This window comes from Cryptotermes secundus, unplaced genomic scaffold (assembly GCF_002891405.2).
Source record: "Cryptotermes secundus unplaced genomic scaffold, Csec_1.0 scaffold1149, whole genome shotgun sequence".
In the NCBI taxonomy this organism is placed as follows: domain Eukaryota; kingdom Metazoa; phylum Arthropoda; class Insecta; order Blattodea; family Kalotermitidae; genus Cryptotermes; species Cryptotermes secundus.
Genome location: NW_019736414.1, coordinates 92,120 through 164,208, shown reverse-complemented (window position 1 = coordinate 164,208; position 72,089 = coordinate 92,120). Strand labels below are relative to the sequence as shown.

Sequence of the window (72,089 nt, the reverse complement as noted above, 5' to 3'; positions counted from 1 at the left end):
TTTTAATTTGAAAACTATAGCCAATAAATTAAAATACGACTACAGCCTATACACAGTACGAGTGAATATACGGATCCTCACGCGCCGAAGCCTGGCGAGCAACTGAAGTAGTGTGCACGAAGATTTAGGAGCACAAGTAAAAGCCAGACGAGTCTCCCGACGATCACAGGCCTGGCGAGTACGAGCACGAGCAGGAGAAATGTGGACCCGCCTTAAGAGATATTCCGAAGGCTTATGAATCCAGTACATGCAAGAGATATTCCGAAGACGTATGAATCCAGTATATTCAAGAGATATTCCGAAAGCCTGTGCATCCAGTACATGCAAGAGATATTCCGAAAGCCTATGCATCCAGTACATGCAAGATATATTCCGAAAGCCTATGCATCCAGTATATGCAAGAGGTATTCCGAAGGCCTATGCATCCAGTACATGCAAGAGATATTCCGAAGGCCTATGCATCCAGTATATGCAAGAGATATTCCGAAGGCCTATGCATCCAGTATATGCAAGAGATATTCCGAAGGCCTATGCATCCAGTATATGCAAGAGATATTCCGAAGGCCTATGCATCCAGTATATGCAAGAGATATTCCGAAGGCCTATGCATCCAGTATATGCAAGAGATATTCCGAAGGCCTATGCATCCAGTATATGCAAGAGATATTCCGAAGGCCTATGCATCCAGTATATGCAAGAGATATTCCGAAGGCCTATGCATCCAGTATATGCAAGAGATATTCCGAAGGCCTATGCATCCAGTATATGCAAGAGATATTCCGAAGGCCTATGCATCCAGTATATGCAAGAGATATTCCGAAGGCCTATGCATCCAGTATATGCAAGAGATATTCCGAAGGCCTATGCATCCAGTATATGCAAGAGGTATTCTGAAGGCCTATGCATCCAGTATGTGCAAGAGATATTCCAAAGGCCTATGCATCCAGTATATGCAAGAGGTATTCCGAAGGCCTATGCATCCAGTATATGCAAGAGATATTCCGAAGGCCTATGCATCCAGTATATGCAAGAGGTATTCCGAAGGCCTATGCATCCAGTATGTGCAAGAGATATTCCGAAGGCCTATGCATCCAGTATATGCAAGAGATATTCCGAAGGCCTATGCATCTATCTATGGCCGACAAATTGAGTATTTATTAATAGTCATCCCTCTCCCCGCAGGTTTTCCAGATATAAATGATCCGCCTGGGGAATACCACCCTCCTCTATTAACTCACATCAGACGTCACTTACCCCTTGCGACGATGGGATGTCCCACTCTGTGTATATTTCTCCACTGTACGAATAAGTGACATTTGTTCCGGCAAATAGAACTGACAACAACTTACAATGCCAATTTCTCTTCAAATCCTTCCGTCAGTGTGGTGAGACTAGCATGAACTGTAAACTGATCGCTCACAATTAAGTAGTATGATTGTGCATAGCTTCTAGTATTGTGGCCTGTAGACCCGTTGCTAAGCAGTGACTCTTTAAACAGCGGTCTCTTCTGGACAACGGCTCGGTAAACATGTTCCCGTTGATTGACAGCAGATTTTTAATAATGTAACCGCTAGGCGCAACAGTATAACAGGTCTGCTTTCTATTTTGTTCATACCCAGATATTATAAGCAAGAGACAAAGTGAGTTGATAATTCAGTTCTACACGGGAGGCTGTGAAGAGAGGACCTCAGCGCGTGAAGTTGAAGAATCTCCACTGTTAGACGCAGTTGCCAAAGAACGGCTGATGGAGATACAGCAGACTGGAAAAGGCTCAGCGGGTGCTGTGGTGATGTTGATGGGGACATTATCTTGTTTCTGCATGCGGAACTCCTTGCCAAAAATTTGTCAACACCGTTCAGTTACACTCTGGTTAAGTGGAGCTAGTGTTATTCCTAGCTCAAAAAATTGTGCGATCACCATAATTGACATCATTTATGGAAATAAGTTTAAAATATAAATGTGACGTCGCCTCTGGTGACCGCCAGTCAGTTTATCTTAGCGCCAAACCCCTTTAGGATCACGAGAGGAGGTTTTTGTTTTTGCAACCGAACCCTTGCGGTCATAGTCCTTATGTAACATCTATGACGAGAGGACGGAGTCAAAACCAATCCTTTCGTCAGAGAAGTTGTTACGTAAGGACTGTGACCTCAAGAGTTCAGTTGCAAAAAATGTCTCAAGGGGCTTGGCGCCAAGATCCCTGACGTCGTTCGCCGTGAAGGATCTCCATTATTAGCAGCCACCACCTCGCAACGACTAATGACGACACAATAAAGAATAGAAGACTTTATGTGTGCTGCATATATAGTTATTTGTGGAGTGTGTGAGTTAGTGGAGGAAGTTGAATTATTTGTATTTATGAGCTTTAAGCTTCCAATAACTCCAATTATCAGTCCAAACTCCGTGTCTAGTCAGTAACACGTGATGATACACACACAAACTCTTACATATAAATAAATTGTTAGATGAGTGAATAGATAAATATATAGACAGGGATATATAGGCAGGAATTAGATAAATAGACCGGTTGAAGTAGGCAGATACAGTCAGGTAGCCTGAAATTCAGATAGGGAGGCAGCGAGGCAGAAGAATAGGTGGTTGGATGGATTGACGGCTAGATAATACACATATATAATTATACGTACATACATACCTGCACATATTCGTTGCTCTGCAGTGATGCAGATATGATGAAATTCAGGCGCTTGTCTCAGCAACGGAACTGAATGATCATGAACTTGAATAATGTATTAGATTACCTCGCTGCTGCCTGTCTTCCTGTCTGCCTAGCTTCTGGGCGCATTTTTCCGATGAGTGACGCATGCATAAGCAAATGCTGACCTCTTGCAGACAGAAGGACTTGGGTTGTGGTTGTAATGGAAATCGGTCTGTCTGCTGCCATGTCTTTCATCAGCACTTGAGAGGGTGATGGAGTTCGCGTCGAGAACAATCCGCCGAAATTGAGTGCCGCTGTAAAATAATGACCGGATTTCACGAACTTGTACGTTTGTAAATTTAAATAAATTGCCAGGCAGCATCCACAGACAGGACGGAAATAAACGGAACTCCACGTGCCAACCTGCAACTCGCCCGACAACACAGAGGCACAAGTATACGTCACATGACGCCATGTGCAAATTGAGACTAAAAATGATTATAGGTGTCTAATCGAAAAGTAGCTCGTATGTCCATATCTCTTTTGTTTGTTTCCATCTACGGTTTTCTACCATATTTTCTGTTTCGTCTGCTTCCTCTTTTCCAATTTTCTGCTTCCTATATTTCTTTATTAATATATTTCTTCCTTTCTCTTTCTTCTTTCCATGTTGGTCTTTGCTTTTATTTGTTCCCTCTCTTCGTGTGTTTTACTTACATTTTATTTCCCTTCATATTTCTTTGTATTTCTCTTCGTATTCTTCCCCTTCTATCTCTGTTTCTATTTCTTTCATTCCTTCCTGCCTTCTTTGTTTCTACTCTTTTGTTCTTTTTTGCATTTCCACGCTTATTTCTTTCTCTATTAAACTTGTTTCCTGTTTCTTTCACTCTCGTTGTAAGCTTATATTCTTTTTGCCCTGCGATTCTGTAGAATAAAATGTTGTTCGCTACCTCCACAGAAGCCCACAATTGAATGCCATCCTGAACACATTTCGTCCAATAGAATCTGTTCAAGGCGTAAACAGAGTTGTCTCAGTTTTCTTCCAACGGCTGGGATCACTAAAAGACTTTATTAAGATTTCTGTAAGGGAATGAACTCTATAAAGAGCAGTGGTTATTTTACCACCTGCTTTAACGTACTACAACTCTGCATTCTGCTCACAGAGTGTATTTTTTTTTTGTGTTTTCTATGGTTCTCACAGTAAGCAGAAACTGTTTCCCTAAATAGCATTAACCGGCTGGGCTCTGTAGCGGATACTTAATATGTGTTTCCTGTGAGGTACGCACTGAATTCTTATATATTTCCCGTGTTGATACATTCCATGGCATTATAAAATTCGCAGTTACAGCAGGAAATGTGAGAGAGGTGCTGGCTCATTCTACTTGTCACAATGATATTTTTAATACAGCATCAGCAATACAGAGGCTTATACAGTCAAAAAAAAAATCACAGATATACAAGTGAGAGAAAAATGTACCCAATGCAAATCAGACTAATTACAGAGTGCAAATAGCCGTGAATCAAATTGTGAATGCAAATTTATTTCTGCATGGCATGACAGCCGGAAATGACGTCAAAGATTGAATAATATATTTTTGTTGGGGAGGAAAAAAAAAGCTTATAATTCGATCAACCCTACACCTCCGTGCCCCTCCGTTTTGTGTGATACACCCGCCCTCTAAATCCATTTCACGCATCAACCCCCTTTTTTTCACAGCCGAGTAAACTCTATGCTAAGCTCTTAACCTCCTCCAACCCCTCTTCACTTCTCACACCCCGATATGATTACGTTTGCTGGCCTTACCCGTGACATCAGCGATCAGGAATACCTCACCCCAAATAACATCACCACTGCTGCGTTATGCAACTTTGGGAATTCTACAAGAACTTCGGAATCTCAACCTGTGAACCGCGCTTCTCTTTCATTTCACGTCTTAATCTTCTGCTTGAAGAGGAGTCCTTGGCATTGATCAGGACACTTACCGCTGCTTTTAAGGTGCCAGATGTCGGTGTCCTTTCATTATCAACTGCTTGTGTCTATCTGTTGACCTGAATAAATTAAAACAATATTAGTGACGGAAAATAGATACTTTGTTGTGAAACTATAAGAACCTCACGCTATTGGCTACACCCAGTTTAGGTAGCTTACATTTTAACATTCTGTGATGATCACTATCAATCGGGCCGCCTTATGTACTTGTGAGGCGGGAACAACTCTTGTGCAGTTGAATGCAGGGTCTCAGTTTCTATAGCGATCACTAGCTGAAATTTAAATTTTATGACTCTTGTCGGAGTATTTATTTTGAGGAAAGTTGAAAGCAAATATATGGAGGCTATGCGAACTGTTTCTTAATAAACGAATTTTGGAACGACAAGCAATCCAAATATAAGAAAGTTATTGCGAATAATACATTTATGCATGTGGCCTTGTATTTTTCAGTCCTTCGGAACCGCCTTCAGACGCTCGACATTAGAAGGTGCTTGTTGTATAGTTATTAAGGATCTTAAAATTATACGATGAAATAAATTAAAATTGTAGGTGTTTAAATATTATCGATAAAAATACTTCTTGTTATTTGTTGTATCTTTTTTCAGTCTTGGAATTGTCAGTGGATTGTTGCGTAGTCGGAGAGGACCGTGTAGTGACATAAGGATATTATTTAAACTGCATCTACTACAGGAACTGCCGATCACAGTGGCTGCGCGGACTAAGGCACGAAATGTCTTCGCTCACTCGAACGCTGGGGTCGTGGGCTCTAATCCAACTCAAGGCAAGGATTTCTCTTTGGGTTTATTCTGTGTTTGTATCAGATAGCGGCCTTGCGAAGGGCTTATCCTCCGTCCAAGGAGTCCTACCGACTGTCTAAGATTAAGAAACTGAAGTGAAACGAGCGTTTCACTGATGTCTTATGCTCCAAGTGGGAGCAAGAGAGATAGAAGAGAAGAAAACTATAGGAATAAGGATACGTCATAATCAGTCATTGAGGCAGGCCGTTACGTAGTCAGTACAAACGTTATAGATTCTATTTTTGAGATATTTCTGGAAGACCTGCGCCTGCGGGAAATTCATACATAATTAAACATAAATTTTCTTCTGTAAGGTTGGCTATACAAAGTATGACGTACCGTGGTTCTTAGAGTGGATGCACTTTACATTCTATCGTGTCTTTACGTATATTCAGCTATTTTAATGAATTTCGACCATCTACGTCAAATCTCATTAATAAATTTATTATTCTCATTATTTTAACAAAAATATTTGATGTAGACAAGTAAAATCGATGAAAGAATTTATATTTTTTAAACTTGTTACGAAGTATAGATTCTAGAACCAGGTGCACTGTATGATCCTTTGGAACTGTAATATGGTTTGAATAAGCTTAAGCCTGGTTATTATTTATTTGTGGTTTAATTTGGTCTTGAATAAAGTTTGAAACAGTCGGATCATACAGTGTTGCCGGCGCTCTTCACAGTTTGCACTGTCCGTGTTATCGAACATTACATCTATTATTGTTGCACCGGATACATGGTAATTGCTTGTTACATGTTTCATATATTTCAAATCGAGATTAATCTAATCTAATATGGATAAATATGATTACTGTCGACATTGCGCAGGAGTATTTTCTGCTTGCAAGAGATATATTGCTGAAAGTGTTGGTATGACCCCCAATTACATGGTTACTGAGCCAGCAGCGCACTGCTTGTGAGATCTGAGGCTCTCACGGTGATTAATATTAAGATTTCGGTCTTCCGAAATACGACGCCGTATGTTCTGATAGGAAGTGAGAGACTTTTTTGGAGGAACCTGCTTAAATTGAAGGCAAGGGAATAAAGTTGAAACAGAGGGATCCTCCGAAACGTCTGCACTTTCTACAAGTGTACGCAGCGTCACAATATTAATGACGATAATTTTCGTAGTATACTGCTTGGATCTACTTCATGCTGTTGTAACCGAAACAGGAAAAATTATCTGTTGCAATTAATTTTCATGCTGTAAGTCATTAGGCCTATCTATCTATCTATCTATCTATCTATCTATCTATCTATCTATCTATCTATCTATCTATCTATCTATCTATCTACCTATGGCTTTACAGCCCTTTGTTGAACCTTTGCTGCTTTTTCAGTTTCTTAATCCATATACAGTCCTCAGGACTCCTTGTAGGGGGATCAGTCCAGTGCAAGGACGCTGTCTAAACACAGAACACAATACAAACAGAGAATAAACGTACACAGACACCCATGCCTTGAGTGGGATTCGAAAATACGATCAGAGCCTTCGAGCGAGCGAAGACAATTCGTGCCTTAGACCGTGTGGCCACTGTGATCAGAAAATCATTAGGCCGAGGCCTAATTAAATCCAGGAAGCATAATTCTTCTTTTCCGCTNTCGTGAGGCCAGATGATTTTTTATTTGATTTATATTATTGTTATGTAATGTGTTTCTATTGTTTATTCTTGTTCTTTGGCTTCTTTAGATGTTCCTTATATGTTTAATCTGTTTACTAAGCAGTTGATACTTGATGTTTTATGTTCGTGTGGATATCAGGAGTCGTTGCTTGTTATGATATCTGTTTTGAGTCGGATTTCTCTGCATTGCGAACAATACGTCACCCGTAAAATGCAAAATAGATGCAACATTGTAAGAAGATAACAGCAGTTTTCATCTACAATCTTACACAGCTGATGATGGCAGTCAGTTAGGCCAAAACATATGCTTTTAAATAAGTAATGAGAAGAGACAGAGAGCTTTCGAAGCGGGAGAAGTTTCACGGGGATGGTGAAGTGAGAATTCTAAAATTTGTTATACACAGTGCAACAGGATGCTTCACACAATATTGTTCTGCAACTTACGTTATGATAGTAGAGTGTTGAATGTATGTTGTATGAAACAGGTTATGTGGAAAATATGCAGCCAACATATGACAGTATTAGCACGTAATTTGTTGAGGGTGTTCAGGAAAGGGTTTAGAAATTCAAGTGTAGGTGAAAATGGTGGCTGAGACAACAATGTAATGTACTTCGTGCTTAACGACTGCCGTTCGAACGCGGGTTTCTCCTTCGCAACCGAGCCGTGAAGGTGGCCGTTCACTTCCATCCACTGCAAATATAGAGAACGTCTGAAGTTACACCATTACATGACCTTTAGGGACAGAAGAAAATTTATCAGTTCATTTAGGAATTTATTTCTGTTAATTACTGCAATTTATTTTTTGGGTCTAAGAACAGGAAGACTCACGAGGATGGATAACACATATTACGTAATTGGGAGCTTGCTCTTTACTGGTGCTACAGCCCTGTGTGGGGTTTTGGCCTCCCCCACCGGCGAGGGAGGACTCATTAACCCGACGCCCAAGCCCCAACCTGGAGGATCAGAGACTACACTTCGTCTGGCTCCTACCATTTTACCTGTTTGGCATTGATGGCTCTACCAGGAGCTTTCGCTCCCGCCAGCATAGCTCTCCGGGTCAGTGGGGTGTGCAAAGAACCTCCTCTCCATGAGAAGGTGTTAGTGCTATAGGAGGAGCGAATAGGACTAGTTTGGTGAAATAATAAAAGTTAATGATAGGCGCAGAATATACGGGATGCATTGCTGAGATAAAAAATCAAGAAGTTCTGATCAGATAGCCTTCAGGGAAGAGACCAGTTGAGATATTTAGGCTTAGGCTGGAGGATAATGGGCCTGTTAAAGTGAATATTCTAGAAGTAAGTTACATGAGAGGGGCTGGGTTCAGTTCACACTGGGCAGCATCCAGTAGCAAGCTTTGGCTCGGTAGAGAGGCGGGGATGTTTCTGAGTAACCATGAACTGCAAGTAGAGCCTACAGTTCGGCCCATGAAACACATGAATCGTCTGTTAACCCACAGAATGCGCAATTACAAGAGTCATGACTTGAAGGGAGATGGAGAACAGACATAAAAAGAATATAATTATGTTGTTTCAGGACATTATACATCATCCTGTTTTTTTTAAGCACACAAAGTTTCGGGGACTGGATTATGTCCAGATGCACAATAATTACATTAATATGCCATCGTCACCAACTTTTAGGGAAAGAAATTGAAGGCAGTAAGAGCTGAGTGTATGAAGGAGGAAGAAGGTGAGAAGAATAACACTCAGAATTACTGGGATTTTATGCTTTTTCCATCATCCGGTATTCTAGAAACTAAATAACACAATGTTTCAGACACTGGATATGTTTCCTTCCTCATGTGATGGAGTGGGTGAAACCTGCTCTGTTTGGTCTCCTAGAAAGAGCTAATCTCAGTCACTGGACTGTATTCAGTTATTCAGTATAGAAGGGGTGGGTTTCCCATGCACCGCAACTAGTAGTCTATTGTACGTCACCCTTTAGTTTCTACTGTCCCCATACCCTACCGATACTGGTGCCCGCTATCTACCCTTTCTGCCAGCGAGGTCGGCCCTCTACTGGCAGTGGTACCCGAGAGCTCTCCGGGTGACACCTGCTCTGTTTGGTCCCCTAGAAAGAGCTAACCTCAGTCACTGGACTGTAACGAATGCAGTTAAATTTTCTTAGGGACCTGAGGACGGAAACAGATCCATTTTCCGAAACGTTGCATTACCCAGGTTTCTAGAATGCCGGACGAGAGACAAAGCCCAGTAATAAGGAGTGTTATGCACCGCCGTCAGAAGGCTTTAGATTATACATGAGAAGAAGAATGCTTAGAAGGCCGCACACCAACTGCGTCAGGACAAGCATCAAGACATGTGACAAAAGACGCAGTCTTGCTTCATTCGTGATTCGTCAGCATGACTCAGACCGGTGTGCGGCGGTTTTCATAATCTCATTCGTTTCATCTATGCTCCTTTCTTTGCGTCATGTCGCAGACATCGTGTCTTGACTGTTACATGTCTTGACGCATGCCGATGTGCAGAGGATGGGTTGGATTAGCGAATTGGATTAAGCAGCTTTCAGTACCTGACTATGAATTGTCGCATTGTGTGCTGATGGAAGAATGATGAATCGGAGAGGACTTGGAAGGGTGCAGCATTGCCCTAACGGAGGCACTCTTCCGGAGTTTCCTTGAAAAGTCTGAGGAAAGCAACAAAACCTCAATAGTGTTAGCCGTTGTCCCGGACGAGAATCGAACCGAGCATTCCTGAATAAGAGTCTAGAGCTTTAGCCGCTGTATAAGAGAAATAACAAAAATGGAAGAGGATTGAAATAAGCGGAAAGATACGATGAAAAGAAAAGGAAGGAGGAACAACGACGGAAAATGCGGAAGCAATGGAAATGGAGGAGGAGGAGGAAAAGAGTCTTAAGATGGTGGAGAGGAATAGGTTAAAAAATAGAAATGAGAGATGAAAAGGGTAAACGATTAAAGAAAAGAAGATGGAAATTGTGAAGTTGAGAGAAGAAAGAGAAATATGGGATAAAGAGAAAGAAGGCTGAGGATAGTGAAAGAAGCAGAGGAATAAATGAAAGAAGAGAAATTTTTTTGTCGTGTTCATGTTTGTGTTCAAGTCTAGGAGGATGAGGTGGGCAGGGCATATAGCACGAATGGGGAGACGAGGAATGCATATAGAATATTGGTGGGAAAGCCAGAGGGAAGGAGGCCACTGGGAAGTCCAAGGCGTATGTGGGTGGACAATATTAAAATGGATCTTAGAGAAATAGAATGGGATAGTATGGATTGGATTGATCTGGCTTAGTGTAGGGACCAGTGGAGGGCTCTTGTGAACACGGAAATGAATCTTCGGATTCCATAAAATGCTGGAAAATTCTTGAGTACGAGTAGCTGCAGATTTGGCTTCTTCTCAAGAAGGGCTCAGCTCCATAAGTAAGTAAGTAAGTAAGTAAGTAAGTTCATATTTGTGATGTTCAGGAACCCATCACGCCCTACAAACCACCTTCTTATCGGCGATTTAGTCTCACTGCCACGAGTACAGGACCGCGTGTACGTCTGGAGATACGCCGCTTTATATCGCAGTAGAAGGGACCTGCAGCCAGCAATAAATTGTGTCACTAACACGGTAGGAGAGTCAAGAGGAAGAAAGAAAGAAAGGTAAAAGAAAATTATGGAAGTAAAGTCATAAAGAAGAAAAGAGTAAAGGAGGAAATGGAGGATGCCAAATTAACATCAAGTGACCCGTTATATGTAGCAAGTAACATGAAGTAAGCCAGTCCATTTAGTCTGCTGCTTCATGAATTAGAGCAGAAGACGACAGCTAGCATTACTGTCACCGAAAGATTTAGTGTCGAGGCGTCCGCTATTCCAAGTCTAAATTAAAGAGGGCGGGCAAATAGTAGAAAGAAGAAGCAGTTAAAGCGGTTGGTCTAAATGTAGCACAGAGACAATGTTCAGAAATCTGGCCAAGATAAGCCACAGTTCAAGCCTCCAGAAAATTATTACTTTGTGCAGTCCTTAAATTGAAATAGGGCTATAAACCATTTCTTAAGAGAGTAATTCTATTGTAGGAGGCACCCAAGAGCGGACTAGAATCGGAAAGTCGCATTTTCTTGACGTCCACATGGACCCGGTGGTGTCCCTTCCAACGTCAGCGGGCTACACACACTGCCCCACTGCAGTAGAATGTTTCACCAGCTGGACAGAGGTGCTTCCTCTAGTTCTTCACGGATAGTTGATTACCGAGTCGTTGCGTAGCAGTAGACGTTTCCTACACTACGATTGACGACTAGCGTGTCGGAGGTACGTTGTTTCTTAGAGACGCACGAACCAGTGGGAGCAGGAGCTGCCATGGTCCACGCTGATTGGCCAGCGCTTGATTCAATGTGGGGACTCCCGCACTGATCTAGGATCTGAAATAATGAAGCGTACAGCAGGGCACTCTGTTTGCCGCCAGCTTTTTGGTAGTTATTTGCTACGCTCAACCTTTGTTTCTGAAGATGGAGGCATTACTTTGAAACTTCGGCGAACTTCTATCGGGCTACACGGCGTCACGTGAAATTAGTGTACTTAATAGTCACCGCTATGAGAAATTCAGACCCAGCAAAACGCTTGAAATATTTCAGATTGTGGTTATGGTATCATGTGTACATAATGGGCTGTAACTGAAGTTTCGGAGCTACCTGTTGCCTCCATCAACCTTCAATCCCTCAAATCTCAGTCCTTAATAGACTCTTAGGAAACGGCAGGCATTTTGTTTCAGTCTTAAAGAATATATTGGGTAGTGGGGGCTGATTCCCAGGGTATATAAAGCGGTAAGGGTGTGAAACTGATGACTCAGCTCTATCTAGTGCCGAGATTAGAAATGCATGGAGCTATGCCACTACTCCATGTACCTCTCCATAATAGTGCGTTTGGTTTATTAAGCTCAGGGATAATTTTACCTTTTTAAGAAATGCAATTTATCGTAAAAGTTACACCTATAGTCACTTTGCATATGGAACTGCAAACAATATTTTTGCGGAGTGGTTTGTTTGACGTTGCTGTATCATTTAAAATATAGCGTAGAATAATTGGGTGATTGGTGAATGAATTGGAGAGATTTTGGAAGGAAACTGTCATGGAATAGTCAAAATATTATCCAGTAATTTGGAGGTACTTGGGAAAACATCTCAGTCCGAATAACCCATGTCTTGGATGCGAGATAAACGGAGAACCTCCTGAATTAGGACCGTAGCATTACTGCTATACCAGCATGCCGGGGGAAGCGATATTTTTCATGTCTACTTGAAGGTAAAGTGCCTGAAGTCTAGGCCTGAATATAGGGCTTTTGAAAGATATACAACATGTTAATCCTAGTATATACTTATAGTCTAATTAAGGTTAATTCATTGGTGAATTTAAGAATGCTTATAATTACTTAAATATCGCATAATAATTTATTATCTGTGTCAGCGAACACGAAGTATTTGATAGATCAATTATAATCAATTCCAATTAACTCTATGAAGCATGAAATTCATCTGAATAATATTTAAAAATATGTTCCTGACCTCACAGAAAACAATGTATCGAGATAACTTCATAAGTAAATAATAGGTCTTTATTCTGAGAATCTTATGAAACCCATAACTACAATCTATGGGCAAGAGGTAGGATTTCTTAATGCTAAAGAATATAACAGCCTTGTCCTTATGTACCAATAATTTGCTCTTCATGTAATGTGAGCGAATTCACGTTTATTTATTGTTCATATATCGTATTTACACGCATTTACTTAATTACAGGACTAGATCTATTTACCTTATTCTCATTATCTTGATTATAAACTGTCTGAAATTCCTTTGTTTATGAATATAATAACGCCATCTTTATAGTTGTACACAGGATACTGGACAGCTATTAAGCATTGTTACCTTCTGTCCTTATGTTCATATATATAACTGAATCGAAATTTTAACAATCGATTTTTATATTTTAATACAATAAACAACATTGGCGAAAGGGTGGAAGGAATATTCTGTAATGTATATTGTAATTGATCTGTTCTGATTAATTATTGCTGTATTCTTGCAGGTAGAACGTTTTACAACAGATGCTGTCAAGAGTTTTCATTTCCCTGATTACAAACTTTCTTGTCGTCAGATATATCCTCAGAAGTAAAGTCTTTTCCTCATAGATGGCAGCATACGAACAAAATATGGGTGCACGTAAATTTCTGTGTACGAATCGAAATTTATGGACGTGCAAGAGAATGCGCCCAAACCTTGTTCACTTCATCTTGGTTCACGTAAATAGACTTGAATGGCCAACGAAAGGTTAAATTACGTTTTATTATGTCACTCACGAACCTTAACGTATGTTAAATATACGTCAGACGATGTGTAATTTCTAACACAATTATGATCTAGAAAAGAACTTAAGTCTTCACTCTGTAACCAGTCAAGTGACTGAGCAGAGATGAAGCCCCCAACTTAAAGACCGAGGTTGTGATAATGTGCTGCCTGCTCAGAGTTATAACACATTTCAGGATATACGTATAATATGAAGAAATGTTGGAATGGTGGTTGGCAGGGAGAAACTCGGAGAAACCCCCATAATGCTTTGAACTTAGGAGGCCACGGATCTCACGTGAGGTCACCGTGGGTTGAATTCGAGGCTCAGTGATGAGAAACCAAGAGTATAATTGCCTGAGCTATGGCACGCCCTAATTGTGATGTAATGAATAAAACTACATTAGATTTCCACAGAATCACCACATCTGTGATATTTAGCAGTACAATAGTTTACTCTATCGTTAAGGAAACAAGAATTTTTAATCATTGATATTCGGTACATTTTTGGTGATCCGCACAGTAGCAAAAATTTCTAATTTTCTTACTTCTTTTGTTTCGATAGTTCTTCAACAATGGAAACGATCAATGACTCTGTTCTTAAGGGTAGACCCTTGCTGTACAGATCATATGCAAATTCATATTTCGTTATTCCAGGGTTCATATAAGACGGGGATAGTCCGTTCGCAGTATCAGGGTTGTCACGTAGTGAGGGTTAAATCAATCAACATCAGTTAAACGTTCCAAGGATTATAGATACTCATCTGTCACGGAAATTAGGTAATAAAATTACGTAATCGTACTTGGTGTATTTTTATAATTCCACTGCATGTTCTGATTCCAACGAATCGTTGTCAATGAGGTGAACGTTGATGATTTTTTGTAAGCGAAACATGCAGTGGAATAATAAAATAACAGCGAACTTATACTATTATTATTATTATTTTTGTATGACGGATGCATATGTGTAAACCGTTCGATTTGCACAAACAAATATCAACTCAGGAAGGTCACACAGGCTTCTGTACTCGTACTGTTCAGTTCCTTTCGTTGTGTTCTCTCTAAAACGTAATTAATTTTTGAGTAGGTGAAGTGGTTCAGGATATTGTCTCCATTTAATAGTTTTCACTCTGTCTTAAATATTGAAGAATAAATTTTCACTTCCTGTTCATCGTCTCACATAAAAACTTGTGTTAAAATTTTAAAGCATACTGGTTTTTAACTTTAATATTATTTTCCATATCGACCGACATGGTCATCATCAGGTGCTTGCTGTGGAAATTGAATTTTAAGGTGTTTATACAAGTTTGCATGTGAGAACAAGTGACGTGCGGTACGATGCTGCAGTACAACATCACTGAAGAACAAAGTTACAAAAGTCAAAATTTGCACAGATAAGATACAATTTTTTAAGTGGTTAGTTATTTCAAAAGCAAAACAGGGAGGGAAAAATAACGGGCCTCTGCATGATAGTAACAAGTAGAAAAAATGCTGATTTTAGCATTACTATGCAGAAAAATTTTGAATGGAAGCATCTCACAATATCGTAAACTTATAGCTATGTCTCTCTCAAAGCAGAAAACGAGTACATTCCGTCTTGAAGTCTGAATCCCGGTATAGATTCTAGAATTGTAAAAAATATTTTGATTTCATATTTTGACACACCAGGAGTTTCCAGTAAAGGACCAGTTAAAATTGTAAGAAAACCTTCTCTCGCGTTCATTTAACAGCGACATTACCCTTTCGTGAATGCTACTCTGCCACACCGTAGCCTAATACTGTATTTATGTAATGGCCAATTTCAACGGCGAAGAGACTTCGTTTTGCATGAATGTCTTTTGAACAAGACTGAATGTAATTAGAAATGGAAACTTCCGAGTCAGTTATCAACCCCCCCCCCCCGAAACCTTCAAGGATTCTGCGTCTCTCCTTCTTAGCCTGACCCTACTTACGTTACAGGTTGTGCACCGTTGTAACCCATAGTGTTATCATTATATTACAGTCAATTACAAGAGATGTCCTTAATGCAGCTTAAGCCAAATATTAGTTTCCCTACATGCTTAAGGTAATGAACAGCACGCCACCAGCCACGTAGCTTTCAGAGCGCTTTGTTTCAATTGCGTGTAGTAAAATTAATGTAAAAGTAAAGTTATCCTTGTAACAGTCCGTGGAGACCCATAGGTTTGTGAAAGGTTGAGGCTCCGACATCTTCTAGACAATCGGCTCACAGATGACGGTGAGGTTGTCAGCCTTACACGCCGACCGCCTTTTACCCCCTAAGAGTACCCCTGGAACTCATTTCTGTTAGTGGCTGAGTAGAACCCAGGACCATAGTGCGGCTGGAAAGATTAGGTAAATTGAAAATAAAAAATTCACCTAATCGGGACTCGAACCTGCAGCTTTCCTGCTTGTAGCATAGTGCATCAATGAACTACGCTACCGCGTCCCCCAAAGTTAATGTACGGTATGTAATATATTATGTGTGTTATGTGCAGTAAAGCAACGTAACAAATTAACGAGTCCTGAAGTCGGGTACAACCACAGATAACTACCTTGACATTAGTTTGTATGTTGTATCATCCTGTATTCTCCTGAAGATGACATTGTAGATGTCGAAACATGTAGGGACACACATTAATCTTAAGCTACATGAAGAACTCGTGTTACAGTTGACCGTAATGTGATAATGAACGCATAGAGCCCACCTATTTTAAGCGAAAACTGTCTGAAACGAAAAAGAAACACTAAGATCCTTTGAGATTCCGTTATACGTGTAAATCGCTTTCCTAGAGACCTGCATTGGTTAGTCATTTAAAGTCCCCGTTGGAAATATCTTGGTTAGTGTACTGTGACATAGCGTAGTTTGTTTCAGCTATACTAAGGCCACGGAAGAAATCCCGTAGTTGGTGGAAAGGACAGCCCTCGAGAATGCCCCCTCTCTGGATACTCTTGTGCCCCAATCCAGTCCCCCGCCCTCACCAGTGTCTCTGAGCCCAAAGCACTAACATCCATGTAGAGCTAGATGACTGGAGGGGAAGCATGACCTCTTGAAGGAGGTATACGTAGGTGGGTTGATGCAGGGGACTTGTTTCTGTGGCCGCAGTTTAGAGCCGTACGCTGGGATGCCTATGGGGAACTCCAGTTCGTAGCATGTGACTTCAGATGACCGTTACCAGAGTGAGCCCTCCGTTACACCCCCGTCAGACAGTAAGCCCTACCTAGCAAGTCTGGAGCAGAAAGCCTCTCCGGCATAAAACGATACCATTTACGGCGGATTTGCGACACGAGAATTTGTATGTTGACGCATGTTTCGATGTAACGGACATAATGAATTTACGCATGTCGGAAAATTGGGCACAATTTACGGCGCTTCAATCCGGTACGATCCGATTGAGGACGGGATTTCCTGTGAATCATCGTGTCGTAAAAACGGAAACCTCTTAAAACTGTGCCCCTATTCCAATAAATTTGATCTTACGAAAAAGAATGGTATCACTTCTTCTCCCTTCTGTACTACAAGAAGTTTCACCTTGAAGAAGCTATCGCAATCTCACGACGAATGCCCTAGTGAGTGGTGATTGCTCAAATGATGAAAGTAAGGGTGTCCTGTGTAACTCTGTGAAGCGGGCGGCCCAGCACCGGGAGGCAGAGGATACGGATATGGGACGTGGTGAGCAGCGGAATATAGCAAGCCAGCGGCTGCTGCGGCGTGCTGATGGTGGGAATAGCCCCCCGGAAATGGCGGACCTGGAGGCCCAGGTGGAGGAGGTACAGTGGGACTATTTACGTCCATCCCAGGGTTCTGCTTCTTCCACTTAGTCCTCCGATTTTGAAACCAGATTTTTACCTGAGTCTCTGTTAGCGATAGAGACAAAGCTAAATTAAGTCGCTCGCAGACTGAGAGGTAACGAGTTGTCTTAAATTTGTTTTCCAGTGCTACCAACTGTTCGTATGTAAATGCAGTTCTTGCTCTTCGAGGTTTGCCGCCGCCACTACCACTCCCGCTTTTACCGTCACTTCCTGCACCACCGTTTCCAATACTGCCCCCATTGTTTCCTGACTTCTTCTTTTTTCCACTTCCGCCTCCTCCTCCGCCCCCGCCGCCGCTACTGTTGCTGCCATTGTTGCTCTTCCCGTCTCGATCGTCGCTGACGTCACTTCCTAGTTCTTCCCTGTTACTGCTTGTGTCATCCAGGTCGTGCAGAAGATCTTTCCCTGTCGATAAAAAGAAAGCCACTTTCAGTCAGGAAGAAGTCGATGAGCCGCTAAGTTTTATAACGCTTACACATGACTGCAAATGTGTGCGCAAGAAAGTGTGACAATATTGTGACGTATAGACTCATTGCTAGGCAACAGCTCGGTAAGCACTTTCCCGAGAGAGCAAACGCGCGCAACAGTAAGACGTCTATTGCTAGGCAACGTATCAGTAAACACGCCTAAAACAATACGGGACAAGAAAATACGGTATTTTCCGTGAGTTCCGCCCGAGGCTATATAGAGGGGAGTTCTGTCGGAAGTTGAGAGAGTTCAGTTGAAGTATTCATTTGAGTGAGTTGCTGTGAGGAATTGGGTCGAGTTCTGGAGATGGCAGTCGAAGATGACTGAGAAGAAATGGCAAGAAAGGAACTAGGCTGTGAAAAGACTTCATATGTGCTACAGTTACAGTGAGACAGCGGCGGCCCGGGTTCGATCCCGGGTCTGGTCAAGTGGGATTTGTGGTGCAAAAAGTGGCGCTGGGGCAGGTTTTCTCCGAGTACTTCGGTTTCCCCTGCCAATCTTCATTCCACCAATTGCTCCACAATCACCCTCACCTATCATCTGGGGCTGGTACCATATGCCAGAAGTGGCCGCAGTACAAGGGACTTAGACCCACCCCACTAGCAATAAAAAAAATACAGTGAGACTGCTATAACTACTGTGTGGAAATCCGTTGCTAGGATACGGCTAGTGCAGCCTGAGAACCCTTGGGCGTGTGTAACGGTGAACAGGAAAGCATGTAGAATAGCATAGCGCTGTGCTACCTGTAGTCCAGAGTTGTGAATGTATAGGATTTCAATACACCCAGTCATCCAATCCAAACCCCATCTTATAATTAATGCAACAACCTCCCGCAATACATGTGACACTATTACCACTTAGAATTTTACAAGCCTGGACCTTCCGATAACTTTTACGTTAAGAAAAATAGATCTTATGGACGCTCTATTTAAGGACAGATGTCTTCATTTTCCTCGCACAAAACTGGTACATAACATAGCTACTCTACTTATACCCTGATAGTCAACTGTTTATATGGTAAATCTGCCCAACTTCCTTAATTTAAAAGTTTCCGTAAACGACTTCATTGAGGAACCATCTGTGGTGAACCCTTAAAACTAACTGTGGAACACATAACCTAATTCTATGGGTAATTATATTGTCGTACCGAAAAAAAAGTTAGCTAAGCGGTAACGTTTTAGATTTGTGATCGAGAGATAGCAGGTTCGAGTCTCGAATTGGACGCCGACTATATGTATGGGTCTTTCGTGGAATAGAGATCTTCCGTTCTGCATGCTTAGAGCCGATATGTCTATGGAGGGTCTCAGTCAAAGTGTTTTTGTCCAGCATTATATTCTCTAAACTCCATAAGAAATTCGGGGGGCCAACAGTGGTCTGAGTGCTCTGGGCGACTGGAATTTGCTTTACTCCCACCCACAAGTCAGTATCAATATCAATAGTTAATAATAGCTACCCCCTTCAAGCAGGGTTGGTATATGTAGGGGTACCAGTAACACAATTTGAAAAACACTGGCTTAGAATGCCTTGAAACTGACCACTCACATCTATCTAGCGCCGAGGTCAAGAATGGTGCAGTTATACCTCAACTGTTCCACATGTCTACATGGTTTGGTGCTTAATTGTTTGAACACAGGGATTTAGCCTTTTCTTTGTTCCATGTAGACGGAAGCTCTTGTAAATTATATAAAAATTCAGACCGTACCTCACAGGAAACACATTACGAGACCGCTTCAGAGACCAACCAGTTAATGATTACTGTGAGAACCATATCAAAGGCACAAATACACTCTGTGGGCACATTGTAGTGTTTTGGTGTTTTAATCAGGTGGAGCATATAGTTACCACTGGTCATTAAAGGGTTAAATACGATTTAAGTGTTGCATAGTTTGGAAAGTTTTCCTGTTGCAACGTCTCGCGCTTTTCCTACTCGGATATTGCAGAGAGGTAGGGTGGCACGAACTTTGTAGTCAGGTCTTCAAGATTTCAACCTGAAACTCTTGTCAGAACTAAAACTCTCAAATATCCTCCGCCCCCTACACTCTCGCTTGTAAATGGTGAATTTAACTAAACACTTTAGCCTTTAAAACAATCCCCCAAACTGTAATTAACAGCCTAGTCTAATTACTTGTTCTCATTTAGAGAGATTATTAACGAAAACTGTTGAGAACATGAACAAGGTTGAGGGTGGGGGGGGTGGGGGACTGAAGTGTGTGGGATGGAAGGATAATGCAAATTTGCCGCAAGAAAAGATTCCCTCTGCGTAGTAACTCACTTCTGACTACGAGGACCGGGTTTTTGTTTGAGTTACCATGGTAACCGCGGGGTAAAGGGAAGTAGTTAAGATACTGCGACACAATAGAGGGGAAGTAAAGTTTTCGTTTTTCTTTTCTATAGAGTCAGAACATTCTACGTCCTGCGCAATATCAAATTAGGCCTGCAAACACAGAGCATATCGTAGGATTAACTAAATGTCTAAGTGCCGATACAAGAAATTACCTTTTATTACGGGGATTTAATGTTCATTACCGTGTTCACCAACTCCCACCATTAGACCTTCCCCTGAGCCATTCGAATTAATTTCAGCTCTTACTTACTTACTTCTTTACTCATGGAGCTGAGTGTTCAAAAGAGCCCCCACTAGTCCCTATCCTGAGCCAGATAAATCTAATCCGTACCATCCTATCCTATCTCTCTAAGATCCATTTTAATATTGTCCACCCACCTACGCCTTGGTATTCCCAGTGGTCTCTTTCCTTCTGGCTTTCCCACAAACATTCTATATGCATTCCTTTTCTCTCCATCCGTGCTACATGTCCTGCCCACCTCATCCTCCTTGACTTGATCATTCTAATTATACTTGGAGAAGAGTACAAGTTATGAAGCTCCTCATTATGCAGTTTTCTCCAATCTCCTGTCACTTCATCTCTCTTCGGTCCAAATATTCTCCTCAACAACTTGTTCTCAAACACTCTCAGTCTATGTTCCTTTCTTAATGTCAGAGACCTAGTTTCACACCCATATAGAACCACAGGCAAAATTATAGTTCTGTATATTCTAATATTTATGTTTTCTGACAGCACACGAGAAGACAAAAGATTCTGAACTGAATGGTAGCAAGCATTACCCGAGTTCAGTCTCCTCTTAATTTCCTCCTGAATCAGGTTTTGATATGTTATCGTCGTTCCCAATTATCTGAACTGTGCCACATTTTCAGAACATCTGTTCCCTATCTTTATGTCATGATTTTGCCCTGCATTTTGGTGACGAGACAGCATCATAAACATAGTTTTCTCAGTGTTTACTTCTAGACCAACCTCTTTACTCATTCCAGCTCTACCAAACATTATTGAATTAATGTATTTTCCGGTCTACTCTACGTACAGCACTGTCATTATCTCAGATTATATGACGTTGAATGTTGGTGTGATTGATGAATAATGAATTGAGAAGTATTTGAAAGGAAGAGGCCGTGACCTAAACGAGCTATTACTCCATTTTTTCTGGAGAGAATGGGGAAGACCACGAAGAAACTCCATCAAGAAAGCCGGCGTGCTGATCGATATTCTAACCGAGGTACACCTCCATACACACATAGAGTGTTACCGCTACACCAGCATGCTCGGTACCATATAATGCATTCAGTATACATGTCCATTTTAATATTGTAGAATGTAGAAATCTTCATAACCACATCAAATCCTTAAACTTCAACTGTGCACGAATTGTTGTTTCGGGGGAGGCGTTTTGAGTGTTTGCCGGGAGCCCCTGCGACTACACTGAGACGGGTTACTGTAGCCCCAGGAGAGCTGCAGCCCAGCATTACAAGTTACAGACAGAGCAATAAGCTCTCTATTCGGGAGGTTGTCGGCTCAAATCTCAGCTGGGACACTGAGGATCCAGATTGATGGTGTCGTCATTTCCCTCAGTCTCTCTAGGCAAATTCCGGGATAGTGTCTCGATAAGACCATGAACCGTTTTCTTCAAAACTATTTCCAGTTCATTATTCGCAACCATCCAGTCATTCAGCGTTGCAGACGCTCTCAGTCGACAGGGCAGTAAACCACAAATGTGAGAGATTACGCCTAAAGGTTAGAAAAAGGTAAAGTCGTCTCTGTGCTTAACTAATTAAGCACTATGCCATGAAGACGTATTGGGGAGTGGATGTATAGATCCACATTTTCTTGACCTCGGCACTAGTTGGAGGTGGGTGTTCAACTTCACTTCCCGGCCGCTTTCCCCCCCACCGTACCCATTTGATAGGCGGCTGCGTGGGCCGCAGAGCCGGTCTGGACGACGTGGAGAAGAAAAAATTCTTGACCCTACCGGGACTCGAACTCCGATCTCTCTGTCGTCCAGCCCGTAGCTATACCGACTGCGCTATCCCGGCTCCAAAGGTTAGATATAAAAGTAAAATTTTCCCTATGCTTAATTAATTAAACATCGCACCATGAAGGCGTATTGGGGAGCGGAGATATAGCTCCATCATTGTTGACGTCAGTACTAGATGGAGTTTAGTGATCAGCTTCACGTCCTTGCCGCTTTACTCTCGGGGCTGGGTGGGCCCCAGAGTCTGTCTGGATTTTATGGAGAAGAGAAACATATCTCCCTCCTGCCATAAATCGAACCCAGGCCGTCCAGCACATAGCAAGTCGCTAAACCGATTGAGCATGAATTATTTAGTATACATATATTTTTTTTATTGCTAGTCGGGTGGGACTAAGTCCCTTGTACTGCGGCCGCTTGTGGCCTATTGTACCAGATTTAGTATATTAGATGTTAAAGTTTCGGATTGGCTGCAGGGTCACTTCACAATAAACTCGTTTTGAGTGCAAGAAGGCAATGCGACAGGACAGTCAAGCAGAGGAAAGTGGAGTTACAACGCTCTTGTTCTGAGCTGCCGCAGTTGAGACAACTGGAGACTGAGGTATGTGACTACAATATCGTTATACGCGGAAAGAAACAGGAGGAGAGCGAGAGAGAGAGGGAGAGCAGAAGAGACAGCAAGGATTTCTAATGGAAGCACAGGGTTAGAGATATTTGCTGTAACTAATTTAATAATTATTGTTGATTTAGTTCCCGCCATTTCATCTCTCCGCACTCCGCAGGGAGCCTCGGAACAGCGAACACGCAATTCCGTTTATGTGCTGACCGGCACAGCACTGCTAGACGATTGCAGTTATGAACCAACACTGACTGCATGCAATAGGGCCGTCTATTGGTTCGATCTTTAACTAACTAAATAATCGACTAGCTGTTTACCTAAGCTACTACTACTCTAGAAAATAAAGCAAAGTTGTCCCTGTGGTTAATTAATTAAGCACTACGCCATGAAGGCGTATGTGGAGTGGATGTATAGATCCACAATCTCTTGACCTCGGCATTAGTTGGAGGTGAAAGGTCAGCTTCACGGCCCGTCCTCTTTACCCCCGGTACCCATTGTGTAAAAAGCTGGGTGAGCCCCAGAGCCGGTCTGGACGATGTGGGGAGGAGAAAATTCTTGACCCTACAGACACTCGAACTCCGACCCCTCGGCCGTCCAGCCCGTAGCCAGTCTATATCTACCGCGCTATCCCGGCTCCTACTCAACTATTTAAATAGCTAAATAAACAAGAATCTGTTAAACTAGCCAATTAATCAATTAAACAACCTAACTATTGAACGAGAGCCTGGATAGCTCCATAGTGTAGAGAGAGGCTGGAAGACCGGTGTTCAGTTCCAGAAAGGGGCATGTTTCTTCTCTTCTCCGTAGCGTCCATATTGGCCCTTGGGCCCACCCAACTTCCTATACATTCGGTATCGTACCAGGTTTCCTCGGGAGTAAAGCGGACGGAGCCTGAAATTTATCACCATGATTAGTGAACAATAAATTGAAATTAATATGGAAAGAAGAGGTCGTGGCCTACTTTGAGGTAACATCACGGTGTGAGGGAATGCACGATAGACGGTTCATTGGCGGATATTTAAAACCAGGGAGCGCTACACACTCTACCGCGAGGCTCGGCGAAGTTGGAAGTGAAAATTCGTCTCCAGTTTTTTGTTTCTTCCAAGTTTCGTCTTCATAAGGAAGACTCATCACAATATGTGGAAATAAAAATAATTGAGGGAGATAGGGAGAGAGAAAGAGAGAAAGAATCGGGAGTCACAATGACGGAGAGAACCGGAGTGTGTACAAGCACTTGAACAGTTCGTCTCTGTATCCGGGACAGTCTCTCCCCGAGTCTCAAGAGCACTTCTTTGAACACAGTAGCTTTCGGAGGCAATTTCCCGAACCTCTGCCTGCCGCTTACTTCTTCAACTGACAGATACTACAATAAATTGAAGAGAAGTCGCTTCTTTCTCTGATATTTACCCTGTAGAAGCACCAGTCACGTTTACCCGGGGTTCCCCCATACGTGGCTCGCGATGTGGTCTCCTCCCTTGCTCCACAACATAACTGAGTGAACGGAACAGAGTTCTCCTTAACAAGCGAATAGCTGCTCAGTCAAGAACCTCTCTGCCTTTCATGGAACCCGATGATTCGTTACCATATTCACAGGAGCCGCCTCTGATCGCTATTCTGAGCCAGATAAATCCAATCCACACTACATGTTCAACGTCTGTAACTCCCATTTTAACATCATCCACTCATGTAAAAGGAGCTGGGATAGCTCATTTCGTATATTGATGGCCTACGGGCTGGACGACCGGGGTTTAATTTCAGGCAGAAGCAAGTCGTTTTACGCTGCTCCACAGCTTCTAGACAGGTTCTGAGGCCCATCCAACCTCCTATCCAGTGGGCACCGTGGGCTCTTTCCCCGGGGTAAAACGACCGGGGTGCGAAGCTTGCCACTCAGTTCAATCTAGTACCGAGGTCAAGAATGGTGGAGCTACACCTCCACTCTCCCATAGATGTTCACGGCGTGGTGCTTAATTAAACACAGGAACAAATTTAGCTTTTTTGCCGATGTAAAAATACGTCTTCCAAGTGGTCTCTTTCCTTCAGATATTCGTATCAAAATGTTATATGCGTTTATCATCTCTCACATGCAGGATTAGGGCGTAAAAATCATGACGCTCCTGGTTACGTAGTTTTCTCCGTCTCTTCTCACTTATTTCTTCGTACGTCCGAAGATCCTTCTCAACTTCCTGTCCTTACACATGCTATCTGTTCTTGTCTTGGTATGAGACAGGATTGCGAACTCAAACAGGACATGGCGTAGGCCTATTTAATCCTGACGTTTTAGATAGAAGCTCAAATATTAAAGATTGAATAACGTTCAATTAAAAGATGATAAGGCTTTAAGTGAAGTTGTCTCTGTGCTTTGTTAAGCACTATGCCGCATATTCAGGTAGGAAAAGTGTGAAGAAATTCCTATCCATTGGTCCCCTGGGTCCAGGGTATGAAAATATCTCTGCCTAGGGGCCAAACAGAATAGGAGTCTCTCCCTATACTGTCCACCTGAAGACAGAAATAGAACCTGTTTCCGAAACGTTGTTGTTGTATTTAAAAACTAGGGCGATGGACAAAGTCCAAGTAAATATCTTAAGCATTCAGATACTGATGTTCGTAGCAAAACAAGCACTAAAATGTCGCTGTTGGTTTATCGAATTATTTAACGACGTTGTATCAGATGTGTAGGTTACATGCTTGTGGTATCTGTATACGGAACGAGAACGCCTCAGTGGTCTAGAGGTCAGTATTCCTGGCTACAAATCCAGAGATCCCGGGTGCGATTCCCGGCGTTACCAGATTTTATGAGAAGTAGCGGGCCTGGAACGGGGCCCTCTCAGCTTCATGAGTATAATTGAGGAGCTATTTCAAGGAAATAACGACTCCGGTCTAGAAAACCGAAATTAACTGCCGTGCGGATTCGTTATGTCACCCCATCTCCAGACAACGTTGGAACCAGTTGCTAGTCATGTTTGTGAAGTATCGCCATGCAATGCTGGAACCTACGCCATAATGTTGCGCTGAGCACACCTGCTTAATATTAGCGAGTCCTCTTTTTCAAATACAAAAATTCAGACCTCATTTTCTGATTTTTCCGTTTCAATTCCTTCCACCCTATAAGGAAAATTATATGATCATGCCTTAAAATAAGCCACGGCCGATATTCCAGTGTCATTATGTTGTGTTTGTCCATAATGTAATTACCAGTATCTACACTGTGCTGCGTCTGTAATTGGCCTTGTGGCTGTTAACTCGGCACATAAATAGTAAAGAATTGAATTGAATTGAGTTACTAATTTATCACGTTAAAAGCCATTCTATTTGATGTTCTAAACATATAGAGTTGAAAGACGTCGTCAAATTATCCAGTAATCAGTCGTATTAAAGTACAGCAACCAGCTGTTTACTTACAGGCCTATGTACACTTACATTTGAATATGCTTCAGTTTCCTGTCTTCTCATGTTTCTTCGTGCAGCCACTCATATTCAGACTTGTTAATCTGCGTATACAGGTCTAATCGTTCTTAATCCTGTGACGTAACTTTCACTCTTCGCCAAATACAATTAGAATGAGCAAGTCAAGGAGGATGAGATGGGTAGGGCATGTAGTATTAATGAGGCGAAAAGGAATGGTGGGAAAGCCAGAAGTTAGGAGACCACTAGGAAGATCGAAACGTAGGTGGGTAATATTAAAATGGATCTTAGAGAGATGCAAAGCAAGGAAGTCAATCCTTTCTTAAAGGACACTAAAATATTTTTAATTCGCCAAGAAATTTTTGTTAAATATTTTAAATATCATTAACTATGTACATTTGTTGTCATTGCTACATGTTTTGGCCACACATAGGTCATCATCAGGCAGCACTTAAACTTATACATTGTTGTTGTTGTTGTTGCCGTCGTTATTGTTAATTTGCTTTGTGGGATATTTTCATCCTATCTTTAGTAGCAGCCGTTTCACTGCAATGTATTATACATATATACGTACATAATTTAACGTGCTGAAGAACGCATATGCAAACTGTCATTTCCTAGGCAATGATCCACGTTCCCGCTACAAGGTTACAATGGAAATGTATGAGTTCCCACAGCGACAAATCGAATACCATCCGTAAGGAGACGGGGTCGAATACCTCCACCGTGACCCTGCGAGTCGTAGGAGGCGATGAAAACGGAAGATTCAAATCTGAGACAGTAAAATATGGTCGTTAGTACCAAGGTAAAGGGACCCGAGAAAGACTGCGCTGGCAAGGCCCAGCAGCATATACAAAACACAGACCCGTCCTCTCGTCAGAGAGGGAGCCCCACAGAAACAAGACCGTAACTGTCAATCAGTAATAAATATCTGGTCATGAGCCCGAGATGGGGCTCGACACCAAGACTTACTGACTGACTGACCGTTAGTCGCAATGTGACTTTGACAGCTAGTCCAGCCTGTGTAGCGGCGGGGTCGAATACCTCCACCGTGACCCAGCGAGTCTTAGGAGGCGACGAAAAGGGAAGTCTCAAATCTGAGACAGTAAAATATGGCCGCGAGCCTCAAGGGACTCGGACCCGGGAAAGATTGCGCTGGCAAGGACCAGCAGCATATGTAAAAGACAGACCCGTCCTCTCGTCAGAGAGGGCGCCCCACAAAACAAGACCGTAACTGTCAAACAGTAATAAATATCTGGTCATGAGCCCCAGACGGGGCTCGACACCAAGAGTTGCTGACTGACTGACCGTCAGTCGCAATTTGACTTGGACTTGGGCTTGGATAGCCAGTCCAGTGTTGCAGACTAGAGTCAGTTGAAATATAGCAGCCGCCGAAGTAACAGTGAAGTTCCAGCTCGTGCAGTCAGTTGGTCCAGCATTCGCCGAGTGAACTGAATCGCAGAAGCAGTACTTGAGCGTGTTCAGCAAATATTCGCTGAATCCGAAACCTAAGTGAAATTGAAGAAAGCAGTCTTCTGGGCTTTGGCGCCGTGTATATGTGGTGTTAACCTGTCTCACGGTGTTGTCGCTTGCAGATTTACCTATACTTTTTCTTCAACCCTGAAGATGGGGGCGATACGTTCCTCCGAAACGTCGGTTAACACCACNATAAGTATGATTTGGAATATCCGGTTATGTGCTTCAGTGTATATCTCATTTGTGTATAAATTGTTCCTGCTAATTTTGTAAATATGATGCCTTTCTAAGGTGTTTAAACCTCCACTCTTCCGTCCTGTCCTTATGGCGTCCATAGAACCTGTTATTATGCCATACGTGTCTCGTGTTTAATACACGATTCTAATATCCGGATTTATTACAGTTATTTCTGATGGCCTGAATGTGTTGTTCCTGTTTGACCAATTCATTTCAATGGGCAACCATCAGATATATGCCGCTATTGTTATATTTATCGGTCTGTGGTGTTTCGATATATTGTTGGTTGTGCTTTTTCATACGGGATAGCTCAGTAGGTATAGCGACGGACTGGACGGCCCGCGTTCGTTTACCGGTAGAGCAAGATTCTTATCTCCTCCACAGCGTTCAGACCGGCTATGGGGCACACCCAGCCTCTTATCCAGTGGGTAATCTGGGTCGATCTCCTAGGGTTTAAGCTACTTGGGCGTGAAGCTAACCACACTCACCTTCATCTACTGTTGAGGTCAAGAAAGGTGGAGCTATATCTCCACTCCCCCATATGCCTTCATGTGATTAATTAATTAAGCAGAGGGGCAACTTTACCTTTAATCAAATTCGGTAGACTGAGTGTCTCATCCCCCTGGTGGCAGATAGCCGCAGTACAACAATTAGAGTACACGATTTACCCTACTAATAATTCCCCCCCCCGCCATTCCCGCGGCTGTGTCAACACTCGGCTTGATATCCGTCACCATGGCTACCCTCAGTACAAAGCCACTCCCCGCGTCCGAGGTACCCAACCGCTCCCGAAGTTAATGTGGCCAAAGGCCTAGCTTAAGTCAGTAGACAATGGCACTTAAAAGTGAAGAAAATTGCATGTTACCGAGCAGGTTGGTGTAGCGGTAACTCTTTAGAATTATATTAGGTAGGTTCTCGGTTCAAATCTTGGCAGAGATGGCAGTTGGTCCAGTGATTGTGGTCATCTCTTTTTAACGGACCCAACAGAGCAGGTGTCTCTCATTCCTCTCTCACCTGGAAGTGGGAACAGACCCAGTTTCCGAAACTTCGTGTCCTCTAGAATACCGGACGGTGGACAAAGTCCAGAAACCCAATAGTCCCGCCAGTTACCTTGTCTGATGATTTTCTGTTTTCCCTCATTGTCTCCAGTAAAATTGCGGAGGTGCGAACTCGAACAGACCTCAGCCGGCTCTTTCCAAATTCTCTACAGTTCACTATTCATCTATGGCCCTACCATTCGAAGCTGTGCAGTATGCATATTGACAGCATCTTACAATGCCGATCACAGTGACCGCGCCGTCTAAAGCATGAACTGTCTCAGCTCGCCCGAAGGCTGAAATCGCGTTCTAATCCCACTCAAGGCATGGATGTCTCTGTGCGTTTATTCTGTGTCTGTGTTGTTCTGTGTGTAGGTAACGGCCTAGCTACGGACTGATCCCCCTTCTAAGGAGTCCTACCGACTGTGAGTAGAATTAAGAAAATGAAAAACGGCCAAGTTCCAACAAAAGGACTGTAGAGCCATAGATGGACGGACGGACAAGCAGATAGACAGACGGACGGATGGGTGGATAGATAGATATAGAGAGAGATAGTCTTAAAATAAGCCACGGAATAATTAAACACAGCTTTTAAGTTAGGTGCTTAGTTCTTGTCTAGTCTCCTGACAACCATAACAGCAGTGTAGAGCACTCGATTACAGCCTGAAACCAGCAACCGGTCTTACTGATATGTCGTCATTAGAGACTGAAAGCAGACGATGTGGAATAATCGCATGTGCCATGATATTAGCTAACAAGTTTACATCTGCTATGTGACATTTCATGCAAATGAAGCTAATTGGCCGTTTAAGTGGGGGACCTAAATTAAAGCAAAACAAACATGGTTCCACCATTATTTTACTATTCCATGTTGAATATAAACATTCATGTAATTACATTTATTGGAACATCCATTTATAATTCAATTGTGACAGTGATACAAAGACAAATTATATGGCTAATAATCATAACGGTAATGACGTTTCTAACTGAAATACAGATAGCAGCACCGTGTAACTAGACATATGCATTAACAGAACTTTGTTTCATTTGAATCATTAGCAGTCACATGACACAGGCTGTAAAACAATTCGGTAACGCAAAGTCTCCAGGAGTTCTTTGGGTGGAGGTGGAAGCTCTTAAATTTGCTTCCAAACTAAAATTTATGCCATTTAAGACGAGTTTTACTAACCACTCTATAGTATTAAGGATATGAAAATATTGTTTCTAAAAAAATAATTTTAATTTTAGGTATTAAGTATAGGTATCCGTTGAGAACTCAACAAAAATTTCATTACGTATTATACGATCTTTTTTATTATTGTACCCCTCTTTCCTCCCCTATCCCTTTCCAGTCCTACATGTTATCGAATGATGCGTCGAGGCCGATGTATGACGCTGTCTCCCACTAATAACACGCAAATAATCAAACAAAAACCTTCTATTTTATGTAGTACACCACACTTCGCACATCCAAATCATAATACACAGTGGCAGAATAGACAAGATACTCCGAAACAGACGACTGAAGGCTCGTTCGTGACTTACTTTCATGCATTCGTGTTAAAGCTCGATAATTAATTGGTATCTTAACCTGATATTTCGTAATAATTATAACAAATCTGAAGCTATAAAAACAATTTTATGTATGGCCTACAGACGGAAATATTTGGTATATTTTCTTCTCTTTAAAATTATGTTTGTCTTCAGTGTCCTGACCGAGATTCATACCGAAAACTTGTCGAATAGGCATACAAGCCGAAGCCGTTATATCTTGAACCATTTTTCTTGATAACTGAGTAAGGAAAATTCTTGTAAGGCCAGCTCAAATTTTGGTTTAATATTAGGCCTACTGCCAACTGTATCGGATAGAGGGTGTCGCGTGGTCAGCGTAACGGATCCCCACGGCCGTTAATCTCGGTTTTCTAGACCGAACCCGCTACTTTTCCATTCAAGTAGCTCTTCAATTATCCTCACAAGGCTGAGAAGACCCCGTCCCAGACCCACTACTTCCCAGAAAATCTGGTAGCGCCGGGAATCGAACCGGGACCTCTGAATCTCTAGCCAGGCACTCTGACCACTAGACTACAGAGGCACCAAATTCGCCGATAAGCGGCGGTCGTTCGGTCAGTTTAGTTCGCTTGCGGACTAAAACCACGGATTTTGTTTCATTGGGACTACTGGTACAAAATTTTGAAAATTTCGACCGCTGAAATAACAGCTGTACCTGACAGCTTATGACATCTGTTGGCATTCCATTCGAAATTTATAGTCAAGATATATACGTACATATCTGGAGGAATACGATGTATGTCCTGCATATTTGCAGTTTGGGGGAATCTTTGTGTATGTATTATTTACCAGGTACTTTGAACCGTCACTGTAGGAATTTCAGTTGACACTTCTAAGGTTAATTTCTATATTCGTACCTTGAGAACCACAGAGTTTAGTACTCTTAAGCCACACATCTAGGATGAATTAAGATTCAGACTCTAATAACGTTAAGTTTAGGTATATTGGCTTATCTATAGATTATATTAATTTCATTTGGGAGATTTCTTGGATAATTTCCCACTCCGAAGACCATGAAGGAGACCTGAGGAGAGCATCAAAATCGATTTTAGGGATATAGGTTGTGCCTCTCGGAGGTACATGTAAAATGTTGTGTATCGTGTCCCTGTCGAGCTCTGGTGAGCGTGTTTGTAGCACTGGATCAGACGGTTCTGCTATCAAGAGTTAGTTAAGTACATATTCAGCCTTTGAGCTTCATGAATTGTAATTTTCTCCAAGTATAATTCGAGTACGGGAGGGGGCACGCGGTAGCGTAGTTGGTTGAGGCACTATGCTGCAAGCCGGAAGGTCGCAGGTTCAAGTTCCCGTGAGGTCATTGGGTTATTTTCAATTGACCAAATCCTTCCAGCTGTATTATGGCCCTGGGGCCGACTCAGCCTCTAACATCAATGAGTACCAGGAATATTCCTAGGGGTATAGGGCGGCCGGTGCGTAAGGCTGACAACCTCACCGCCGTCTGTGAACCGATTGTCTACAAAATATGGGAGCCTCAACATCTCACAACCCTATGGGCCTCCACGACCTGTTACAGGCAGAGCTTTACTTACTTGTAATTAGGGTGATCAAGTCAAGGAGTGTGAAATGTGCAGGGTATGTAGCATGCATGAGGTGGAGGGGAATGCATATAATTTTTGATGGGAGAGCCATTAGATCGACCTTTAAGAAGTCCTAAAAGTAAGTTCCATGTTCTCAAGGAACACTAAGCAGCACTAGATACACAGAACTAGCGAGCGTCACACCCAGTGGTACACGGAAACAGCCACAATGTATAAGATAGGAAGAAAATGATCCTATTAAACCACTCTACAACATCAGAATTCAAGAGTTAATAATAACAACGACGTGCCTTAATGAATACCATTTGGCCAAGTGCACAGTGCAGTAGACTCATTTAAAAGATCTGTTGCCTGAAGATGGCCCTGTGCAGCTGAAACATGTAGCATAACACCGAATGTACATATATCTTAATAATTTTAATGATATTTTAAACATGTAACTAACATTTAGTGAATTAAGTATGAATTAATTTTGTGAAATTAATATCGTTGCATTATAGAGGAAAAACAAGACTATGAGAACCCTAACTATTGCTACTGGATGGACAATGTAGGCATTTATAAGGACATCCAGTCTTATTATGCTGCATAGGATGTGATCAGTTTAGTTAGGACAGGAGAACTGAAACCTTTCGGAAAGAAGCCAGAACATATAAGGAATGTGAGAATGGCTGAAAGAACTGGAGAATGACTGAAGAGTGCTGAAAGTGAATAGGTGGAGGCAAGCCTCAAATAATGGAGAAGAATGGAAAATATCTAAGGTTCTTGGAACACTAGTTCCCAGACTATTCTATTCTGAGGCTCCCTTGATGTGAATAAAATGTTTTGACTTGCCCGACTTGTGAATAATATATGAAATGTGACTTATCAATTTAAAACTAATAATCACTTAAAATATAAATCATATATATGTAATACTTTTCATGTTTTGTTCTTTTTTAATCTTTCATTCTTTGCCTGTTTCGTTCGGAGAGACCATCTTCAGAAGGACGTTAGCAATACATACGGAAACTACCATTATAATGTCATTCATATAAAACATTATTCTGTAACAATTACTAAGATGTGCATGATTTTTTTAAATCATTTATAAATTGTTATAATTAGTTCATTTACAAATTATTGTTCGAAAAACTTTTTGTTAAAATCCAGAAGCAATTTGGTTCCTGTCTTTGTACCTCTCTTTAAAGGAAGGTGAGTGCATACTACGTCGGGGTTCCGTTGTGTCTTTCTAATTTAATGTCGCCCTTTATTATTATTAAATCATATATATGCTTATTGTGATTGGACACGGGAAGAAAATTTCACGCCCCTTGGATTGGGGGGGGGTCTCCCATTTTGAGAAAAAAAACGCTACCATAGATTTAGGACACTGTGGAGTCAAGGAATATATACGTATATAAGGTGCGTAAGACTTCCTAGTTTTCTAGTAGAACTAGATTTCTAGAGCTTTACTAAATTAACATTCGTGCGACTGTAGGGTGCAAGCACGTGGAAAGGTGCCGAAACATCAATATATGTAGCTCAGTAGTGAACTAATCAGATGGGTGATCAACTATGTACCTGACAATAAGCAGGCTGGTGTAGCGGTAACTCTCTAGTAGTCTTGTATTCAGAAGTGCTCGGTTTGAATCTCGATGTAGACAGCTACCCTGTCTGATGTTTCTCGTGGATTAGCCCAGTCTCGCCAGGCAATTATGGGATAACAACTCGATTAGGCTAAAATTTCTTCCTTCCAAATCCTTTCCCAGTCAACAATAATGGATCATCATTTTATTGTTTAGAGTCCAGCTACCGGCAGCTCCGTAAAATAAACCAGAGCGAAAAGTCCTGGGAAGAACTTGATACGACACGGACTGTATATGAAGTGACGTCTCCAACAGTTATTCTATTGTTGCACGTATTCGTTGCCACGGGAACGTGTCTACTGTACCATTGCCTGTGAACGGCATGAGCATACATATACAGACGCACAGACTGATGGGAGGGATTTATGTTGTACGCAGCTGAGATGGGCTCAGGTGTCATTTTGCTTTGTTGGGGGTGGAGTCCAGCTGGGTCCACTCGGCACGTCGGCCACTGACTGGCCTATTGTACCTGCCCCGGGTGATTATGATGGAGAATTTGGTGGAATGAAGATTGGTAGGGGAAACCGAAGTATTCTGAGAAAACCTGCCCCAGCGCCACTTTGTCCACTACAAATCCCACTTGACCAGACCCGGGCTCGAACTAGGGCCGCCGCGGTGGGAAGCAAGTGACTAACCGCTTGAGCTCTGGCTCGGCCATCTGGGCTCAGGTGTCATGATATACATATCGAGTTTCATAAAGACTGTTTCAGGCATTCAGAAGTTGATACAGGTGGATACACAGGTACACAAAGCCATACAGACAGCAAAGTGATCTCATAAGCCTACTTTTATTTTTATCAAAGTCAGGAAATTAGGATAAAAATAAAGACTGCCGATTTCTGGGATGTGGCCCAGTGTAGATATTGTGTAAACCAACGTTTCGGAGGAACGTATCGCCTCCATCTTCAGGGTATGAAATATCCGCGAGCAAGGAACCAGCGTAAGCAGGCAACTGAAGATATTTTATACCCTGATGATGGAGGCCATATTTTCCTCCGAAACGTCGGTTCACGTAAGATCTACACGGCGCTACATCCCAGAAGACGGCATTCCTCATGGTCCCCGTCGTGAAAAACTCAAATCTTACATAAAGCAAGAAAGCCACAACATACGGTATATTTACGTTACTTGCCCATGTCGAGAGATGCCGTGCTCTTTCGGAAAGCATTTCCCAGTTTCCGTCCTGACAAAGGTTGCGTGATTGCGACACAGCGGGACTGGACGGAATCTATCTCTGTAGAACCGTATCAAATCAATGCAATGACGTCATATCTGGGAGGGAGGGGGATGACAGTAGTACAAATAATCCGCGCTATAAGATGGTCCTCTGATCCTGTTTATCCCTAATTCCCCATCTACGGTAGGATTTTGTTTTATTACCGCGTAACGTCATCGCTATCTTGAACAGGGATCAGGCAGTGTTCCAATTCAGTTAACCGCACCCCTGTGCACGGTCAGAGCTGCAAAGGAATTGTACCCTATATTGCTGTGTGATCATGACGAATTTCTGGACGTTCCTCCACATCACTCACTCACTCACTCACTCACGAAGTTGGGCTCCTCTTCTGGAAGAGCCGCCAATTCTGCAGCTTCTCAAGAATTCACCAGCTTTTTATGGAACCCGAAGTTTCATTACTGTTCACAAGAGCCCTCAACTGGTCCCTGTCCTCAGCCAGATCAATCCAGTCCATACCATCCCATTCTATCTCTCTAAGATTCATTTTAATATTGTCCAACTACCTAGCCTTGGTCATCCCAGTGGTCTTTTTCCTGCTGGCTCTCCCAGCATATCCTGTATGCATTGCTCGTCTCCCCCATTCATGCTACATGCCCTGCCCACCTCATCCTCCTTGACTTGATCATTCTAATTATACTTGGAGAAGAGTACAAGTTATGAAGCTCCTCATTATGCAGTTTTCTCCAACCTCCTGTCACTTCACCCCTCTTCGGTCCAAATATTCTCCGCAACACCCTGTTCTCAAACTTCTTCTGCCACTGCCCTGAACGAAACACATTCCTAAGGAATTTAATTCTTGCTGTTTCTGTTTATTGCCTAAGCTTTTGTGAACTGTTTACTAATGTAGGTATAGCCATAGTTTTGTAAAAGTCTATCTTTATTTTCTTGCTTTCCTTATTATCCCACCTACATGCTAATATTTTCGCAGTTTACTTTCCAAATCTGTATTTGCATAAACTGAAAGAGGCCACTATAACCAAATTAATTAAAATGTCTTGCTTTCTCAGTAGGTTTATTATATTGTGACGCATTGTTAGGCAACGGCTAGCTAAACACATTCCCGAGCGTCACGCTGTCCACAAGAATAGATGTCCGTTGCTGGGCAACGGGTTTATTTGCTACGGTATTGCAGGCATATCCGGCACAACGCAGACATGAAACACAGTAATAAAACCCTTGGAGTTTGTGTATGCTGTCCGAGCCGCCTAGTGGTTATAACAAATACTAAGTTCGAGAAACCAGAGAACAGTCCGAGATTCATACAACAGTGAGACGTTCGTCAAACAGGCGTCGTTAAGAAGGAGTTCAATGTGTGAGCTGTTATGATCAACTGTAGTTGTAATAGAAATGTCCAGTAAATCCAGTCATCAAGTGTAAACGCACAATTATTAGTCACGCTACCCCCTTATATTTGACAATATTGTAGCGTGTGGTACCGTTGCTGTACAATGATCGCGAGAAGGAACTTGCATTGCTTGGTAACGGCTGGTAAACACGTCACCAATATCACAGCTATCGCTAGGCAACCGTCCGTAACAACAATAGAAGAATTGTTGGGGCGGTGTTTTCTGTTGGGTCCGCTCCTAGACTAATTAACGAGGACCCCAGGCCGGCTCAGTGGTATTGAGAGAGTTCAATTCCAGGGCATTCGCCGAACAGAAAGGATCTGAGGACGTAAAGCTGAAGAAACTCCACTGTTAACATCCGTTACCATGAAAGGGCTGTTGAAGACACTGAGGCTAGAGAAGACTTAGAGTTTGCAGTAGTGACTTATAGTGTGTGAAGGTCAGCGATTGCGCTGTAATTACTTGCAGCTTCGAGTTGTGTCAATAAATCCAATATCCAATCTATACCCCGCCTATAGTCACACATAAATCGTGACAATTATAGTCCTATAATAATCCTTGATCTTACAGTAATTTTGTGTTTGCAGTAAAGATTCATCTAGAACAATCAATGGAACAAAGATGAATGGCTTTAAAGAATAAACGTAGGCCTGGACCTACCATCTGTTATAATATTAAAAACTCCGAATTTTATCTACACATTGTGCTTATAGGCCTGTGTTTCGTGTTCATCTTGTACCGAAGCTAAGAACTGTGGAACTATACGCCCACATATATCTTCATTGCGTGGTGCTTAATTAATCAAGCACAAGGAGAGCTTAACTTTAAATTTCTTATCGTTCTTAGAATAAATAATAATTATTTCCATTGCCCAACAGCTATAACTGATAGCTATTTATAATGAAATTCACGATTCGAAGGAAAATTGTACCCGTGTATTGAAAATGGAAAATACTCCTGCTGTCAACGAAATATTTAACAGCAGAAAGTAGCAGGGCTCGCTGTCTGCTGACAGCTGGGGCCTTAAGTGGTACCTCAGTCATGGAATTCCGTCAGCAGGCGGTAAATTCACTGCAGCACATTCTGTTTGCCTCATTTGCTACACCATAATTGTCCTTGATTAAGCACGAAGTAAAATAGAACGCTGCAAGCAGGCTACTATGGCCTATATATCAGAGAACCTGGTTGTATAGTTAAGCTGAGTTTTTCTGATTTTCCCAGTGTTCAGTTTTAGGCCTATTTACATAATTATTTAAATATGTTTTATAATTAACTATTATGTAGACCTGTTGGCTCTTAGAGAAGTAGAAAGGGATTGTAGGGTCTGGATTCATCTGTCTCACGACAGGAACCAGTGGTAGGAATTTTTGAACACGGTAATGAACCTTCGGGTTCTGTAGGAAATCCTTGAGTAGGTGAGTGACTGGCGGCTTGTCAAGAAGGGCTCATCACCGTGGAGTTAGTTACCTAGGCATATTTTTGTATTTAATTTTTATATAGGCATATACGTAACTGAAGATGTTAAATGAGTTAGAAATAAATTCTGGTTAGCGTATGGACGTAATATTTTCCCTTTGAACTGAAAGTTCTTATAGATAATGAGCTATATGAAAATTTAGTTCCTGTCTCACAGAAAATATATTCTTTTTTATAAAAAGCAGTCAGTTAATGACGTTAGGCTAAGAAAATAATTGATCAATTCGCCTAATCCTAATATCGAAACAGGTTAAGAGGACTGAATTTCGCAGTTGATGAAGATAACGAAATGGGCGTGTCATAAATCCACAGATAGAGCAAGGCTGCATAATTATGTTTATTTCCTCACTTCCTTTTCTGTATATAGAACCCATCTGTGTGTTGAGAACATAGATCGCTCAGCCCGGCACCAAGCTGTCTATTGCCTGCATTTTATCTTTAGAATTCGGCATATATCGGCGTGCCACACGAAGTAGACTGCATAATTTAGCATTATTTATACTACATTAATATCACAGAGCTCATTAAGAACGGTGATATTATGTTCAAGTTACATACTCCGTTAAGGTATATAAAAGTATATAAGGTATGCAGTCTACACAACAATATTCTGTATTTAAGAAACAAAGAAGAAACTACTGTATCAACATTTTGACCAAAAAAACTCAATTTATGAATTTATGCATTTAAATAATTTAAAGACATAATAAGGATCCTTATTTGAAGAATTATACAAAAATTAATTGCAATTCAGTAGCTGAAACTTGAACATTGTACGCCTGATGACGGCCCGGTATAAGGGTCGAAACATGTTGATTTTGCAAAAACAAAATAAAAACAAATGTTGATACAATAATGTCTCCTTTATTTTTTAAATACAGAGTATTGTTGTGTAGACTGCGTACCTTATATACGAGTACCTTCATAAACCGTATTTATAACACACAACAGGATGCACTCTATTAAGATTACATTCTCCTTTGTTTACGTCTTTCGTGTTTCTCTAAGTAATTATCCTAATCAGAAAGGTTCTACTTGCCATCAGATTTGAGAGAAATGCACTTGATAACGCTGTGTTAAAACACTCACCTGAGTTATCGTCCGTCCTGTCCGGAGACGCCGTGTCGAGATGCGGACGCCAACAGCAGGCCGTCGCCGCGACGTGGCCCCCGGATTCCGACGTCAGCCTCGGGGCGGAAACTAACCTTCCGGCCGCATGCTGCATATGACCGCGGCCCGTAAACTTAGTCGGATCCAAGATGTTCTCCACAGAAAATGCCAGATTTCTCCTCGCACTGCCCGCAGTAGTTGTTGAGGGACCTCCACCGTTATGACCCCCCACCCCCACACTTGACACACTCTCTGATCTATAGTTAGGCCTCGAGGACTTATCTACAAGGTTCCCTGACGCATCAGCTTTTGGTGAGGACGACAGTGAGTTTGTGTTGCACATGACAGGGGAGTGTGAGTCCAGGATGTCCGGAGGAGCCTGCAGTAACCTATGATTGGCTAACATTAGGCGCGCGTTGGAGTGATGTCTATTTGTCAGGTCTACCGGAGACGACATAAGGTCATTTGCTTCCTGATCTTCGTCCTCTACGTTCAGTTCCTCCTCATCGTCACTTCCTTCGTTCATCTCTAAATCCTCCTCGTCTTCCTCAATGTCCATATCCTGCTCTATCTCTGCCTTCTCTGCCAACGCTTCGCATTCTGCTGTCTCTTCGTCCCTGCCGTCACGGAAGTGTCTCGATCTAGTTCTGTCTTCACGGGGAAGTGCTTCGGTGTCGCTGTGGTCAGGTTGCGGGCTTGCAGCGTCTGTACAGCTCATACCCGACGCTTGGTGCATCGTGGGAACCGCCGAAACGTCCACAAGAACCTTATCACTGTCTCCTCTAACGGTATCGATGTTTCTACTCCGATTCTCTACCGGTTCGATATTTCTAACTCGAGTATCGATAGTAGGAGAGGAGTCGCCGCTGTGGACGCGGTGGAACGGATGGTGACTGAAGGTAAGAAGCCGCGGAGGTGTTAAAGAACGGATGGAACCAGACGTGGAATTGGTTCCGGAAGAGTTCTGCTGTAAGATTTGTTGCTGTTGTTGTTGTGTTGAATGACTTTGTTGTTGTTGTTGTTGTTGTTGTTGTTGCTGCTGCTGCTGCTGAGTTTGATGACACATGAGTCGTTGCATCATCATCATAGTCATCATGCTGTAATGCTACTGTTTGTGGCTTCAGATGAAACTGTCAGAAGCATTCTCGTAATATAAACAGAATTCCCATGGCAACACAACACTGGGCTGATACACTTAACAGCGAGTTGAAGACAGTGCTCCACTAATACGAGTCGTGACAAAAAGGCTCAGTTTGATAAGCAATAGAACTTACACCCCATTGCTTTCATTTATTTGTAGCTTATAGACGTATAGATCCACTACTTTCGCATGAAATTATGCTAAATAAGCCTATATGTACATCTGTCTTCGAGTCTGTTATCTTCATAATAAGGCCTGTGTACTGTAGCAAAAGAGACCTGGAACAACTTACACCCTATACTTCTATGCCTCCTATTCAGCAGACACTATTAAAATATGCATGTTAAATGTTACTTTCCCTGAAGAAATAGCGGCATACACAACAACTTTCTTTATTTCTTACAACCCACATTCACACCTCCTTCACATTGACAACGGATTCCACAGCAGGAAAGGAAGACATTTTGCTAAGAATTCATGCGAGTGTATCTGTCCCTGGAACACTCACATCCTCAAAACTCGCTGTCACGTTGTGACCACTCACATCTTCAGTGCTACACACGGCGTAAGTTTTGCCTTTCTTTCACCACAAATAATTCTCACTTTGATATCTAAGTCTTAACCCATCTTTAAAGTCTGTTATTTAAATATCCTAAGACACACAGTGCTTTGAAATAATTATCGTTAACATGCTATCGCATCAATAAGTCTCCACACTCTCGGCGGGTACATCAGAAAATAGAGCAATCCACCAAATCACTTCATAATAAAGCAAAACGTTTCTCAGACTGCTTCCTCCCAGTCAGACACTAAGTGCAGTATCCGCACACTCACACGAGGTACGACAGCATCCCCCCTCTTCTCCCCGCCCCACCCCCCCACAGCACCCCAAGCAGCAGCAACAAGCTTTAACACCCAACAAAACATGGCGGAGTTAAGTAGAGATTCATCTCCCTGTACGAGCGATGATAGAGCATCTAAGTGATAGAGCGGGGGGAGGGGGCAGCGATGATAGCACGAAGCAGCTGGGCCAACAAGCGCTGAGGAGAGACGGGGGAAAGGAAGCTGCTATTGGCTACGGTTACCACACGCTGGATTCTTATTGGTAGAGCGTCCAATGTGGAGAAACAGGTGGTGGGGAGTACTGAAGGTAATAGTGTAATGGGATTGGTTGATTTTTGGAGAGCCCGGAAATCGGAAGTGAAATTTTTGCGAGTTTAAGAGGAGGAAGGAAGATAGTTTGTTATCTGTTTGGCGGTTCTGTGGCTAAACAGAGAGAGACAGAGGAGGCGAGTGCAGTGCACTTGCGGAGACGAGATCTCTGTCTTGATAATTACAGGTTCGCATCCTGATTGAGTCACTCTTTCAGTGACTCAGAAGTAAAGAGGAGATAACCCTAATTCGCCTGCCCTCTACGGCGCTTATCGGAACAAAATTCTAAGAAAATGAAAAAAGCCAACCGAGATAATTATCTGAAATAGTAAAGATAATATTATGACATAATAATAATAATAATAATAATAATAATAATGTTCTTTATTTATTTATATGCTTATTCAGGAGCCCAAAGGCCGGTTATAGAATAAGCACAAACAAAGAAATGAAGAAAATAAATACATGCACAAAAATGATAATAAAAGTTAAATCTATCCCTGTAACAGGCCGTGGAGGCCCATAGGGTTGTGAGACGTCGAGGTTTTGGCCACTTTAACACACGACTCGTGACTGCGCTTAATTACAGGGCAATCGCTGATATCAACACTTTACAAACCACTACAGCACACGCTAAGTCTTTTCAGTCTGTTGCATCTTCATCGGTCATTTCCTGGTAACTGCTTCTAATAGCGGAGATTATTCAGCTACTTCGCTCACTTCGTTAGAGCCCTGCGAATATCTCACAACTTTACTAAGTCTTCACTTCACTTCACACACTCCCTTACAACTCCAGCTATCCTCCTTATGACAACTCGGCACGGACCGCATAGAAAACACATTTCATTGTTGTAACGAAATCTTTTCCGTGGGAGTATGTTTGTTTGCGAAGGTGTTACCCAGTAATGGCTGCGTGTACTTGCCTACTAAGAATATGTTGCCTAGCAGCAGATGTTGTTTCATTGTTTGTCCCGAGGTTGTTACACAATAAGGGTCTACACGCTACAGTATTACCTCCCACCCGAATCTGGGTCTTCCTAACCATGTCTTTCCTTCTGGCTTTCCCACCAAAATCTAACATACATTGTTTTTTCCCATGCGTGCCACATGCCATGCCCATCTCGTCCTCGTTCTAATTGTACTTGGCGAATGAACGACTCAACAGCGGTTGTGAATCTAATGGATGGTGCTTCCGAACAATTTTGTTTGCAATACACTGATCCCTCAGCTGTACGTCTGTTGAAAGGAGAATTAGAGAGCGAATGGCTATCAGCAGTACAGAACATGGCTTGAATTCTCCGTATTCCCCAGGGAAGCGTGCATGCGGTTAAGTTCTCTGGGCCCCCAGGGGGGCGTATATCATCACCCCAAACCAAAAAGTAGTTTGCTATAGACGTATTGACACATTGAAATTAGAGGTTCATTCCATCCATACAAACATGTCTGGTCCCTGGGTCCCTCGGGATCATGTCCGACGAGGAATCGGCACAATAGGGTGGTCCCTAGGGAACGAGCGAAACCGATCGATCGATCTCTGTAAAGTCAGAGCTGAAAGAAAAATCTTACTATCTCGGCTCGTAAAGTGAACGGCTGCGGGCTATAGGACCGGTGTTCTAATCCCGGTAATGGACGTAATGTGTCCTAGTAGGTTCGGTCATGTACCCGCTGTGGATGAAGTAGGTATGAAGCGGTCGGGGCGTGAACCTGATCACTCACCTCATCTAGCGCCAAATGTTAAGGAGAACTGGGACTACACTTCCACTCCTCTATACGAAATTCCTTTTGTAATGTGTAAATAATTAAGCGCATCTCTTCTTTTAGGGGTCACTATGCTAGAAGCCGGAAGCTCATGGGTTCCATTCCCGATAAGGTCATTGGATTTTTAAATTGACCTAATCCTACCAAATGCATTATGGCCCGGGGGTCGACTCAGCCTCTAACGGAAATGAGTATCAGGAATCTTCCTGGGTGTAAAGGACGGACGGCTCGTATGGTTGACAACCCTACCGCCATCTGTGCCCCGGATGTCTAGAAAATGTGGGAGTCTCGACGTCTCACAACCCTATGGGCCTCCACGGCCTGTTACAGGGACAGCTTTACTATCTCTGTTTTTATCTTCGGGACACTGAGAAGAAAGGAAGAAATAAACATCATTACGTTACTACCTTCACGACTCCCCGCCTCAGAAACACCATTACCAGTGCTGACGGAAGACACAAATTTGATTCATTATCAGCAATGAATTTGTCCGGCAAGAATATGCACTAGTAATCAATAGACTTGTTTCTCAGCATTGCCCATGTCCTGCTCATAGATCTGCAGGCTTATGTATTAATTTGAATATGCCATGAAGAGATATGGGGGAGTGGAGATATATCTCCACCTTGTCACTAGATGAGGGTGAATAGTCAGCTTCACGCCCAGGCAGCTTTACCCTCGGAGAAACCGCGCCTCAATACTTATCGGATAGGAGTCTGGGTGGGCCCCCAGCCGGTCTGGACCCTCTGGAGAAAAGGAAAATTTCCCCTTTGTCAGAAATCGAACCCGGCCGTCCAGACGATAACCCATCGCTACAACGACTGAGCTATCCCGGCTCCAGACTACACACTGCAGTTACTAATACATATGCACAGCAATTCACAGCAATTCCTTGGCCTGCAGCACCTCTCCAAGTGACATTAAGTTTTGTATTACATGGCCCTTGCATTGTAGTACGCACGGCATCAATCATAAATCCCTCGTAACGACTTTCGGGAGCTGGTTCCATGGAAATACATTGCCGACACCCCCAGGCCGAGTAGGATACTACTATTAATCCTAATAAATAAATTGTCCTATCACTTTATGGCTAACGTGCCGTGATATATCTAATAGTGCATGCATGAACGCAATAACAGCAAATTTTCCACTCTGAAAAGCCTCCATAATGCAGTATATGTCTGTGAGTACAAGAATGGAACAAGGGTTATTTTACAAGATCTGAGGGCTTCTGGAATGATATTTGTAATCGTGTACCAGACTATATGGTGTCACATCACAGAATACCGCCGTCATTACATGTGTTCGAAACGTGTTTGAGATTGCGTCATCATCAGGATATTCAGTAGCGGGTGAGAATAGCAGCGAACATACGGGACATTTGCTCTGTATCACGTGACCTCGAAGGTCTAGGTTATGGATAATTTTGTAACACCACCAATGCACATTGATTTCATGTTGAGTAAAGGCGGCTGAAGCAAGTAGCTACCAGAACATACAATATTCCAGAGCCGAAGTTAGCAATAGGTGTACAGTTACCCCAAACATTTCATCGTTTTCAGAAATGCTCTGAGCCTCTACTTACTCCCTTAATCAATTGGAATGCCTGTCGTCAGTCGGTGTAGTGACGGGTTGCAGACTGGACGACCGGGGTTTGATTCCGGACAGGGACAAGGAGTTTTCTCTACTAGAAAGCATCCAGACCGGCTCTGGGAGCCACTCAGCCTCCTAGCCAACGGATACAAGGGGTAATTCGACCGGAGCGTGAAGCTCTCTACTCACCTCCATCTAGTGCCGATGTAAAGAGTGGTGGAGCTATACCTCTACTCCCCAATATTTCACCATGTTATGATTCTTAATTATTTCAAGACGGGAACAGTTTTACCACGAAAGGAGAAAACTGCATAATGAGGAGCTTCATAACTTTTCTTTCAGAATGATCAAGTCAAGGAGGATAACATGAGATAGGCAAGGAATGTAGCACGAATAGGGCAAAGAGGAATGCATATAGCATATTTGTGGAGAAGCCAGAAGGAAAGAGACCTCTAGGAAAACCAAGGCGCAGGTGAATGGATCTTAGAGAGATAGAATGGGATAGTATGGATTAGATTGATCTGGCTTAGGATAAGGACCAGTGGAGGACTCTTATGAACACGACAATGAAACTTTGGTTCCATAAAATGCTGGGAAGTTCTTGAATAGCTGCATAATTGGCGGCTCCTTAAGAAGGGCTCAGCTGCATGAAGTTAGCTGGTTAGTTGATCTGCCACGAGTTAAGTCGGCCAGATGCTGATGATAGCCACACACTTCCTTCTGGTGTGATGTCTTCTTTCACAGCGCGGTGCAGTTTAACCTTTTCAGCGTGTCTTGATTCAACTGCGAGCATTATGAGAAGCTGCATGGCTCCTTGTGTGGGAACGCAGACCATCGCGAGGCCTCTGCTCTCAGTTCAGCGGTTTCTTCTTGGAGCCACAGACCCAGTCGAATCTTGGTCTCATCTGTTGCAGATATTTTCTGAATCCTTACTGAGAAAAGAGATAACGTTCTTTGCATGAGGGATCAGACCATTTCAAAGCCCTTACCATCACTTTAGCAGTTTCCTCGCTTTGCTACATTCTGACTCGAAACTTGGTCTCCTCGAAGATTTCTAGCCGCTGGGAGATAATACCATGTAATCCGATGAAAATCAACTGACGCTTCGGAGCAATAGTTCCTCTTCATCTTCAGGGTAGAAGAATAAACCAAGTATGAAATCAGTGGGAAACAGGTAGTAAGCAGAGCTTGACTTGCTTGCTCTTCGACGCTGAAGAGAGAGGCGACATGTTCCTCCGAAACCTTTGATGACTTAAAGAATACAAGGCCTTATATACAAGAAAAAAAGAATTATTCATAACCACTGCTGTGGGAACCACAAATCCTACTTGGTCTCCTCTATTGTGGAGAGTTTATAAACTTGTACAAGGGACAGTACTCCTTAGATGGGAAATCAGGGTATCCCGAGGTTTCTACCTCAAGTTCAGCAATCTCTGCCTGGTGTTACAGTCTGATCCAAGATTTGATCTCGTCTGCTGTTAGATTTTCTGAATTCTTATTGGACTTACATAAGCATTAGAACTGTTTTTCGTCATAAGCCCCGAACCGGTACAGGATAAGAATTCGAACACGCGACAGTTCATTTCGTGTTGCTCAAATCTGTAAGAGTGTGTAAGCCACAGACGAGACAGAAGAATTTAAATAAATAACTGAAGTATAGGGATTAAACGGAGCCGGAGTAGCTCAGTCAGTATAGTGACCGGCGTAAGAGGTGGTTGACCAGTGGCTCGGGCTTCGGTTCCCGCAGAAGTATGGATATATAATTCACCACAGCGTCCAAATTAGTTCTGGAGCCCAACCAGCAGTGGGTTTTGGCCCACTTTCTCTGATGGTAAAGCAGTCGGAGCGTGCAACTGGCATGTTCCTTACATATATAACTCCCCCCCCCAATATGTCTTCATGGTTTGGTGTTTAATCAATTAAGGACAGGATTACATTTATTTTTACAGGCTAGGCCTGTACCTAGGCCCAACGTGTCGAATGGTAGGGTGATTATGGATGATTAATTATTGGGAAACGGTCGTGGCGTAAAATACTAACCCAGAATTTGGTTGGATGTAGTGATGGAAACTTCATGCTAGCCCCTCTCGAACTCATAACCTTGCAGAATAATAAGCAAGATTGCTTACGCCGTTATGTCTGGTACTTAGAATATGAGAAGAGGCAAAATTCGGAAGTTGAATACGTACACTATTGTTGCATGAAGCAGCTGGCCCGATATAATAGTTTGCTAGTGGTGAGGATGACGTCACCCACTTATAACACCACTAGTGCCATCTAGGGGGTGGTAAACGCATCATTAATTAGCATGCGGCTTGTGGAGACAGATTTAATATGCAATTACACGGTGTCAATTTGTACGCGGGACCCGCTACTCATTTATGCAACATTAATATTTTACAGAGGACGGCATGCTACACGTCATATTAGGGTCTACCTTGTGGCTCAGATGATTAGGATCAAAATTGCCTCCAGTTTCGCTTCTAAGGTCCCAGGCTTCGCCCTTATGTGTCCCAGCTCAAAGGTCAGAACAGATGAGCTAAGGCTCTAGTAATGGGGAAGTCGACGGTCACTAAGCCCCTATCTGAGGTTCTCACAGAGTTGGTTATGAGGAGTTTTGGCTTCTGGGGTATAATGCGGTGTAGTCCGCTGAAAGACAGCGGATGTTTCGGAGAAATATATCGCCTCCATCTTCAGGTTCAAAGAATAAGTCAAACAAAATAGAGCGCTTGCAGATACGAAGCAGAACACATGTAAGTCTGCCTGCTACCTGCTTCACGCTGGTTATACTAATAAGGTAAAGCAAAGGTAAGGTAAATTTGTTCCTGTGCTTAACTAATTAAGCACTACGCCATGACGGCTTATGGAGGAGTGGCTGTATAGATCCACGTTTTCTTGATCTCGAAACTAGTTGGGGATGAGAGGTCAGCTTCACGTCCCGGGGAAAGAGCCACCGGTACCCATTTCGTAGGAGGTTGAGTGAACCCCAGAGCAGGTCTGGACGACATGGAGAAGAGAAAATTCTTGACTCTGCTGGGACTCGAAATCCGACTCCTCGGTCGTCCATCCAGCAGCTAGTCGCTATACTATACTAATACTATTTATACTTTGAATATAGAGGCTACATGTTACTCCGAAACGTCTGTTAATTTCCAACGGACTATACGTCATACATCCACGAAGATACACTCTTCATTGTTTATGTGCTCCTCCTAGGCGCTTGAATAGTCCTGACAGGTAGCAGAAGGAATTTCTGTATCAGCTGCATACGCGAAAATTAATTCCGCGCAAATGCCTGGACTTATCAGGGAGTTTGAAAAGGTAAGGTAAAGTCGACACTATGCTTACTTAGTTTAAACACCACGCCATTAAGACACATGTGGGAGATGATGTATAGCTCCACCATTCTTGACCTCTGCACTAGATGGAACTGAGTGGTCAGTTTCACGGCCCGACCAATTTACCCCCGAGGAAAGAGCCCCGGGTACCCATTGGATAGTAGGCTGGGAGGGCCCCAGATCCGATCTGGACGCTATACAGAAGAAGAAAATCTTGCACTGCCGGGAATCTAACCCGTGCCTTCCAGCAGAAAGCTGTGTCGGTTTAGCGACGGGCTAGACGGCTAAGGGATCGAAGTTCGATTGCCGGCGAGGCAAGATTTTCTTCTTCTCCAAAGCGTCCACACGGGCTCTGGGGCCCATCCAGTCTCCTATCCAATGGGTACCGAGAGAAATTTTCGCAAGTGCAAAGCGGTCGGGGCGTGAAACTGACCACTCACCTCCAACTAGTGTCGAGGTCATGTGGATGTATACATCCACCCCCTCACATGTCTTCATTGCGTTAAGCACAGGGACACTTAAGTATTGGATCAGCTGTGTTATTATTAGAAGCGACTGTTCGTTTCTTTCCAGCACACGTACACCGAGCTAGCTGGCTCAGTCGATAACGTCGGGAAGACCGACTTTCATGATCGAGGCTTTTGTGGTTTTCCTTACTCACCTTCACCTTTCAGTGCCTTAAATTAGACTATAACCGTATCGTTTCACATCCTTCTTAATTCAGTATTCACTGTCATCCAAATATTCGAGGCAGGTGTCTGTAATATTTGTTACTGGGAGCGTCGTCATAAAATAGACAACAGAAAATAATAAATAAATTTCGATCTGGCATAACCGTCGCCCCGTTTAGCTGTCGCATCTTCCATCTCTGTCATCCTAACAGAGATTAATAGTCGCCTGTCGCTCTGAAATTGAGTGGCATAAATAATTCTAACGTAATTTCTGGCCGTCATGCGCTCGCAGTACATATCGCTTCATGGCCGTAATGTAGCCTCTGATACTCCGCTGCGCGCCGCGCGACACAGCTGAGTTGAACTGGCCGCGTGCAATAGCGGTCTTGCTCCTCGGGAAAATGCGAGGCCATGTTTTTTTTATTGCTAGTAGCGTGGGACTAAGTCCCTTGTACTGCGGCCACTTCTGGCCTATTGTACCAGCCCCAGATGATAGGTGAGGGTGATTGTGGAGCAATTAGTGGAATGAAGATTGGCAGGGGAAACCGAAATACTCGGAGAAAACCTGCCCCAGCGCCACTTTGTCCACCACAAATCCCACTTGACCAGACCCGGGATCGAACCCGGGCCGAACCACTTGAACTATGACGCGGCCCTGCGAGGCCATGTTACTCGTATTTTGTTGCATCCTCCTGTCTGAATCACTAAGTAACTCCAGGGAGATGAGTCCTTCTTGGGAAGCCTCCAGTGTCTCAGCTGCTCAAGAATTTCTCAACATCATATGCAATCCGAAGTTTCATTACCGCGTTCACAAGAACCCACCACTGATCTCTATTCTGAGCCAGATGAATCCAGTCCATACCACCCCATCATAGCTCTCTAACATCCATTTTAATCTTATCCTCCCACCTACGTCTAGGTCTTTCTGGTGGTCCCTTTCCTTCTGGATTTACACCTAAAATCCTACAGACATTCTTTCCCCATACGTGCTACATGCCCGGCTAATATCGTCCTCCTTGACTTGATCATTCTAATTATACTTGAAGAAGAGTACAAGTTATGAAGCTCCTCATTATGCAGTTTTCTCCAATCTCCTGTCACTTCATCTCTCTTTGGTCCAAATATTGTCCTCAACACCCTGTTCTCAAAACACCCTCAGTGTATGTTCGTCCCTTAATGTCAGAGACAAAGTTCCACACCCATACAAAAACCACAGGCAAAATTATAGTTTTGTACATTCTAATATTTATGTTTTTGGACAGCAGACAAGAAGACGAAATTTCTGGACTGGATGGTAGCAAGTACAAGCCGAATCCATAGATAATATCTGTTGTATCCTCTGTGAACAGACCGTTATTCCCAGCAGGTCAACTAAGTTGATATGTTTCGGCACAATGCGAAGAAATGGGATTCCAAAATTACTAACAAGTAGTTGTGGGAAGAACTAATCGCCTCTTTTCCTTTCACTGCGTATTTAGTGTTTGATACGACAAGAATCGCATAGGAAACACCGCGTCCGACAGTTATTCTGTTGTTGCACGTGTGTGTTTTGCCATGGGAACGTGTTTATCTAGCCGTTGCCTAGCAATGACAGTGAGGAACACACAAACAACAAGGAGATCCCATAAACCACCTTTTATTTTTTCAAGGTAAGGAAAGTAGACTAAAATGAATTGGAAAGAACGTGGACCAAGTCATCGGGGAAGACTTTTATTGTAACTTCTAGATAGAGGATGCCGGGATGGGCCAGTAAGAGGACCAGTTCCCTCACTGTTAGATGATGATGATGATGATGATGATGATGATGATGACTGCCCTTAAACTGTCACCAGTGTTGAGCTTCGTATCATGGATACCGATCATTTTCCCCACAAACAACCATGAAACTTGAAATCGCATTATGGGCAATAAATAAGTAAAGATTTAAAAGGAGAGAGTCTTGACCTATCTCAAGGTACTATTTCGACATTCGGCAGGAGAAACTAATGAAAACAACTAATAACTTCAGTCTCAGTGACCTATAACATGCCAAATATTTGACCCGTCTTCGTCCTGACTATAAGATTAGATCTGTAGAGTTAATTTGTCTTAATTTCTTAAGACGAAAGAATCAGGTGTTTCGAATAATTTTATTATTTTTTAGGCATTGTTAATTTGTTGTTTCGCAGATAAGAACGGTAGGTTTAGGATCGATATTTTTACTGTCACGTATTTGAGGGTGTGACTATAGACGGGGTCAGGATTGGATATCAGATTTATTAACCACTTATACACAACACTCGGAATTACATGTAATTATAGCGCTATTGATGATCTCCACACTTCACAAATCACCACAGCACCCGCTAAGCCTTTTCCAGCCTGCTGTTATTTCAACCAGCCCTTTCCTGGCAACGGCTTCTACAAGTACAATTCCTTAAGCTTCCCGCGCTCATGTTCCCTTGTCACAGGAGCCCGTGTAGAATTGTTGTCAGCTCACTCAATTGACAACTGACAACTATCAACTCAACTATAGCCCCATCTCTTATTAACTTCCCTTGCAGAGCTCAGCTGTACTACTTAAACACTCCTGGACATCCAACTCTTCTCAATTTCTCGACTGTCGACTCTCAACTGAACTCTCTCAATCATCAACTCAGCTGGCCTGAGGTCCTCGTTATATGACCTCGGGGCGAACCCAACAGAAAACAGCTTTTCCAATAATACTTCCATTGCTGGACGTTATTGCGGTAACGTGCTTATCGAGCTGTTTCCTAGCAATGGAATCTCCTCTAGTTGCACTATTCCGGTTTTCAGGCATCATGTCACAATATAAATGCAAACCCGCTCAGTAGGAAATTTTGCAGGACAATGCTCGGCCGCATGCAGCGCAAGCTGTGGCTGATTTGTTCGATCGATGGGGCTGGGAAATGCTGTACCATCCACCATACTCCCCGGACTTAAGCCCTTGTAACTTCGACTTGATTCCTAAGATGAAGGAACCACTTCGTGGCATTTGCTTCAGAACTGTTCCAGAGATTCTTCAGGCAGTAGACCGCTCCATTCGAACTAACAACACAACAGGCGCTGCTAAAGGTATCTTACGACTTCAACATCGCTGGCAACGGGCTGTACACAATGCTGGCGACTACATTGAAGCACCGTAAAACTTCGAAACATGCATCTATTTTGTACCAGTTATAAATAAATAGTTGCCAATATTAAAGTTCCAACCCTCGTAGAATCAACCCATAAGGAGTAGGTCGCGTCTTTCCGTCATGTTTTCTTCCCGAGACTGTTGAAATAACACNGTGCCTAAACCCAGAAGACGACTTTCTTCATTGTCATCGCCGTGAAAACCTCAAAACTTACATAAACACAAACTGAATTTGATATTTTGGGTCAGCGGTGAAAGTTGTTGAAGCAATTTAATTTTGGTCCATACTGATTCAGTTTAATCTGTACTTTACGCGAAGCTTAAGTAGATCTTCAACAATAGTTTAAATAATGCAGCTTAGAAAAATTGATGCCTGCTGTGGAATAGGGATATCATTACGACTGCAAGTTTTAAGATGTTTTTTCAATGAGATGAATATTTAATGAAATGAAAAGGAAAAATATTTTCTCTATACGTGATTCGCATGCCAGTAGTGATTGTAGGACCACGGTAAATTTGCGTCAGAAATTAGTCAATATCGAAACATCTGAGGTAACAGATAATGCTATCCCTCTAACAGGCTGTGGAGGTCCATAGGTTTGTGATACGTCGAGGCTCCCACATTTTCTAGACAGTCGACTCACAGACATCGGTAAGGTCAGCCTTACGTGCTGCCCAACCCTTTGCCCCCAGGAAGTTTCCTTTTTTTTCCCCCCTCCAATTTATTATACAATCTATCCAGCTATTTTGGATAATAAGTACTAGTAGGAAGTTTCCTTATACTGATTTTTGTTAGAGGCTGAGCCGATTCAAGGGCCATAGTGCAGCTGGAAGTGTTAGATCAATTAAAAAATCCAGTGACCTCATCGGAAATCGAACCTGCGACTCTCCAGCCTATAGCATCGTGTTTCACCCAACTACACTACCGCGTGCCCCTAACCTCTGAGATAGACACACAAAATGGTATTAAAAAATATTTGTTACCCTAAACTATATCACGGTTCTTCGTCTTTTGTTTACGTTGTGCAGTAATACGTACACAGTGGCACAGAACTGCGTTGCCACGTGACAGAAACCCGTATTAACCGACGTGAAGAGAAAAGTGAAATGTAATCTCGCATAGTTGGCGCCCTGCATGTCCCCATACGAAATGTGGCAACTTAAATTTGCATGCTGAAATCCGAGATAAGTTTAGTTTTAATACACGAATCTTTTCAAAAAACGAAAATATAAATTAAAATTCCACAGCCTGCTGTATAATTTCGGGTATCCTTATTCCATGTAAATGATTGAGGCATCATTTAGCAGGCTGCGAAGACTTTTTGAGAAATCTGAATTTCATCTCCACTTTAATTCTTAATCTCCCGTATTCATTTCGAAGCAGAAAAAGTTAACTGTTAAAGAAACTCTTAATAATCCTGAACATTATTGGCATGGAATATCTCCTAGGGATACAATACGGTCAATGGGCCGTAATAATTATCTGTAAGGCTGGTAGATCAATAGACAGCTTCTCCTCAGATTTGCAGATCTTGCATAACGACGGGACAGTAGCCTATTATCAGTTCCTTGAGTTTGGACTGTTAAATACAGGATGTAGGATAAAGTAAAAATATGGAACATATACAGACAAAGTCGTAACGATACTGCTTGAGATTACGGTGACACAGTGTGCCGGTAAGGCCCTGCACATACCGGTTTCTCGTAGTACTGATTCTAGTGGTAAGTGGATTTGCCAACAAGAAGTTCTGCGAAGAACTGATCGCCTACTTTACTTTGATACGACAGGGCCCCTATAAAAATCGACTCGTCCAACAATTCTTCTATTGTTGCGTATATATTCGTTACCGCGGTAAAGTTTTTACCTAGCCGTTGCCTAGCAAAGTTGGGGGATATACACACAGACGCACAGATTGATGGGATGGATTTATGAAGTACGCCGTTGGGACGGACTCAAATGGCACGATACAAAGTTACATAAAGATTACTTCAGGCATTCAAACGTTGGTAGGAGGGGATACACAGATACACAGACAGCATGGTGATCGTATAAACCTACTTTCATTTTTTGCAAAATAAGGAAAGTAGGCTAAAAAGTAAAGCCATACTGCACGGTGTCACAACTTGTAAGATAAAAATTTGAAGTCACAGCCTGTGAAAATATCAAAATTTATAAAAATATGTTGAAAGATTAAAAAGAGTTGTGCCCAGAAGACGTAGAGAGCAGGTTCTTTCGAAACGTCGTCACTTTTATACCAGGATATGCGGCTTTGTGTCAGGTTTCTTCCACCCAGTTAACGTCTTGAATATGTTAGAAACCTCACGCTTCACTCACGCCTGTGAGTTCGTTCTATTATAACGCTTCTTTTCGTTTATTTTGCTTACACTTTGGTCTGTATAGTTCATGAATTCGCCTAAGTGAAGTGGGCAGAAGCAAGAAGAAATAGATTGCTTAAGCATTCTTTAACATCCCAATACAATCTCAAGAGTTCACTCCTTTTAATTGAGAGGGAATAAAAAAACTAAGTACGGGTTTAGAACGTGATTGGGCGCGTAGAAAGGGAGATTGACAGAAGCGAAGATGGAGGTGTTCTTTCCAATTTGCTCTCTTAAAGGAGAACAAAGGGCAACTCGTAGGCATTTGAAATGGATTCGATAGGTTTCTGATGTGGTTGCTTCCCACAAGAGAGAGATGTTCAGGAAAGAAGTTATCCTTTTTTTTCCCCCTTTTCTTCTTCTTGCTGTGTTTAGCGCGTCTCATACTTAAGTTAAAATATTTTAATGACATTTTCTCTGTCACGATAGAAAGTAAGAGTCGAAATTGGGATTAATGAGGTTTTGGCCTTGGTTCACTGTCCTTGCTGAAGAAGACTGAAGAACACAGCGTTTCAGAAACTGGAACTGTTTCCGTCCTCAGGTGTGGGAGGTGGGAGTCACCTGCTCCCTTGAGTCCTATAGAAAAACGTAACTTCAATCACTGGAAAACCCATGTCAGTATAATTACAACTATATATATAGTTGTAATTACTGTAGACTGATCAAGTCATGGAGGATGAGGTGGGCAGGGCATGTAGCACGAATGGGGGAGAAGAGGAATGCATGAAGGATATTGGTGGGAAAGCTAGAAGAAAAGAGACCACTGGGAAGACCAAGGCGTAGGTTTGTGGATAATATTAAAATGGATCTTACAGATATATGTTGGGATTGTATGGATTGGATCGATCTGACTCAGGATAGGGACCAGTGGAGGGCTCTTGTGAACACGGTAATGAACTTTCGGGTTCGATAAAATGCTGGGAAATTCTTGAGAAGCTGCAGAATTGGCGGCTCCTCAAGAAGGGCTCAGCTCCATTAGTAAGTAAGTAAGTAAGCAAAATGAACGGCGAATGCAGACGGTGCTAGCAGCAATCCCTGGAAATGAATACAACGAATACATGGAGAGTTCCCACAGCGACAAACGCAATAACAGTGGGCCGTTGCATTGGAATGCCTGGGACAACAAACGCGTTTCCTAGGAGTTGAAAGGAAAGGAATTGTACGAAACGTTGCATGACAACAGAAGATTCATTGCCTAGCAACATCCGGGGTTATAAAAGCCCAGCTTCAACGAGAGATGAGTGAGGTACCCCATGTGGAGGCGGGGTCGAACACCTCCACCGTGACCCTGCGAGTCGTAAAAGGCGACAAAAATGGAAGTATCAAATCTGAGGCAGTAAAATATTGTCACGAGTCCCAAGGGACTCGGACCCGAGAAAGACTACGCTGGCAAAGGCCCAACAGCATATAAAAAAGACACACCCTCTCGTCAGAGAGGGCGCTCCACAGAAACAAGACCGTAACTGTAAAAGAGTAGTAAATATCTGGCCATGAGACCCAGATGGGGCTCATCACCAAGACTTATTGACTGACAGACCGTCAGTCGCAATGTGACTTCGACTTTGACTTTGAAGAGACCAGTCAGTTAAAGTATAGCAGCCGCCGAAGTAGTAGTGAAGTTGCAGCATCCGTTGGAGTTCTTAATGTAGCTCCGAGTAGAGCAGAAGTCAGGTCGCATCCGAAAAAGGGAATAGAAGACTTCACGGAGATTAGTGGTGCAAAAAGTAATTATAACAGTGAAGTAGTGGATAATAATCATACTTGTAAGTGTGTAAAAGCGTGTGTTCAATAAATATTCGCTGACTCCGAAATCTATGTGAAATTATTCGTCGCTTTACCTAGGAGACAGAAGTAGGTTACTAACGTAACACGTGACAGTATAGATATACACCTTAGATCAGGATTTGTCAACTGGAGATAACAAGAAAATATAACATAAAAATTGAGATAATGCACGTACAGACCTGAAACTTGTAAGAATAAAAGGTGGAAATCAGAGGCAAAAAAAAAATCATGGACTCCGATGTGTGGGATGAAATTCCTTTTTCACAATGTTCTTTGCCTCGACGGCCCCAATGCTCCTTTGTTTCAGATTAAAGCGCGTTGCTAGAACGCTAACCCCTCTACAGACTGACCTGCAAAGGGTTGGAAATTATTTTTCCTTTAAATACTTACCGTGTCAATATATATGTTTCAGTTTAAAGTTTTAGACCATAATGAAGACTATATGTTATATTGTATTGCATAGATCAGACGGCTAGACGCTGGCTTCTGACAGCGGTGTCTCGGGTTCAATCCCTGGTGATTTCATGTGAGATTTGAGGTATACCAAATGGCGGTTCACTGAGCTTATTTCGTTTTCCTAATCACCATTCTACCATTTTCCCATTCTCATATATCACTTCCTCATGATATTTACGAAAGCCGCGATCAGGCAGCACATAATCACATTCCCGGTCATTACGTCTGGGGCTTCAGCCTTGTCACAGAATAAGGAATTTAATTTTCTAGCGCCGTGTAGATATTTTGTTAACCGACCTTTCGGAGGAACGTATCGCCTCCATCTTCAGTGTATAAGAAATACGCGAGCGATGAACCAGCGTGAGCAGGTGTCTGTAGATTTGAATCTAAATTAATCCTACAGCAGATATTTTAATGTAGACTTAAACAAAAAATTTAGTTGAAGTAACACACGGACATACGTGATAGCATTAGAGGAACTGGTACATTATTAGGCCTGAGGTATATTTTATCTTCAGCTGTAAATTAATGGAAAGTTTGGGACGATGTACAGAATATTGAACACACTAACGAAAATGTATCGAGAGTTTTTTTTGTGCCAGTGGAAAATTAAAGAAATAATTTCATTGCAGTTACTTCATCACGGCCTTAGCACAGATTTGCGTGAGTAACTCCAGTTCATGGCCGCTCCATAGCTCAAGCGGTTAGTCGCTGGGTTCCCGCCGCGGCGGCCCGTGTTCGATCCCGGGCCTGGTCAAGTGGGATTTGTTGTGTACAAAGTGGCGCTGGGGCAGGTTTTCTCCGGGTATTTCGGTTTCCCCTGCCAATCTTCATTCCACCAATTGCTCCACAATCACCCTTACATATCATCTGGGGCTGGTACAATAGGCCAGAAGCGGCCGCAAAACAAGGGACTTAGTCCCACCCCACTAGGGGTGCTGTATCTGTATCCTTCCCTTTGCTCTAAATTCCTCGCGGATGATCAGAAGCAAAAGGGAATGTAATCGGGGCGGGGGTGATGGAGTGAACACTGCATCCATCCTCAAGTTTCCCGTCCTTTTCACGGTTCAGTAGTGGGGTAAAGCGTTTTAATGGTTTTTGGATCGCTTTTCATTACAGCCAAGCTGCTTCCAATTTGTGCAGTATCTTTCTCTTGCCCCGACCGCGTCTGCGCAATAGAGGCTTCACAGCTGGAATCAGGAAATTCCAAATTAAGCATATTTATTGGTTTGTTCCGGATCTGGGGACCACAGAACACAATGACTAACTCACTTGAGGAGTAAGAAATTAATTTAGTAACTTATTAAGTGATTAATAATCTATAATTAAGTAAATGGCTTTCTTATTCCTACTGCACATTTGTAAGTAACAAATATACGTTAATGGTTAAGACACAAACATCATTTAATTAACTGATTAACTTAGCGCCGTGTAGAGCTTATGTGAACCGATGTTTCGGAGGAACGTATTGCATCCATCTTCAGGGTATAAAAATGCGCGAGCGAAGAACCAGCGTGAGCAGGTGGCTGCAGCCACATCCCAGAAGAAGGGACTCTTCATAGACATCGCCGTCGAAACCTCAAATCTTACAAAGCATAACATGCTATCCTGTTCTGTAATTAAGTTACTTTTTTTCCCCCTTGGCACTACAGCCCCAGTGAGCCTAGGCCTACCTCCATGAACTCCATTCACTTCGGAATTAAATTACTTAGACCTACAGAACATAAAGGAAATCAACATAGGCATTGCAGTGAAGTTACTAATATCCTAATATTATTTGTAACTTATTAAGTAAAGAGGTAACTTATTAAGTAAAGAAATAACTTAGCAACAGGCTGGCCTACTAAATGTCTTAAAAAAGAAAAAAACTTCGTGGACTGTAGTCCCGAAGCGAACTATACCGACCGAGTGACCGCCGCTTGTCGGCGAAGTTAGTGCCTACTTTAGCGGGTAGAGGGTGTCACGTAGTCAGTGCAACGAATTCCCACGACCGTTAATCTCGGTCTTCTAGACCGGAGCCGCTATTTCCTTGAAATAGCTCCTCAATTATCCTCACGAGGCTGAGTGGACCCCGTTCCAGACCCACTACTTCTCAGAAAATCTGGTAGCCCCGGGAATCGAACACGGGACATCTGGATCTATAAGCAGGAACTCTGACCACTAGACCACAGAGGCGTTCTTATTTATAATAACTATTAAATTATTTATTAAATATAATTAACATTGAGACATAACTCATGTGACCTCCCCAAATGTTAACATTAGCCATTGTAGGGGAAAACAGCAGCAACGTATACACTTACCCTCATGATGACCATAAAGATCAGAAACATGTTTACATAAAGTTTGTACACGAACCAAGCAACAAATTATATATGATGTGAGGTTCTCACAGCGTTACTGTCTTCCGGGATATAACGTCGTGTAGTCCGTTGGAAGTCAACCGACGTTTCGGAGAAGTCGGTTCTTCAAGCACAGTATGAAGCTGAAATACAATATTATCAAATAATTATGTAATTTACTAGTAGGCCTACATATTCCTCTTCCGCAGAAAGTAAGTAAGTAATTAAAGATCATTAAATCGAGGACCGGGGTACGCGGTAGCGTAGGTGGTTGAGGCACTATGTTACAAGCCGGAAGGCAGCAGGATCGAATCCCGTTGACGTGGATTTTTTCAATTGACCTAATCTTTCCAGCCGCACTATGGCCCTGGGGTCGACCCAGCCACTAACAGAAATGAGTACCAGGAATCTTCCTGGAGGTAAAGGGCGACCGGCGCTTAAGGCTGACAAACTTACCGCCATCTATGAGCCGATTTTCTAAAAAATTTGGGATGTTCAACATCTCACAACTTTATGGGCCTCCATGGCCTATTACAGGGATACTTTTACTTTTTTTTAAGCCGAGGCCCATCAAGTAACTTTATAACCAATTCTGGTAGCAGGACCCACTAACACCAGAGTTCGGCCCTAAGACACGGTTTTGGGCCAGTTGCATCAACCTTACGTCCTCACGCTTTTTCACTAAGCTCTGAACATCACTGGCTTCTCCAGACTCCTCCTTATTCTTCTTTTTGGCCAGTTTACAAAAGATTTGGCTTTTTTACATTCGTTTTTTTTTCTTATCCGACCTATATTTCATTCTTTGGTTACTTAACCCTAGATATACCAACTGTATTTCTTACATTAGCAAGCCACCATTTTTTGCTCTTAAAACTGCTTCTTTGTCATGGATAAATAATAAATAAAACTACATTAAACAAAAAAATATATGAAAAAAATATACTTTCCTGAAAACGTATGTTGATTATGTAGTTCACACAAAATGTCAGCAGATAGCACATGCTGTGATTACAGCAGTTTTTGTAAAGGTCGAAATTCTCGACACCTGGCACTTGTAGGGTTAAACCAAGAAGCAAAAACAGCTTTCCTTAATTACTGATGTCAAATTTTTCAGTCGAGCTCTGTGTACCACGAATAGCAGTGGACTACATAATAGTCTTGCCTACCGCGGCTATTCAGGCCATAGTGCGGAACTTGTGGTTCGCGAACCACGCGTCATGTCAGATTTCCCATTGTGGTCATTCATATACGAGTATAATGGGGTAAATTTCAGTGGTAAAAGCAGAATTTCCCTTATGTCTAAACACCAAGTCATGAAAGTGTACAGGGACACCAGATAGAATGAGTGGTCGGCTACACACTTCGGTTTCTATAACCCCGGGTTATGACAATAATTATCTGTACTCAGATAAGGAATCAAACCTCGGACGTCCTGGCAGGAATCTGTCAGTCCTCTGACTGAGCTCCTCCACTTCATAATGCGAGGAATAGAAACTTATGGATATCAGAACATAATCTAAAGTCGGGAGTCGATTAGGAAGTTTCGGGCTTCTGAAGGGCCCAGTGATTCATTGTAATGCTCGTAAGAGTCCATCATTACACTATCTTGAGCCAGCTGAATACATTCCGGACCGCCATATAACATTTTCTATTATCTTATCTTTTCCTGCCTTTCCCACGTTGCGTTATCAGTTGAGGATTATATTACAAAGAATTTTTTTTTTTATTTATTACTTCCCCTTTACGTACAACGCATCCTGCCCAGTTACTTTACAAAAATGAGAGATTGTTGTTGTTATCGAGGTTTGAACCTCAGACAGAAATTCAGCTATTGATTGACTCTCCGGTAATAGGCATTGCTCACATGTTCAGCTAAATTCATGAATAACTCCACGCAGCAAAGCCATTCTTAGAAAACGGTAGTTGCTTTCTTAGTGAAGGAATTCCCTGCTTTATGGTAGCAGAACCTTCATCATCGTGTTCACAAGAGCTAATCTCTGGTCGCTATTCAGTTCCAAAATAACCCTATGTAAGATTTGAGGTGTTCACTATGAAGAATGCTGTCTTCTGGGATGTGGCGCCGTGTAGATCATGTGAAGACTGCAGTCACCTGCTTACGCTGGTTCCTCACTCGCGCTGGTTCCTTGCTCGCGGATTTTTCTACCCTGAAGATGGAGGCGATACATGCCTCCGAAACTTCGATTCACACAAGATCTACACGGCACCACATCCCAGAAGATAACATTCTTAAAAATAATCCTGTTTTTTCTTGTTTCATTGAAATCCATTTTAATATTATCCTTTAGCCTTCATCTATATATTTCAGGCCTTCTTTTTCCTTCAGGTTTCCCAATGAAAACTTAGCATGAATTTCTTTTCTCTCTCATGTGTTCTACATGCCCGCCCAACTCATCTGCCTTGAGACGATCAATCTAATATTAGGTTAACGGAGATGAGTACAAATTGTTGAGTTCCTCATCTTAGGGCTGCTCTAAATGTGATGGACAGACAGAGATATCGCGCTAAACTTCCGAAGGAAAACAAGAGTCAATTGAAGAGGATTCAGTTATCAAACCCATCAAGCTTTTAGAGGTGAAATTCCTTTCGTTAAAATCTGTATTGGAAACTTCCCGAGAAGTAGCTATTCAGTTGAGAAATTAGGTTAAAAGATGCACAAAAGAGTAAGCATCTGGAAGTCTGAATTCTAATTTCGTTCCTTAATTAGGAAGAGAGGTCTATAGAGGTGCAAATGAGAAACTGCTATAGTAATTTAACGGTCACAATGCGTGCTGCAGTGTCGAGTGACATAAATGATGTAAGGTGACGAGGGGGGTTTTGAAAATCGAATCAAGAAAGTCTTGATTGTTACCAAGTTGAAGGCAACTTAACAAAACGGCTTCCTACCACCGAATCGAATCGCTGGAAACTCAGTGTAAAAGTAATGAAAAGGGCTGGCAATTAAATTTTGAATAGTGAAACTTTGATCCTGTCTGGATGCTTTGTGGCAACTGAATCAATAGTAAGTCTGACGTGCCGAGTGTAATAAGGGCATAAGTTAAATAAAATCGATTAAATTAAACGTAAAATGGGCGTTTCTCCTTCTATTGCCTTTCACAGGTAGTGTAAGTTTTATATTTCTATTGAAGCTAGTTACTGTACTGCATTTTTGTGTGGAACACAAAAGTAAGTCGAAATATAAAACAGAAGCATATCACAGAATTTTTTCTGAGGCACTTTAAATAAGTTTGTGAATGATCTGCAACCATTCATTCAGTTCAGAATCCTATACAGTAATACTGTCTGTTATTTTAGAGTCTATGGGTTGAAATTTTGGTCTGTCACCCATAGTTCTACATACATTGAAGCTTTCGGAACGTGATACCGTACAGTCTGGTGGAAAAGTAATCTGCTGCCTCCATTTCCATGTACCCTGCAGATATGATCAGCAGGTTCCTCCGAAATAGCGGTATTTTGGTACTTCACACCAACCCAGAGCATTACGTATACTGTAATACTGTAGCGTGGACAGCCGTTTGTATGCGATAGGGGAATAAGCAACGGTGTTATGCAACCCGTTTCTAGGCAACGGCGCTGTAAACACGCCTCTAAAACAATTGAGTTACTATTGAAAACGGTGTTTTCTACTCGGTCTGTGCAATGGGTTATAAGAAAGGCAGTTGGGACGACCCAGTCAAGCCCGTGTGGAGGCTGGGTCGAATGCCTCCACCGTAACCCTGCGAGTCGTAAGAGGCGATGAAAAGGAAATCTCAAATCTGAGACAGTAAAATATGGTTGCGAGTCCCAAGGGACTCGGACCCGAGAAAGACTGCGATGGCAAGGACAAGCAGCATATACAAAAGACAGACCCATCCTCCCGTCAGAGAGGGCGCCCCACAGAAAACAAGACCATAACTGTCAAAGAGCAATAAATATATCTGGGGCTCGACACCAAGACTTACTGACTGATTGACTGATCGTCAGTCGCAATGTGACTTTGACTTTGACTTTGACTCAGTCAACTGATAATTGACAGTCGAGTTCCGGAGTTGTCAGTCCAGTTGAGTTCTATACGGGAGGGAATGAAGGAAAGAGTTAATTGACTGCCGTTTGGGACACCAAGACTTAGATGGGAGGATAATATTAAAATGGTTATAAGGCAATAATGATGGTGGACAACTTTATACCCATAAAACAATACTCTTATATGTTGGCCATTCGAATAATCTTAATTTTTTAGTAAGATTTTGCGCCATGGAGTTATCACATGTGAGTGGGGGAGGGAGGATTCTATTTGGAAAATCTGGTTTCGATCCCTGGATACTAGCACTTTCTAACGGGGCCTATAGATTAGGAGCCGTCCGCCCCTCGTGACGTAGCGCATATCATTTAATTACATCGGCACGGATATTTTCGTTTCCCGTTGCACTGATGGGCCTAGTTTAGGAAATTGTTTCTACCTCTCATATGGATAAGCCCCACCTCAGAAACATAGCGCCTGAAGCTTATGGGTCAACCCAGAAACTTTCGAGCTGAAAATGGCTTAAGGAACAACAACAACAACAACAACAACAACAAAATAGAAAAAGAAAGAAATAAAAGCTCCGTGGGCTGTAATCCTAAAGCGAACTATACCGACCGAGCGACCGCCGCTTGTCGGCGAAGTCAGTGCCAACTTTTGCGGATAGAGGGTGTCACGTGGTCAGCACAACGGATCATCACGGCCGTTAATCTCGGTTTTCTAGACCGGAGTCCCTATTTCCTTGAAATATCTCCTCAATTATCCTCGCGAGGCTGAATGAACGTCGTTTCAGACCCATTACTTCTCAGAAAGTGTGGTAGCCCCGGGAATCGAACCCGCGACCTCTGGATTTGTAACCAAGAACTCTGACCACTGGACCACAGAAGCAGTCAGGCTTAAGGAACTGCATCCCCAAAAGTTTAACATATTTAGTATGCGTCGAAATTGTTCGCCGTGTCTCCCATGTTGCGTTAATTTCTTATCCTGTGCGCTCACAGTAATTCAACTGGCATGCAAGTAATTATCTGCTAGGCGGCGCTGCGAGCGGCAGGATGAGACGATGCAGTAATACTAGCAGCCAAACCAAAGCCGAAGACTAATTGGAAGGTGCTGTTCAGCTCACACAACAAATAATGTTATTAGTTAGGCGGTGGATACCATGGCAACTTGCCACCGGACCGTGTGCTAAACGAAAGAGGACCAGACTGCTCTGTCGTTACGGAAACAGCGTCGCAGGCAGTGCGAACAGGCAGGCTAACTTACTTAGTAACAAGCTGGCTGGTTGACTGACTGACTGACTGACTTGCTAGCTGAGGAAATGAATATTTAATAAACGTAATAACTTAGTAACGCATGATTTACTGATAGTTAATTAGCTTACTATCTGAACGACTGACTAGCTGATTAGTCATTTCACTAATTAAGTCAAAGACCTACTGACTAAATTAAGTATTTATTTGTGAGAAAATGAGTAGTTAACTGACTAATAAAGTAAATAGCTAATTAACTTACTACCCAGATAATTGACTAATTACGTGCCTAACCGATAGGTTACTGATTTTCTGATTAGCCAGTTGATTAAAGAATTAAATATTTTATTGCCTAAATGATTAATTAGGTCATTATCTGGCTAACTAATTCAGTGACTGGCTCAGTAACTAACATTCACAACCCTCGTAACGCGAGCTAACCATCAATTCCGATCGCTATGGAACCGAATCTAATTCGTGATATTTGAATATCATTTTCCATCTACATCCAGGTCTTCCGAGTGCTATTTTCTTATGAAAATAGGCCAACATGAGAGATATGGTCATAGATGCGAGAAGAATCCTCTTATCGACTTTAAACGCATAATCACGAAATTATGACTGGGTTGAATACTTCTATTACCTACCTACCTACATACCTACATACCTATCTACCTACCTACCTACCTACCTATCTACTTACCTACCTACCTACCTACCACTCGGCGCTACAACTCTGGGTGAGCCTTTGTCCTCCCCTACAACCAGTCTCCACTGCTCTCTATTCCTCATCTTCTCTATCCGTCCTTTTACCTTCTTCTTCAGGTCGTACTCTACATCGTCTAGTCATCTCATCCTGGGTCTTCCTTTTCTTCTTTCGGAATATATTCCAAGTTGCCATCACAATATCATTGTTCCTTGTCCTTTGCTTAGTCCGTTTCCCATATGTTCCACTTATCCGATATTGGTTGTTAGGTTTCTGAACAAAATCCTCTTTACAGGATGAGGTATTAGCCTCGTGCTCAACCTCGAACCTGGAGGACCAGGGTATCTCTCTTAGTCTGGACTCTACCCGTTGACCTTTTCGGCATGAGTGACCCTACCGGTAGTTAAACTACCGCCGGCATAGCTCTTCAGATCACAGAGTCAAGCAAACCCCACCACCACAAGGTGGAGACACCTTTAGAAGGGTGAACACTTTTATGAGTTTTTGCACACACGGGAATGAACTTGCATCTTTAAAACAAACAGTGATTTTTAAGAGATCAGTAACTGTTGGATGCTTAATGAAGACTTTGCGTCATTCGGACAGCCAGTTAATTAGTCGGTTGGTCAGTGAGTTATTCAGTTTGTTTAGGAATTACATACACGCCTCTTGTAGATCTGTGTCGTTTAGCACGTGTCCCTCCGCTACCCATCAAAAAAGAAAGTCGCCAAGTGTTGTCGGGGTGAAAGCTAGTGGAATGTTAGTAATTATGAGCAGAAGAGGAAAAGAAGGGGAATAAAGCAAAGGAGGCGAGCACAGAAAGATCTGAAGAAATAGTTTCGTTCCAGAAATATATAGATTAAACCGACTAGTTACCAGTTAATTAGAGTATAACTTTGAAAATGTGTTTAAAATGATCGTCACTTGGCGCCCGTTAGTGAACAATTAGTTCGGTTTAATTACGCTGCATGTCTGGTGGCGCGATCATACTTTATGGGAAACAAGACAAATTTACGGACACATGGAAATGAAGCTTGGGATGGGGGGGGGAGAGGGGACTCAATCAGCTGTCACAGTTCCACGGATAATTAGAACGGATTCCAGACTAAAGGAAAGAGGTTCGTTACCTGCTCGTAGGATAGCCACAAGTGTCGTCTGTTTTCGTCTGTCCATCATCAGTGACGGAGCTATTTCCACAGCACCCATCACCACTCAGCAGGTTTAATGTGGGGGGGGGGGAATTATTGTCTGTCTTGATTGAAGTTTTTGTTTCAGCTTTGAGCTTCTCACAGATGTAACCAAGGATGTACAGGGCTCGAAGTTCTCACAACGGCAGTTATGAATATAACGGCGTGTAGTCCGTTGAAAGTAGACCGACGTTTCGGAGGAAAAGGCACAAAAGCATGTGGAAAACTTGAGTTCTGCTTGCCACCTTCTTCCGCGCTGGTTCCTTTCGCGGCTTGTTCTTAGTCCCTGAAATTGGAGGCGATATGTTTCTCCGAAACGTCGGTTGACTTTCAACGGACTGCACGACGTTATGTCCCGGAAGATAGTATACTTCAATACTACTACTATCTTCTGGGATGGAACATAATGTAGTACGGTAGGAGTTCATTGACGTTTCGAAAATTGTACTGCTTCCATTTCAAGGTTTGAATAGTTTACAACGCAAGAAGCATTGGCTATTTGCTTGGCTTACTCTTCAACTCTGGACAAGAATACTGTATATTCCGTCGAAACGTCGGTGAACTTCTACAGCAATACACGTTTTTACATTCGATAAGGCAACAGAAGTCTTTGAAGTTTTTATTTTATCCAATCTCTTTCTGCGAATTCGCTTTAAGACACAGTGGTAACTATGCTGTATGTACTGTATGTACCACCTGATGCAATATTTTTCTCGCTCAGCATATTTATGGAGTTTTATGATCTCAGGATAAAGAGAGTATATTTTCCTAAATAGCATAGTACGTGTAATAATAATAAAGACACTGTGCATTCTGTGAGTTAGGAAGTGGGGTTTAAACGTCATTCGAATGAACTTCGTGCTCAGTTATGAACATGGTAATGAGCCTTTGGGTTTTGTAGAGAACGGGAAGTTTACTGACTAGCTGAGAAGCTGTCAGCGTCTCAACAAGGACTCCCCTGCATAATGTTAATTATTTTAAGTCTGTAATCTTTGCAGATGCCATGTTAGGTGGGTCCCTGTCACCACGGCATGGCGCGTCCTCAGGTTGCGGATGGAGGAGACGCCCTCCAGTTTTGGAGGGAACCTGTGAATATATTGAATAAGCAGTCGAGGACAGCCGACAAGGGGTGGCCCTCCAGCTTGGAGGTTGGGGCTCGGGCTAACAACTCCTCACTGTAAAAAAATTACTTTGTTACGAAAATGAACACAAAGCCTGGGACCTGGACTGATTCCTTGGATGAACGACCTAAGCTAAAGAAAATGGATATGAGATTTGGCACTTGGAATGTACGAAGTTTGTATAGGGGAGGTTCGCTCATGGCAGTGGCAGAAGAAATCTTAAAATATAAGTTAGACTTAGCGGGACTACAGAAGGTCAGATGGGATGGAGGTGGCAACGGACCTGCAGGAAACTATACATTTTTCAATGGAAAGGGGAATGAAAATCATGAATTAGGTACAGGTTTTTTCATACATAAGAGAATCGTATCAGCAGTTAAGAGGGTAAGGTTCATTAGTGACAGGATATCATACATAATACTAAAAGGTCGCTGGTGTGATATCATTGTTATGAATGTTCATGCCCCAACAGAAGATAAAATTGATGACATAAAGGATAGATTCTATGAAGAACTAGAACATGTATCTGATAAATTCCCGAAGTACCCTATGAAAATTCTGTTAGGAGATTTCAATGCCAAAGTAGAGAGGGAAGACATTTTCAAGCCAACAATTGGGAATGAGAGTTTGCATGAAATTAGTAATGATAATGGAGTTAGAGTAGTAAACTTTGCTACATCAAAAAATCTTACTGTCAAAAGTACAATGTTCCCGCATTGTTAACATCCATAAATTAACTTGGACATCTCCTGATGGGAAGATACACAATCATATTGACCATATTTTGATAGACAGGAGACGGCACTCAAGTATACTGGATGTCCGATCATTCAGGGCAGCAGATTGTGATACTGACCACTACCTGGTGGTGGCAAAGGTTAGGGAAAGACTGGCAGTGAGCAAACAAACAACACACAGAGTTAATATAGAGAGGTCCAATCTCAAGAAATTTAATGAGGTAGAGGGTAAAGAGCAGTATTGTGTTGAAATCTCAAATAGGTTTGCGGCTTTGGAAAACTTGGGCATTGAGGTGGGTGTTAATAAAACTGGGGAAACTATTAAAGAGAATATAAAAAGTCTGCCAAAGAGAGTCTAGGTTATTATGAACCAAAGAAGCATAAGCCATGGTTCGATGAAGGATGCTCAAAATTATTATATCAAAGAAAGCAAGCCAAATTGCAATGGTTACAGGATCCAAACGAGTTAAATGGGGATAATCTGAACAAGATAAGACGTGAAACCAGCAGGCGTTTCAGGAACAAATAGAGGGAATATCTGAAAGACAAAATTGATGAGCTCGCAATGAACAGTGAGAACAAGGACATTAGAGACCTGTATAGAGGAATAAATGACTAAGAGAGGTTACCATCCTAGCAGTAACTTAGTGAAGGATGAGAACGGTGATCTGCTTGCAGATTCCTACAACATTTTGAATAGGTGGAGGAACTACTTCTCTCAGTTATTGAATGTACATAGGGTCAATGCTGTTGGGCAGACAGAAATCCATAGAGCTGAGCCGTTAATACCTGATCCTAGACCTTTTGAGGTTGAAAGTGCTATTGCAAAATTGAGACGGTATAAATCGCCAGGTAGTGATCAAATTCCGGCAGAACTTATTCAAGTAGGAGGCGAAATATTATGTTCTAAGACCCACAATCTAATTACTTCTATTTGGAATAAGGAAAAGTTGCCTGATCAGTGAAAGGGGTCTATTATTGTACCAGTTCACAAGAAAGGTGATAAAACTGACTGTAGTAATTATCGGGGGATATCACTGCTATCAAATTCATATAAAATTTTGTCCAATATTCTTCTTTCAAGGTTAAGTCCATATATAGATGAAATTATTGGGGATCATCAGTGTGGGTTTCGAAGTAACAGATCAATTACAGATCAGATCTTTTCCATTCGTCAGATATTGGAGAAAAAATGGAAGTACGATGAGACAGTACATCAGCTATTCATACATAGACTTCAAGAAAGCCTACGATTCAGTTAGGAGGGAAGTATTGTACAATATTATGATAGAGTTTGGAGCACCCATGAAACTAGTTAGGTTGATTAAATTGTGTTTAAACGAAACGTATAGTAAAGTCCGTGTAGGTAAACATTTGTCTAATAAATTTCCTATCCAGAATGGTCTAAAACAAGGAGATGCTTTATCGCCACTCCTTTTCAACCTTGCCTTAGAATATGCAATTAGGAAGGTCCAGGGAAGCCATGTGGGACTGAACTAAACGGGACACATCAGCTGTTGGTCTACGCCGATGATGTGAATCTACTGGGTGATAATGTAGATACCATAAAGAAAAACACACAAACTTTAATTGACACAAGTAAAGAGGTTGGTCTAGAAGTAAACACAGAGAAAACTAAGTACGTATATGTACTCGTATATGTTACTGTCTCGTCACCAAAATGCAGGGCAAAATCATGACATAAAGATATGAAACAGATGTTTTGAAAATGTGGCACAGTTCAGATATTTGGGGACAACGATAACAGATCGAAACCTGATTCAGGATGAAATTAAGAGGCGATTGAACTCGGGTAAAGCTTGCTACCATTCAGTCAAGAACCTTTTGTCTTCTCGTCTGCTGTCCAAAAACATAAAAATTAAAATATACAAAACTATAATTTTGCCTGTGGTTCTGTATGGGTGTGAAACTTGGTCTCTGACATTAAGGGAGGGATATAGACTGAGGGTGTTTGAGAACAGGGTGCTGAGGAGAATATTTGGACCGAAGAGAGATGAAGTGACAGGAGGTTGGAGGAAACTGCATAACGAGGAGTTTCATAACTAGTACACTTCTCCAAGTATAATTAGAATGATCAAGTCAAGGAGGATGAGGTGGGCAGGTCATGTAGCACTAATAAGGGAGACAAGGAATGCGTATGAGATATTGTTGGGAGGGCCAGAAGGAAAGAGACCACAGGGAAGACCAAGGCGTAGGTGGGTGGACAATATTAGAATGGATCTTAGAGAGATAGGATGGGATGGTATGGATTGAATAAATCTAGTTCAGGATAGGGACCAGTGGAGGGCTTTTGTGAACACGGTGATGAACCTTCGGGTTCCATAAATGCTAGGAAATTCTTGGGTAGCTGCAGAATTGGCGGCTCCTCAAGAAGGGCTCAGCTCCATGAGTAAGTAAGTAAGTAATCTCTGCAGATGAGAAACTATAATTCTGTAATATGAAGCTTAAAATTTAAAATTGTCCCTATGCTTAATTAAGCACAAGACCACGAAGATGTATGGGGTAGTATAGATTAGCTCCACGCATTCTTGATCTCTGCTTTAACGTCAGATCGTTTTACACTGACGGAATAGCCTGCGGTTCTCATTGGATAGGAGGCCTGATGAGCTCAAGTGTCGGTATGAATGTTGTGCAGAACACCTCTGCTTCTGACTTCAATCAAATGCTGATGTCTTTGTCCTACTCTCCATAGTAGTCGCTGTACTGACTGAACTCCGTCAACTCCCGTTGTATAGTGAAAGAATAGATAAATACGGTTAAGTAGTTTGGGATATGAAATAGGAAGGACATTGCTTCTTTAGGTAACAAACAAGTAAAATCATCGGTGAGTTCTACTTAAGACCATCAAAGCGTTGAGGAAACAGGAAAGCTTTGAGAGACTAAGCTACAAATTTTATCATTTGAAGTACATGGACCATGATATTAGAGGTGGATAATAAATTCGATAGTTGGCCGCAATTACGCACGTGGTTGCCAGCTTCACTGAATCTGTTTCCTCGAATATAGCCGTCAGCAGCGTGAACCACGTGGCACTCACGCTCAGTTATGGCAACTGTTCAAGAAACTTCCCTCCTCCCATAACAGCTCACATGCACATTAAGTTAAGAACATTCTGATATCTACGTCGTTTAAATTTAGTTTAAAATTGCTTTCGGAGGAAATAAACAGTAACGAGGTGGGAATGAATGGTTCCTTTCATAAATCGCCAAATTAAAACCTTTCCCAAACGGAAAGATAATATTCGTCTGTTAGAAGTAATAGTGAGGCTGTTGATCTTTATATTTATTTTGGTCTGTGTATCTATTTATTTCGGATGTGAGGTTCTCCCAGAGAGGTTACTATCTCCTGTGATGTGACGCCGTACAGTCTGATAGAAATATTCCGACTTCTTCGGGAACACAAGCTGCAGATGAAGAGTTCTATGATCTGTGGTATAATGCCGGTTAGTCACGAGGTGTTTCTGAGAAATACCGTATTTACGCATGTCTAGGCCGCACATTTTTTGCCAAATATTCAAGAGGAAAACTGGGGTGCGGCTTATATTCGAAATATTCGAAATCACACTTCATTTAATCATATTCATTTCGGAATAATTTCTACTCCTGAAATAATATTCCAAGAAAATTATGTTTTCTGTAATTTCTGTCTGAAAATTGTGCTGCGGCCTATACACGCACGCGGCCTATACATGCGTAAATACGGTATGTCGTCTCTATATTCAAGGTCGGAGGTTAAACCAAGTAAAAAATCAGTATGAAACAGGCATCAAAGAGCTCAATCCGTTTGCCGAAAGCTCTGGTTGATACAATAAACAGGAGACTTATTCTTCGACTCTGAAGACGGAAGCGACATGTTTTTCCGAAACGTCCGTCGAATTTCAACGGATTACACGAAGTTATATTTCAGGAAGTATAACTCTTCATAACCAGAGCTGCGAGAACCTAAAATCCCACCAAACGCAGATGGCCTTTTTAGATTCATTCATTGATAACACGTCATAATCTTGTGGTCCTGTGGTTCTGGACCAGCTGACATCCTTGTCCCACCATGGGTCTGCTCGACCACGTGACTTGGACTCTGAAAATACGTAGAGGCAACATTTACCTCTGAAACGTCGGCAGAACTACGAGCATCTACACGATACAAAGACCAAAGAGAAGAACCAAACGCAACAATGAACCACGGTGAAAGCCTAAAATCAGTCACGAGTCAGTCTGTTAGATCGTAACGGTTTGAGTGGCAACTCCGAGTCTTGCCAGATCTTCCATGTTTCTTGTGTTGTGTTTCCCTCGCACTTGTTCCTTGGAGCCTGAAGCGGAGTTGGCAAGGAAGGAAGGGAGGAAGGGTGGAAGGGAGGAAGGGAGGGAAAGAAAAAGATGGAGATGCAAGTGACAAACGACCCTCGGGGTGTGACGTTACAGTAGCTGCCACTTTACGACTTAATTAGCAAGCAGCAGTACAAATTAATGACTTTAAAACTCAAGAGTATAAAATAATGAATGAGTGAAGGTACTTCATTCCCTGCTACACACACACACACACACAGCAGTAGCGAGCCCACGCGGCGGTCTTCAGCACTTAAGGGCTCGATTCCCGCTCATGCCACACACGTCTGCATGAAGCTTGTTTATAGTAGGAGCAGAAAATGTA

At 42.4% G+C, this 72,089-nt stretch overlaps 1 protein-coding gene across 1 annotated transcript; it reads right to left on the bottom strand.

Annotated features, from left to right (window-relative positions):
- Positions 1 to 15,739: 15,739 nt before the first annotated feature.
- Positions 15,740 to 40,564, bottom strand: LOC111869949 (nuclear hormone receptor FTZ-F1). The gene is made up of 2 exons (XM_023861850.2): positions 38,631 to 40,564; positions 15,740 to 17,569 (listed from the first exon to the last, which is right to left on the bottom strand). Exons 1-2 carry the CDS (start codon positions 39,745 to 39,747, stop codon positions 16,905 to 16,907), a joined length of 1,782 nt encoding a protein of 593 aa, XP_023717618.1. The 5' UTR covers positions 39,748 to 40,564; the 3' UTR covers positions 15,740 to 16,904.
- Positions 40,565 to 72,089: the final 31,525 nt, after the last annotated feature.

What these genes read in the sequence shown, in the direction of transcription:
- LOC111869949 (XM_023861850.2), bottom strand. Translation starts at nt 39,747, where the DNA reads ATGATGACTATGATGATGATGCAACGACTCATGTGTCATCAAACTCAG. An exon ending in CAGGACGGACGATAACTCAG is followed by an intron (nt 17,570 to 38,630) that starts GTGAGTGTTTTA and finishes TTTTATCGACAG; the next exon opens with GGAAAGATCTTCTGCACGAC.